The sequence below is a fragment of the Protopterus annectens genome, chromosome 11.part0 (genome assembly GCF_019279795.1).
Source record: "Protopterus annectens isolate FY-2018-M chromosome 11.part0, PAN1.0, whole genome shotgun sequence".
NCBI classification, from domain to species: Eukaryota; Metazoa; Chordata; order Ceratodontiformes; family Protopteridae; genus Protopterus; species Protopterus annectens.
In genome coordinates, this window is record NC_056745.1 from 1,181,418,461 (window position 1) to 1,181,490,549 (window position 72,089).

The window sequence follows — 72,089 nt, forward strand, 5'->3', positions numbered from 1 at the left end:
GTCACTGCTGGACAGAGGCACAACAATCTAATGGGCACATTATTTCTAACGTAAGGGGTGGCGTAAGCCACATAACTTTGGGCTAGGCTTATAAATGCCTTAGGGCAGATAGCCTAGTATAAACCTATGAACCTATGAACCTAAGTAGACCCAGAGGCGAGAGATCCAGGTACACAGACAGTAGCCTGAACTTTGACCCTGTGTCCACAGTGGTGAGGAAGTCCTTTTATGTAGCACAGCGTATAAGTAAAGGCATGGCATCCAGATACAAGGAAGTTATAGTCCCACTGTACCCAGCCCTCACCAGACCAGTAATTAAGTACAATGCACCTTTCAGCATGTACTTGTCTAGGCACTTGCAATAGCTGAAGAGGCCTCAGTGGTTCCTAACAAAAAAAAAAAAAATACAGCGTGTAAATGTCCTATCCAGATAGACTACAATTCCTATTTCTTTACTATGTCTCCTACTGACTATTAAGGGGTGGTCTATGCCTGACCTACAAGGCACTCTCAAATCCACATTTGCAAGACAAACTGCACAAGGACTACCTGATCTAAGTATCAAAACCTGGTCTGTACCATGAAAAAAAGATGCTGATGAGACAGATATATGTCAGAATGATTACACCTTCTCTGGAACAAGTTTCCTATTCACATAAAGCAGAGCCCTTCCATAACTTTCTTCAATGCAGTTTGGATGAGGAATTGTAAACTTACTCCTGGGTTGGCGCCCATGTCCCTTATGGACACGGACAGTCAGTAAAATACTCAAAGGCATAGGCACAAGGCTCTAACCCTTAAGGAATGAAAATTGGGTAAAATCTGGGTAATAATGGCTAGACTTGAGGCTCTTGAGTCATTAGCCTAGTAAACTCTTATGAATCTATGAACCTATGAACACTCTGATGACAATGCATTAGCGGGAGAAGCCACTGCAGCAGCTATAATTACTGCTGTGAAATCAATGCTGTCAATATCATGTGTTTTAGACATTTTTTTTGTTGACATTATTCCTGTCGATCCTGTTCACATTAGATTAATTTAATTTGAGGAGTGATTATATATGTATTCATTTGAATTGTCAGGACCCACATGAGTGAGTCCAAAAATACAGAGACTGAGTGGACAAAAATATAGACTTGTATATACCAAGTCAGAGATGGATAGATGGATATTTCTCAGAATATTCCCTTTTCTCTGAAGCATGGCAGTCATAGAGTTGGAATATACATATATATATATATATATATATATATATATATATATATATATATATATATACACACACACACACACACACACACACACACACATAAGTTTGGGAGGGTAGGAGGCCTTGCCCCCTGCACAAAACAAGTTTAAAGAAGAATGATTTCTGTCTTTTTTCAGTCTGTCGACACTCAGCATTATGAGTTCTGATACTTCAGTCAGTGGACAGACATATATATATCTATATCTAACTATATATATATATATATATATATATATATATATCTATATATATATATGTACGTTATATGTATATATAGGCATGTGTGTATATAAAACAATGAAACACAAGTTTTCAGAGTTTAGTGTTTAGTTTTGGGCTATGGCCAAGTGTTTTTTCAAATGGTAGGGACACTACTGCAAAGCTTGTTTCACTAAAGATAATCATTTTCTCCCCACAGCCTGGTGATATTGAAGTGATGGTAAAAAGTAACACTTTTTCTTCAACTGCATGGTACGTGCCATTCATCATTACCCTTGCTGCACTGCTTCTCCTGGGATTACTGGGATATTTAATTTCCTTAATGGCCAAACATATTCGCTGCCCTAGAAGAAGCAAACCAGATAAAGAACCACTGTAAGTATTAACCAAAAAGGCACTTACACTTAAGTAATCAAAGGTAATCAGAAATCTGTATCTAAAGGGAAAAATATGAAGATACATCCTGACATACTTCTTTACATTTGCCACAGTCAAGTTTTTAACATTCAATATGCATTAATTCTATTCTACTAGTATGAGATTTAAAAAGTTCACTTGTATTAACAATTCATCTTTATCTAATCTCCTCACTGCTTTCAATGCAAATGCACTTGTCAGTAGCAATAAGCACAGGATACGACTATATGGAATCAGTATTTCAGCCTAATGTCCACATAGGAACATGACTTCAGTTTGGTGTATGCCTGAGTGCAAGCACCATTTTGATGTCCCTTTTAATTTTAAATCTAACTATGTGAGGACTGGATTATTTCCATTATCATCATATTATTAATATCAAATAATGTAAACATTGATTAACGTATCTTTGAGTGACTGCAGTGCTATCAGGGTGGAAAAGAGTGAATCCTTAGAAGTGATGATTAGCACCCCATAAACTAAAGAGAGCATTACTGTACTGTTGAAATATAGTGCTAAGCATTTTTATACCTTTAGTATTTAGTGTGGTTCATGGACTACTGCCCTTTCAAAGCAATACAGTATGAGTTCAATGGGTTATGAGGTGCCATAGAATATTCTTTAAAAATGGTACTCACAACCAGGAAAGCCGTGGCTTTATGATTTTCAGAAATTAAATAAAAGGGGTGGCTGAAAAAAAACTAGGGGCATGATTTAGTTATCTGGCTTTGTTTTGGACTGAATCCCAAGCTGGAGAAATGCAGATACATATTTGGGATAATGAGCTCCATGTATCTGGAAAAAATATGAGTATGTGTGATGAGTTTAAATGCTTCCTTAGCAGATATTTAAAGTACCAGATGGGTAGATACTTAGTGAAACTGTTAAACTAAGAGAGATGCAGATGGTGTCAATGGCACAAGAGGTGCCACACTCGTCTTTGGTGCTGGAAGACCAGAAGGCTGTGGGTTATTCCCACTCTAGGTGATTGGCTTACTGACACTGCAGTATAGCATGGGGGGGATGCTGCACTCTGAATGGGTTGAGCTTTGGGTCAGATATTTAACCGAGGTCCCATCTGCTTGAGTTGGTGGTAGCTCAGGTGGTTGTAAAAGATTCTACTGCACCTATTGAAAAGATAAGGGGGAAGTTCCTCAATGCCCTGGCCAAATTCCTCCTCATAGTATAAATATTGAAAAGAGGCCATTATCCTAGTGGGACTAACCCAGTTAATGAAAGAAAAAAAAGACAACTAACTAACTAACTAAATAAATAAATAATAAAATTGGTCAGTAAATGACATAAGCATGAAAGTAAAGAAGTTAATGGGGAAGCATCACTAAATAAATAATCAAAAGGAACAAGATAAATGAATCACTCTAGAAAGGAGGTATGGGTACTGAAAAATACTGGGCGAGGGGTACCTGTGCCTATGGTCTACCTAAAAGGTTCCCTGAACATGTGTGTTTGATGATAAAAATGGTACCTAACTATCATGGAGACAAAAAAACATGGCACACAGAAAACTATGACTGATGTATTAAAATTTAGTAAATACACAGCTTTCTACTAAACAGAGTAAAATTCAATCAGAGGATAAAACAGGTAAGCAAGGAGAAGAAACAGTTTTCCAATCTACAGGCAGAAAAATGCAACACAGACTAGAAGGCAACTACTTACAGACCATTTTATAGCATGAGAAAAAATGTAAAGACATGTTAGATGGAATCCTAAGAAGAAATCAACTCAAAACATCCAGGAACTCGGGAGAAGGATGTTTAATAACTGATACAACAAATAGTTAAGATCTTTTAGTCCCAGTGTTCTGGAACTTCATCAGATTAACTCCCAAAGGGCCAGCTAGAAATGTTTGGTCTGAAAAGCTGATGGCCTGTTCTTGTGTGTGTGTGTGGGGGGGGGGGGGGGACGTTTGTATTGCCTCCTTATACCTGTTGATATCTCAGTGGGTGAACATTAGGGGTAGCTGCTTAAGTGATATTGTATTCAACCATTTAAGGCACTCAAGTCCATGTAAGCCTTGGTGGGCATTAGCGCATTAAAATGTGAGCTGCAGTGCATGCCTGTGACATATTGCATAGCAGCTTCCTTAAATGGATCTTAGTAGGGAATAACATAACTGTAAATGTACATAATGGTCTCTGCCCTTCCATCCCTCAACAAGTCTTCTCTACTGGTTGTATATTGAGTCTTACAGGATAATGACATTATCGTGGTAATAGATAAGAGATGATAGTAGGCATAATAGAATGCTAAAAATATAATGTATACACAAAACCACAAAAATAAGGTAATTTGAGATGGACAATATTCACATATTAACTTTTAGAGTCTATGAACATGATTTGATTTTGAATTTGTTTAGTCATATCATGTTTATGTGTAACCAATACATCAAAAGGTTGATTGAAATAAAAATGAAGTTTCTTACGAAAACAGTTTAATCAGTACTCTGTTTGTGTTTGCTATAAATGTACTAGTCATTAATGAAATGCTGGTCAGTTCAACACTTTATTGCTGCTACTCCTTCAATAGAACAGATATATGTACATTGTGAAATTACACCAACATTGCATTCCCAGGTATCTATGTGCATTGTGAAATTACACCAACAGTGTATTCACAGATTATCTATGTGCATTGTGAATTTACAGTAACAGTCTATTCCCAGGTATCTATGTACATTGTAAAATTACAGTAACAGTGCATTCTCAGGTATCTATGGCCATTGTGAAATTACATTAACAGTGCATTCTCAGGTATCTATGTACATTGTGAAATTACACCAACAATGTATTCACAGATTATCTATGTACATTGTAAAATTACAGTAACAGTGCATTCCCAGATATTTATGTACATTGTGAAATTACAGTAACAGTGCATTCCCAGGTATCTATGTACATTGTGAATTTACCGTAACAGTGCATTCCCAGGTATCTATTTGCGTTGTGAATTTACAGTAACAGTGCATTCCCAGGTATCTATGTACATTGTGAAATTACACCATGAGTGCATTCACAGATTATCTATGTACATTGGGAACTTACAGTAACAGTGTATTCCCAGGTATCTATGTACATTGTGAAATTATAGTAACAGTGCATTCCCAGGTATCTATGTACATTGTGAAATTACACCAATAGTGCATTCACATATCTATGTACTTTGTGAACTTACCGTAACAGTGCATTCCCAGGTATCTATGTACATTGTGAACTTACAGTAACAGCGCATTCCCAGGTATCTATGTACATTGTGAAAATATACCAACAGTGCATTCACAGATTATCAATGTACATTGTGAAATTACAGTAACAGTGCATGCCCAGATATCTATGTACATTGTGAAATTACAGTAACAGTGCATTCCCAGATATCTATGTACATTGTGAAATTACTGTAACAGTGCATTCCCAGGTATCTATGTACTTTGTGAAATTACAGTAACAGTGCATTCCCAGGTATCTATATACATTGTGAAATTACAGTAACAATGCATTCCCAGATACCTATTAACACTGTATAATTACAGTAACAATGCATTCCTAGATATCTATGTACATTATGAAATTACAGTAATAGTGCATTCCCAGATATCCATGTACATTGTGAAATTACAGTTACAGTGCATTCCCAGGTATCTATGTACATTGTGAAGTTACACCAACACTACATTCTCATGTATCTGTTTACATTGTGAAATTATGTTAAGAATAAATTCCCAAATATCTATGTACATTAGGAAATTACAGTAATAGTGCCTAATTATGAGTTGCTAATATCTACACAAGACTGGAAAAGGATTCTTTGTATTTCTGAAGAAGTTGGTGATGAAAACGTGATTTGGAAGCGTTAACAGTGTTTACTTTTGTGGTTCGTGTGGTGCAGTTGTTCCTCTTTTAGAGACTTTCTGGTAATAAACTTGGATTTCCTGTGGACCGTTGGTGTCAGCGTTTTTGGTTAACTTTTTTACAAACGCCAGATGCTTTAGAAGAATATCTTTGCTCTCTGCTTGAATTAGGCAGTCGTCCAGGTACGGATACATTTGAATTCCTTTCTGTCTGCAAAATGCAATTACTGGTGCCAGGCACTTTGTGAAGACCCTGGGTATAGTAGATAAGCCAAAGGGCAGTGCAGAGAATTGGTAGTGCATTGAACCTGCTATGAATCTGAGGTATCTTCTGCAATTTTGTCTGATAGGGACATGCAGTATGTCTCTTTGAAGTCCAAAGTCACGAGCCAAGCTTTCTTGCCCAGCATGGGAAGAAGCTGCTGTAATGTCAACATTTTGAATTTTGGAACATCCAGGTAAGCGTTTAGAGATGAAAGATCCAGAATGGGCCTCCAGGCTTTGTCCTTTCTGGGTACCAGAAAGAGTCTAGAGTAAAATCCTTGTCCTTGCTCCTGTGATGGTACCTTTTGAATAGCTCTCATATCCATGAGTGCTGTAATTTGCTTTTGATCCTCTACCCATTGATTTGGTGGCAGATTTGGCATTCCTTTTAACCTTGGCAGAGTGTGAAAGTGGAACTTGTAATCTTGAAATACAATGTTGAGAACCCATTTGTCTTTGGTGATCATTTGCCAATTGTGGTAGAATAGTGCCAGTTTTCCTCCCAAGGGGGTGCCAAGAGGGATTTGTTTGGCAGCTGTAGTGGGAAGTCATTGGAGCTGCTTTTTACATAGTTGGGGCCTGTCTTCCCCTTCTTTCTGGCCTGATGTAACCCATTGTCAAGGCCTGTAAGGACCTTGTGTGTGACCTCTACCTCTTGGACGTCTGTATCTTGCCCTTTGATGTCTGTCTGTAATTGGAAAGGACCAATTCTTAGTTGGCCAGTTTCTGCTAAATCTAGGAGGCTGAACCTATAAGAAATCCTTCACCATTTCAATAGAGTTTGCCTTATCCTCCATTTTCTTTAATACCTCTTCTGCCTTAACTCCAAATAACACATCCTGCTGCAAAGGTGCATCCAATAATTTTACTTTAACATGATCTGGTAAGATATCTTCTTTTAACCAAGAACGTCTTCTAATGACAGAGACTGTAACTGCTGCTCTGCAGGAGGCCTCTAGAGAATCAAAACCACATTGCAAAGTATGCTTTCCCACTTGTTCAGCTGCATGCAATAAATCCTGCATTTCTTTAAAATCAGGAGGATCTGATTCTGGAAGCATTTTTTGTTTTAACTGAAACAGTAAAAATTGCTGATATTTTAGCATGTGAAACTGGCAATTTAAGGCTCTTATTGCTAAAGTTGCAGACGTATATACTTTCTTTCCCCATCAGTCTAATGCTCTGGAATCTCTATCAGAGGGAACTGGATTTTTGGCTGATGAGGCCTTAACTCCTTTGGGTCCCTGAGAAATAGTTTCAGGGTCAGCTACAGGGCTTTTATACAGAAATTTTTGTGAGTCAGGGACTCTGTAGTATCTGTCAGGTTTAACAGGGGCTGGAGGTAAGGAATCAGGATTTAAGCTGGATTCAGTATACACATCATCCACAATATCTAACACTGGTGGAATCGCAAGGGGTCTGTGTTGAAGTAATAAAAGGAAGTCTCTGAGCCTTTTCTTGGATTCTGAGTAATCCTGGCCTTCCCAGTGGAAATGCTCCCTCATGGTATGTAGGGTTTCCCCAAAGGAGTAGTCCTCAGGTGGTGAAGCTGATGGAATTGATTCCTCAGCATCAGAATCCTCATATGGGGGTAAAGAGTATCCTAGGTCAGAGGATGAATCAGAAGAGATGAACACCTGGTCAGATGAGTCATAATCTGCATCTTGTCTAGGACTTTTATCAGGTGGGGGACGGGACCCCCTGATCAGAGTGATTAGGTCTTCGGCCATTTTGAGCATTTGTTTCTTAGGCATGGAGGCCTGCCCTGGAGAATGCTGTATTTGTTTCTTTGACTTTAAAGGAGGCTTAGACTTAGCTGCAGGTTTAATGCTTAACTGAGTCGGTCTGAAGACACCCTCTGTAGCTGTGGGTTGCTCAGCTACTCCAGATCCCTCTGAAAGGTTAGTCTCGGTAGGCTGAAGAACTTGTGTGTCCGAAGGCCCAGCCGTCTCTACGTGGGAGTCAGAGGCGGCTTGTGGTTCTACAGAAGCGGTCATCAGGGGCTGTGAAGGTGCCTCGCTGAAAACCGGAGAACTGGTGACTGGCCTAGAAGAGGCTTCGTCGTCAGTTTTGGGCCTCGGATGCCTATCCTTGTCTTTGTGCTTTTTGTGTATTCCGGTCGTCGGAAGTTCCAACGGCATGGTATAATTGAATTTTCTACCAGAATAATGTCGGGCAAAATCAAACCGACGTTTAATAGTGCGCTTGTTAAACCTAGCACAAAACTGACAACCAGGAACATCGTGGTCAGGGCCTAGGCATGGGATACCATAGGAATGGAAATCCTTATGAGGTATGTTCTTCCTACAAGAAATACAGTTATTAACTTTTACTGACATCGGTCTGAGCCAAGAAAAAGTTTCCCCAACGGGGTACTTAGCTTTGTAGAAGACTTTGGTTCTGGATTCGGAATGAAAATCTCAGGAGACGGCCGACCAGCACTTGCGAACTGCTTTTGCTTTGGGCACCGCGCGGCAAGAAAGACTGAAGAAAATGGCATCGGCTGCATCTTATATACCCCTGTCGCACTGACATCATGGAGGAGGAGACAGCAACCAATGCCGGACAAAGACTTTGGAACTCAGGCCAACTGGGGAACTGCCTGATGGCAGGATAACCCAAGTGTAATGACTGCAGCAGTGTAACACGATGAACATCAGTGTATTCCCAGGTATCTATGTACATTGTGAAATTACAGTAACAGTGCATTCCCAGGTATCTATGTACATTATGAAATTACACCAGCACTGCATTCCCATGTATCTGTTTACATTGTGAAATTATATTAAGAATGCATTCCCAGATATCTATGTACATTATGAAATTACAGTAACAGTGTATTCCCAGATATCTATGTACATTGTGAAATTACAGTAACAGTGCATTCCCAGGTATCTATGTACATTGTGAAATTACACCAACAATGTATTCACAGATTATCTATGTACATTGTAAAATTACAGTAACAGTGCATTCCTAGATATTTATGCACATTGTGAAATTACAGTAACAGTGCATTCCCAGGTATCTATGTACATTGTGAAATTACACTAACAGTGCATTCACAGATTATCTATGTACATTGTGAACTTACAGTAACAGTGCATTCCCTGGTATCTATGTGCATTGTGAACTTACAGTAACAGTGCATTCCCAGGTATCTATGTACATTGTGAAATTACACCAACAGTGCATTCCCAGGTATCTATGTACATTGTGAAATTACACCAACAGTGCATTCCCAGGTTTCTATGTATATTGTGAAATTACACCAAGAGTGCATTCACAGATTATCTATGTACATTGGGAACTTACAGTAACAGTGCATTCCCAGGTATCTATGTACATTGTAAAATTACAGTAACAGTGAATTCCCAGGTATCTATGTACATTGTGAAATTACACCAACAGTGCATTCACATATCTATGTACATTGTGAACTTACAGTAACAGTGCATTCCCAGGTATCTATGTATATTGTCAACTTACAGTAACAGCACATTCCCAGGTATATATGTACATTGTGAAATTACACCAACAGTGCATTCCCAGGTATCTATGTACATTGTGAACTTACAGTAACAGCACATTCCCAGGTATCTATGTACATTGTGAAATTACACCAACAGTGCATTCACAGATTATCTATGTACATTGTGAAATTACAGTAACAGTGCATTCCCAGGTATCTATGTACATTGTGAAATTACAGTAACAGTGCAATCCCAGGTATCTATGTACATTATGAAATGACACCAACACTGCATTCCCATGTATTTGTTTACATTGTGAAATTATATTAAGAATGCATTCCCAGATATCTATGTACATTATGAAATTACAGTAACAGTGTATTCCCGGATATCTGTGTACATTGTAAAATTACAGTAACAGTGCATTCCCAGGTATCTATGGACATTGTCAAATTACATTAACAGTGCATTCCCAGGTATCTATGTACATTGTGAAATTACGCCAACAATGTATTCACAGATTATCTATGTACATTGTAAAATTACAGTAACAGTGCATTCCCAGATATTTATGTACAATGTGAACTTACAGTAACAGTGCATTCCCAGGTATCTATGTACATTGTGAAATTACAGTAACAGTGCATTCCCAGGTATCTATATACATTGTGAAATTACAGTAAAAATGCATTCCCAGATACCTATTAACACTGTAAAATTACAGTAACAATGCATTCCCAGATATCTATGTACATTATGAAATTACAGTAATAGTGCATTTCCAGATATCCATGTACAATGTGAAATTACAGTAACAGTGCATTCCCAGGTATCTATGTACATTGTGAAATTACACCAACACTGCATTCTCATGTATCTGTTTACATTGTGAAATTATATTAAGAATGCATTCCCAGATATCTATGTACATTATGAAATTACAGTAATAGTGCATTCCCAGATATCTATGCACATTGTGAAATTACACCAGCAGCGCATTCCCAGATATCTATGTACATTGTGAACTTACAGTAACAGTGCATTCCCAGATATCTGTGTACATTGTGAAATTACAGTAACAGTGCAATCCCAGGTATCTATGTACATTATGAAATGACACCAACACTGCATTCCCATGTATTTGTTTACATTGTGAAATTATATTAAGAATACATTCCCAGATATCTATGTACATTATGAAATTACAGTAACAGTGTATTCCCGGATATCTATGTACATTGTAAAATTACAGTAACAGTGCATTCCCAGGTATCTATGGACATTGTCAAATTACATTAACAGTGCATTCCCAGGTATCTATGTACATTGTGAAATTACGCCAACAATGTATTCACAGATTATCTATGTACATTGTAAAATTACAGTAACAGTGCATTCCCAGATATTTATGTACATTGTGAAATTACAGTAACAGTGCATTCCCAGGTATATATGTACATTGTGAAATTACACTAACAGTGCATTCCCAGATATCTATGTACATTGTGAACTTACAGTAACAGTGCATTCCCAGGTATCTGTGCATTGTGAACTTACAGTAACAGTGCATTCCTAGGTATCTATGTACATTGTGAAATTACACCAACAGTGCATTCCCAGGTATCTATGTACATTGTGAAATTACACCAACAGTGCATTCCCAGGTATCTATGTATATTGTGAAATTACACCAAGAGTGCATTCACAGATTATCTATGTACATTAGGAACTTACAGTAACAGTGCATTCCCAGGTATCTATGTACATTGTGAAATTACACCAACAGTGCATTCCCAGGTATCTATGTACATTGTGAAATTACACCAACAGTGCATTCACAGGTATCTATGTACATTGTGAAATTACACCAACAGTGCATTCCCAGGTATCTATGTATATTGTGAAATTACACCAAGAGCGCATTCACAGATTATCTATGTACATTAGGAACTTACAGTAACAGTGCATTCCCAGGTATCTATGTACATGTGAAATTACAGAAACAGTGCATTCCCAGGAATCTATGTACATTCTGAAATTACACCAACAGTGCATTCACATATCTATGTACATTGTGAACTTACAGTAACAGTGCATTCCCAGGTATCTATGTACATTGTGAACTTACAGTAACAGCGTATTCCCAGGTATATATGTACATTGTGAAATTACACTAACAGTGCATTCCCAGATATCTATGTACATTGTGAACTTACAGTAACAGTGCATTCCCAGGTATCTGTGCATTGTGAACTTACAGTAACAGTGCATTCCCAGGTATCTATGTACATTGTGAAATTACACCAACAGTGCATTCCCAGGTATCTATGTACATTGTGAAATTACACCAACAGTGCATTCCCAGGTATCTATGTATATTGTGAAATTACACCAAGAGTGCATTCACAGATTATCTATGTACATTAGGAACTTACAGTAACAGTGCATTCCCAGGTATCTATGTACATTGTGAAATTACACCAATAGTGCATTCCCAGGTATCTATGTACATTGTGAAATTACACCAAGAGTGCATTCACAGATTATCTATGTACATTAGGAACTTACAGTAACAGTGCATTCCCAGGTATCTATGTACATGTGAAATTACAGAAACAGTGCATTCCCAGGAATCTATGTACATTCTGAAATTACACCAACAGTGCATTCACATATCTATGTACGTTGTGAACTTACAGTAACACTGCATTCCCATGTATTTGTTTACATTGTGAAATTATATTAAGAATGCATTCCCAGATATCTATGTACATTATGAAATTACAGTAACAGTGTATTCCCGGATATCTATGTACATTGTAAAATTACAGTAACAGTGCATTCCCAGGTATCTATGGACATTGTCAAATTACATTAACAGTGCATTCCCAGGTATCTATGTACATTGTGAAATTACGCCAACAATGTATTCACAGATTATCTATGTACATTGTAAAATTACAGTAACAGTGCATTCCCAGATATTTATGTACAATGTGAACTTACAGTAACAGTGCATTCCCAGGTATCTATGTACATTGTGAAATTACAGTAACAGTGCATTCCCAGGTATCTATATACATTGTGAAATTACAGTAACAATGCATTCCCAGATACCTATTAACACTGTAAAATTACAGTAACAATGCATTCCCAGATATCTATGTACATTATGAAATTACAGTAATAGTGCATTTCCAGATATCCATGTACATTGTGAAATTACAGTAACAGTGCATTCCCAGGTATCTATGTACATTGTGAAATTACACCAACACTGCATTCTCATGTATCTGTTTACATTGTGAAATTATATTAAGAATGCATTCCCAGATATCTATGTACATTATGAAATTACAGTAATAGTGCATTCCCAGATATCTATGCACATTGTGAAATTACACCAGCAGTGCATTCCCAGATATCTATGTACATTGTGAACTTACAGTAACAGTGCATTCCCAGATATCTGTGTACATTGTGAAATTACAGTAACAGTGCAATTCCAGGTATCTGTGTACATTATGAAATGACACCAACACTGCATTCCCATGTATTTGTTTACATTGTGAAATTATATTAAGAATGCATTCCCAGATATCTATGTACATTATGAAATTACAGTAACAGTGTATTCCTGGATATCTATGTACATTGTAAAATTACAGTAACAGTGCATTCCCAGGTATCTATGGACATTGTCAAATTATATTAACAGTGCATTCCCAGGTATCTATGCACATTGTGAAATTACGCCAACAATGTATTCACAGATTATCTATGTACAGATATTTATGTACATTGTGAAATTACAGTAACAGTGCATTCCCAGGTATTTATGTACATTGTGAAATTACACCAACAGTGCATTCCCAGATATCTATGTACATTGTGAACTTACAGTAACAGTGCATTTCCAGGTATCTGTGCATTGTGAACTTACAGTAACAGTGCATTCCCAGGTATCTATGTACATTGTGAAATTACACCAACAGTGCATTCCCAGGTATCTATGTACATTGTGAAATTACACCAACAGTGCATTCCCAGGTATCTATGTATATTGTGAAATTACACCAAGAGTGCATTCACAGGTTATCTATGGTCATTAGGAACTTACAGTAACAGTGCATTCCCAGGTATCTATGTACATTGTGAAATTACACCAACAGTGCATTCCCAGGTATCTATGTACATTGTGAAATTACACCAACAGTGCATTCCCAGGTATCTATGTACATTGTGAAATTACACCAACAGTGCATTCCCAGGTATCTATGTATATTGTGAAATTACACCAAGAGTGCATTCACAGATTATCTATGTACATTAGGAACTTACAGTAACAGTGCATTCCCAGGTATCTATGTACATGTGAAATTACAGAAACAGTACATTCCCAGGAATCTATGTACATTCTGAAATTACACCAAAAGTGCATTCACATATCTATGTACGTTGTGAACTTACAGTAACAGTGCATTTCCAGGTATCTATGTACATTGTGAACTTACAGTAACAGAGTATTCCCAGGTATCTATGTACATTGTGAAATTACAGTAACAATGCATTCGCAGATACCTATTAACATTGTAAAATTACAGTAACATTGCATTCCCAGATATCTATGTACATTATGAAATTACAGTAATGGTGCATTCCCAGATATCCATATATATTGTGAAATTACAGTAACAGTGCATTCCCAGGTATCTATGTACATTGTGAAATTACACCAACACTGCATTCCCATGTATCTGTTTACATTGTGAAATTATATTAAGAATGCATTCCCAGATATCTATGTACATTATGAAATTACAGTAATAGTGCATTCCCAGATATCTATGCACATTGTGAAATTACACCAACACTGCATTCCCATGTATCTGTTTACATTGTGAAATTATATTAAGAATTCATCCCCAAATATCTATGTACATTGTGAAATTACAGTAACAGTGCATTCCCAGATATCTATGCACATTGTGAACTTACAGTAACAGTGCATTCCCAGGTATCTATGTACATTGTGAAATTACAGTAACCGTGCATTCCCAGGTATCTATGTACATTGTGAAATTACACCAACACTGCATTCCCATGTATCTGTTTACATTGTGAAATTATATTAAGAATGCATTCCCAGATATCTATGTACATTATGAAATTACAGTAATAGTGTATTCCCAGATATCTATATACACTGTGAAATTAGAGTAATAGTGCATCCCCAGAGTTCTAGAATGTGTTTACTAATAAATTAATTTTGGGCAGAATGGAGTGTTTAAAGTGCAGAAGTTGGTCCTGTGGGCAGTAGTCTACTATCATTGTTGTTATTATGCAATGTAAGCAAGTTTAACCTGAACAGCCTAACTGTATATTACCTTAAACTAGCCAAATAATTTCCTGCTCTGTGCTAGAAAATGGCTGAACATCCCCAAAATTAGTAGTCATTATATTCTCAGAAGTGTTTATTGGTCACTGTCCATTCAGTTGACCATTAGATTATAATGCCTAAACCAGTTATTTCTGACCTCTGGCTCCTTGGTCTCTGCAATCAATAACTGAAACAAAACCTATTTTACCTCACACTTCCATGTTAATAGGTTCATAATTTCATAGGTGTCTAGGCTAATGACTACAAGGGCCTTTTTAAGCTTAGCCATGCATCCCAAATCTTTGGCAAGTTCTGGTACCCTTGATAAGTGTAAGCATGGGCCTGGGAGATGAACCATTTACAGGTTACTTGTTTGCATCAGAGACATAGGTGCCAAACCAGGGATGAATTTCCAGTTTCCCATCCAATTGTCCAAGTTGCACTTGAATTGGATTAGGGAGGAACTCTGCTTCACATGGATGGGGACCCTGCTCCATAGATGGGGTAGTGTCTGGGATACATACCTATCTCTCCAGCACATCCTATTTATATCACAGGCAATGTTTACGTATTTAGAAAGGGTAATTCTGGTACTGTTTGTTTTGTGGATATACAGGAGGTCCATCAGAGTGAGGTCTGACAATGCCCTATATGCCAAGCATAGATCTCCCCTCAAAAGCCTGTAGGAGACAGAATACAGGGACAGAGCCTTGAGGCAGTCTGCATAGGACATATTACTTACGCCCTTTTAGTGAGGAACGTCTGTGGACATTCCATTTGTTGGATATGCCTGGTTAGGTACATACCAAAGGGGGCATTGTACTCAATGATAGGTCTGATGAATGCCGAATACAGTGGAACAATGACTTCCTTGGACTTAGATGCCATACATTTTTTTATATGTTGTGCGACATAGAATGATTTCCTCACTACTGTGATGATCAAAGGCAAGATTACTATCTATGTGTGTCCCTACGTCCCTGACTATTGGGTCAACTCTAAGGGGTGTGTTGTCAATATGATAGTTACCAGGAATAGATGACTTCCCAAAGGATACTATTATGCATTTCTTTGCATTTAGTTTTAGTTCATGACTCTGACACCAGTTGTTTGTCTGTGTCAGCCCTTCCTGGAGAACATTTGTATCAGTGTGAGATTCAATGACAGCTCCTAATTTGCAATCATCGGCAAATTTAGTCAGCCAGAGACCACTGACATTGGCCTTGACTTCTGAGAAGTAAATGCCAAAAAGGAGGGGTCCAAGGACTGATCCCTGAGGGACTCCACTTGTGACTAGCCTCTTTGTAGAGGTGGACTCCCCAATTCTAACTTTCTGGGTCCTGTCTGTAAGTCAGTTGGCTATCCACCGGGTGACATAATGGCCAAACAATAGCTATAATCAAATTGCTTTCTGCAGTAAAGGGCCTCTGAATTGCTCATTTTCACTTCACACTCCTACCCTGCCCCCAGTGCCCACTCAAGCATTATATTATCCATGCCCACGTATTACTCATAACATCTAATCCCTATACCTCTCCAATTACTTTACTACTATCATAGACTCAGTTTTCTTAAAGTGCATCTGCTCCCATACTGTATTAATTAGCATAATTACCAACACCCTTTGTCCCTCCTATACTGCTCTGTACCATAGCCACTCCTACTAAGCCCCCTCCCTGACAAAACATCTAAGCATAGCATTAGCAAAACTCCCTCCTCTATTCACTCCATCAATCTCTCCCCATGTAATATAAATAGATTAATATTTATTATCTCTCATTTTTCCTCTTTAATATCCCCTAGTTGTCCCCTCATCTCACCATACTGATTAAACCTAGCTACTCTCAGTCTATATATCTACATCTATACACAATAAATCCCTCTTTAACTTTCTTGTTACTACCCTTCTTACACAATAAATCAATTTTTATTATCCTTCTTTTCTTTAACCTCCTACTCGCGTAATCATTTCCCCAAAATATATATGTATGTATATATATAAATATATATATATATATATATATATATATATATATATATATATATATATATATATATATACATATATATATATATATATATATATATGTATATATATAGCGAGAGGGAGAGATTGATTAAATCCCCCCAGCTACTTATCTATTTCATTTATCTCAGACTCTAGTTTTTTTAAGAAATACTTCCTCCTTTCCTTCATATCACTTTACCTAGATTTGTCCTTTCCCAGTTAATCATATTTCCTGCTCTAGTCCTACTGCTACTAGCACACCTAACTTCCTATCATCTACAACTCCACAAAGACCCTCTACCACAACTAGGCACCCTTTTACAGACTCAAAACACCATCTACTCTAACTTCACCATATCTCCAGACTTTGTCCCCTTAACTTTCATTCCCCTTTTCAAGAACAGCTATCCAACACAAAATCCTATACTGATAAAACTAGAACTTAAGATCAGATAAAATGTAAATACCCTCCATCCTGCACTCAGGCCTAACTATCAAACTATATGAAGATGCCCACCCAGACTCTGGTCTTCCTCGCAACTCACCAACCTCCATGGTTTCTAGCTCACAATCTTCTTGCACTTACCCCATTAAATTATCCAGCCTATATATTTTTAATTTAGATTTAACAAGCATTAAAAATAAACTAAGACTTCCTGTTCTGTATGTGGTCACGTGGGTTTCCTCCAGGTGCTCCAGTTTCCTCCTACATTCCAAAGACATGCTGCAGGTGGATTGGACACTCTAAATTGGCCCCAGGTGTGAGTGTGAGCATGTGTGTGCCTTCTGTGTGAGGTTGGGCACCAGGCTGGCAACTCGAAACTCTAAAACTCCACTGCCAATCGCTGTGTGGACTGTTATTCTGCTGTGGCAGCCCCTAATAGGAAAATCCAAAAGAAGAAGAAGAGAAATAAGCTAAGACTTGCATGCCTGGATAGCACACCACTCATCATTATAGCTAGTGAAACTTGACTAAAGCAAGACATAAAAGACAAGGAAATGCAACTCCCAGTATACAATATTCTAAGGCGAGATAGAACAAGAAAAGGCAGGTGGTTTTGCTATACATCAAAACAATTCCCTTACCTTAATTTTTCATTTTACAAAACCCACAAAAATAAATAATGCTGAAATTCTCATTCCCCTTCCAAAACTAAATAAATACAAATCTCTGTGCATAACAGGAATTTACATTCCTCAGACAAATATAGTACAAGAATTCTTCTCTCGGTCATCCTCAAATATTCCATGTGAAACTATCATGATTGGCAATCTAAATATTGACGGGTAGACTATAAACAATGACATCTCTAATAATGGAATAAACTTATGCAGGTTAACTCAGCTTATTTCATGAGCAACTTGCCATAATAAACATTGTGTCAGGAAATCCACCTTAGATTGTATCCTTACAAACTCACCAAACATAATTATCTCCTCTAGTTTTCTCCCCTGCATTCAAAGTGACCACCTCCCTACCTTTGCTATAAGGGACCAACACAAAGTCCATAAACTGTACCTCTATAACCGTGGTCAAAATCTGTTCTTCTTCTAAACAGATGCCTTCATCTCAAACTTAAAATTAATACATTGGAATCAGCACCCTGGCTTTCTAGACAAACCAGACAACACATGAACCAGAGGGACAAAGCATGGAAAACTTGTAGAAGAAAATAAGATGGAGTTTGCCCTACAAAAATATAAATATTCCATAAATAATACAAAGCAAAGGATTATATTTGACAAGAAATCATATTACAACAATCTCAGTCAAACTTTAAATAAAAAAACCCAAAACGGTTTAGCCTTCAGTCAACCAACCACCAAATCCTGCCCAAGTCATGTAATCTAACCCCTCTGCTGTCTCTCAGTCAAATGATTTCAATACACGCCATCAGGTCTGTAGCTTCTCTCTTATATTTCTCAATCTCCACTATCCCAAAACATTCCTCTAAAACAACACTCCACCATAGATCTTTCTCCCTGGAACCTATCTTGACCTCCACCATAAAAAAAAAATGAAAAACTGAAATCTACCACTGCTGGTGCAGACAACCTACCAGCAGAATACATTAAAATGGCAGCTGATGCTCTGGCCTACCTAGTTTCTACATCAGTTGACCAACCCATGAAAGAAAGCTACATTCCCAACTTATGGAAAAACATTTTTTTTTTTTATCTTTACAGAACAGTGGCACTTCCCCAGATCTTGACAATTATAGACCAGTAAGCATTCTATCTCCACTCCCAAAAGTCCTTGAGAAATGTATTCATGCGCAACTACTCTCTTTCATTCCAGACAATAATCTTCTATTTCCAACACAACTTGGTTTCCATCTTCTATTTCCAACACAACTTGGTTTCCATCTTGACCATAGTAATACTATAGCCCTCTTTAACTTCATAACCACTGTAAATCAAAACAGAAATAAGGGAAACCTGATCTCTGCAGTCTTTATTGACCTGACAAAGACTTTTAAGACTGTTTCATATACAAAATTGCTACAAAAATTGTGCACTTTAAGCCTATGTATATGCCCATAACTTAATTGGTTTAACAGTGACCTGTCCTGTGCAGACAACAGTGTTAAATGACAAAATAACATATTTTCCTTCCTTCTTATAGCAGTGGGAGTTCCCCAGGGCTCTATTCAAGGCCCAGTTTGTCAATGACTTCCACTCAGCAAGCAAAGATCCATTTTGCAGATGACACCACTCTGATCTGTGCTGTTAAAATATGGATACATTGCAACAACTAACTCAGAATTCCCTTAACTCTATTGAAACATGGCTATCTGATTCCCAACTTCTTTTAAACCCCATAAAATCCAAGATTATCCTATTCACCCCGAAAACAACTCTACCAAGAAACTTGCCTTTCCTCTAACCTCCACAAGCAACATAAAATTGAATTAGTAACCCATCCTATGCTGCTAAATGTAATAATCGATGGCTGCTTGAAATTTGAGTACCATGTAAAAGATGTAATTAAGAAAAAGACTCATCAAAAATCGGCACCCTCTACAGGATACAGTAAAACCTTACCTAACAGATAATGCTATAAAATACACTGCTTTGAATTTCCTTATTCCAATTATCCTCCATCCAGCCCACATGCTTACTAATCTTTAGGCACCCCAAACCAATGCTACAACAAAGTAGCCAATTTTGCTGCTAATGTGACATAGAAATCTCATCATTGTGTAGCACTAAAGCAACTGCACGTGCTTGAACAGCCTCTCTCCCTGACTCTGTCTGAACTAAACACACATAACCTAATTCACTAACCTGAAAAATGCCCTAGCCTAATTCACATCCTTCAGTATTACTCACCAAACAGGCATATTTATTCAGTATATAAAAACTACTCCTAATAACTAAATCAAACAACTCTGCATCTCTGAAATCTGTAAGTCCCTCCCCTAGCCCTTAAATAAATACCTCAAACGAAATCTTTCAAGACACAATTAAAACAACACCTAATGAACACACGACTGTGTTCCTGTTCAACTTTTGGCAAGACAAAAATTCCAATCCATCCACATAGTGTATTCTAAACTATGTTGTCCCTCACTTGGGCCTCTGTTGAAAAGGGAAAACTTATGTCCAGACAGACAGATGCTCCTGGTAAACAAATGCAAATAAATGACAATCGAAAAACAGAGAGCTTGGATTGGGAGTGTTTTATTTTTTGATGAAGGGTTTGTCCTGGGTTTGCCTCTTTCAGTGTTTATGTGTTCAGAATTTTTCAGAGAATGGAGAAAAATGTTAATTTACTTGTTGATGCTGTGAAGGTAGGGGATGAGGTTACAGGCTGTGCGAATAGCTGAAGTGAAGGTATGACTTGTACAGGTGAAATAAATGGCCAGACTACTAGCAATTCCACTACAATGAAAAAACTGCAAGATTTTGAAAGTCAGAAAAAACAATCTAAGCTAGTTTATGAAATAAGAACATTAATGTGTAAGAAGGGCCGAGAGAAAGACGAGAGGATAATCATTATATCACCATTTAATCACCAGGATCAGTGCAAGAAGTGGGGAGCTGCAGCAGGAAAATAAGCTGTAATCAGCTGTGAAGGAAGTAGACTATGAAGGAGGCCGAGGACAGACAATAATTCCTCAGGAGAAATCTTGTTTGTGCAGTTGGATGCAATTTTCCCAAACAGACAAAGTAGCCAAAAATTCAACCAAATGTCATTCTGGTTTCAAAGTTATCTTTCTGTGGAAGGGGAGGTTTGGACCTTATATGCCCCATGCATGGGGCTATACCCCTTGCACTCCTCCTGTTTATCTAAATCAGCTCTGTGGTCATCACCCCTCTGAGAAGGGAGAAAAAGACCTTCAATAGTGTTTAATATCTGCTGACAGAAGCTAAACAGATTTTTCTACTGCTATGGCAAAATTAGAATTTAGCCAGACTGCACTCAAACCAAACATTATGTCCCCTTTCTGGTGACTGTATAGTGAAAAAGAAGTAAGATTACTGTAGAGGAGTCAATGAAGTCCAAAAGGAATAGTAAGGCTAATGGAGGAACTAGGCTAGCAGGGCAGGTCAAATAAAGTGATGCTACATATTTTGTAACAGAATGAAAATATGTACATGAATTGATTACCCAAGATTTTGTGAGGTAATTAATAATGTTTTCAAATGGAATGGCAGTGAGGAATAAAGAGTTCTGTTGGAAAATAAAGCATTCACAATACAGAGTTTTCTTCATCTGGAAAGGCCTATGGTAGCCTATCAACAGATTTTCATGGTTGGCGCGTGAAGCACTCATACAAAGCCAACATTACTAGGAAACTTCTTTGTTTTTTCTCGCTGCTGTTTCACTTCCCAAATCTGTACTAAAGTAATTTAATCTGTGTAGTGACAAATGTTCACAGACCATTTATTTGTCTACATAAATATTGATTCAAACTTTAATAAAAGAGTACACTGTGATTGTGATAGGTGATTGTCCCTTTTGAATACCATAATTACCACAATTCTCACTGGCGTTGGTGCTGCCAATAAATAAAAAAATGTTGAAAGACTTCCATCAGACTTCCATCAGACTCCCACCCATTTAAGTTGTCTTGTTAAATACCACTGTCTTTCTAGTTGCCCGCCTCTTATGTTAATCTGACCATATATCTCATTTCTCTCTACTTTCACTGGCTTATGTGAGTAATCATAAAACCATCACTTTTGAAATCCCACCCCTTCAATTATTTAAATTTATTGGCCATCCTACAGTATTTCATAGTACCAAAATACAAAAGTAACCACCCCTTTCAGTCCATCTTGCTGTTTTAAAAATAGTAACTCTCCACTAAACCTTAACTTTTAAACAGGTAAAACTCAAGTTACCTACTTTCATATCTAACTTCTCTAGTGCACACTGCAGAGTGCATTCTTTTCAATCTTACCTTTAAGCATCCCTGTTACTAGCACTTTCTCTAATACCTAAAAGATCATCTCTACTTGACTCCAAGTAGACTTTTCTCTATCTGTTAAACCTAGCACTTGCTCCTACAGTACTTATTACCTTGATACGGCACTCTTATAGATAGCACCCCAAAAGGCAAACCCCATTTCTCGGTCACCACGTCCCCGGAATCTCTTTTAAAGTTTTTGTCTAGTCCTTCTAGCATGTCGAGGGATCAGTTGCTAGTGTCCTCTCCTGCTCAGCTGGTGAACCTGGGAATATTGAGGCAATGTTACAATTGCCTCATGTACACAGACAACCCTCTCCTCCTCCCACAAAACACAAATACATGCGAGAGATGCAACTACCAAACTGGAGGCTGAGCTCTCTCAACATAGGACTGGCAAGACCAGTCAGGAGGAGAAGGTTACCACACACACTATAGACCCAGTCTCACATAGTACCATCACAACCTCAAATCATACACATAAACACACAAAGACATACTCGGCTCTGATCAAAAATCTACCAAAACAGCAGAGGCCACCAAAGCAGACACCCAAACAACCACCACCTCAGAACACAACACCTGCAACACATAGACCTCACAGTCAGAGTGTCAAACAGTCACAGCCCTTAAGGCCAAACACAATGCCAGACACACTAGTCATTGGTGACTCCATAGTCAGACACACTGGCGTCCCGCTCACCAGACTGAGTAAGGAGAAGGTCACAGTAAGCTGCCTGTCGGGCTAGAATCCGCCACATAATGCAAGCACCGAGGTCTCTCAACAGCAGGTACAAATATGACTCAGTCATTGTCCACGCTGGTGTAAACCACCTGAGCTCCTTGGACTACATGAAAAGAGACATTGAGGAGCTCTCTGATTATGTAGCCCAGGCAGGTATGACCCTGACCTTGAGCAGTATCCTACCTTCACCAAGAATGATGCCACAATACAGAGATAAGATGATCAGCTTTAACAATTGGCTTAAACTCTGGTGTCATTCAAAGGGGATCCAATGTCTGTCTGCCTGGGATGACATGCTGGACAAGCCACGCTGCAAGGGATGGCTTGCACCTGTCACCCTGGGATTCGGATATTGGCAAAGGCTCTTGCCACCCCATAGTGCCTTTTAGGCAAGGCTCAAATTCTAAACCTACCACCCTAGAACACAAAAAGGAAAAAACTAAGGGTAATGCTGCTCAATGCCAGAAGTCTAAATCTCAAAATGCCGAGGCCCTTCTCAGTATGGAGAACATCGATGTCTGTGCAGTGACAGAAACCTGGTTCAAGGCTCCTGAGAGCACCCCAGCACTATCAGGTTTTACCTCTTATCATGTGTTCGCCCCAAAATCCGGACAATACCAAGAAAGGAGGGGGTATCCATATTCATCAAAGACACCCACACCTCAAGACTGGTGGCAACGCACGATGCATCGGAGACCATCCAGGTGCAATTAACCATAGGCAAGACTGCTCTGCAAATTGTAGCATGTTACAGGCCACCCTCACAAACTCAGGAACCTCACATGGCCTTCCTGAAAACACTAGAGGGATAAATGTATCACCAAACACCATCATACTAGGTGACTTCAATTACCCTAATATAGACTGGGAACACTACTCAAGCCCAAACACCCTAGCCCAAAAGTTCCTGGAATTCATAAACTCAAATGCCATGGAACAACTAGTCACCATCCCCACAAGAGGAGAAAACATACTTGATCTCATCATCACGAACATGGGAGCACAATGTTCAACACAGAAAGTATACCCCTGACTGGTGAGATCAGATCACAAACTAATCTCGCTGGAGCTCCTCATCCCACCCCACCTGAAATAAAAAGACCACAGTAAAGAACTGCGACTTCACACTTCTAAAGACTAGTGTGGTCTCCTTTAAGGCCCCCGAGCCGACGGAAAACAGTACTCAAGCCGCTGAATCACTTACAAATGCCTTCTACCAGCACCTGCAGGACTGCATGGATAAGGCAATCCCAAGCAAAACAAAGACTCTTTGTACCACTCTGGTGGACCCCAGCCATAAACAAACTCTACAACAAAAGGAGGAAGCTACTACAAGATAGAGCAAAATCCTTAAAAGGTAAGACACCCTTGATCACTATAAGTAAAAACTAAGAGCTCTCATAAAATCATCCAAAGCAAATTTTGAGAGAAAAATAGCTAAAGACTCAAAAGACAATCATAAGGCCTTCTTTAGCTATGTTAGAAACCTGGGAGGAAACTCCCAGATATGCTCAGAACTAGTTCAAAATGATGTGAAGATTACTGATCCTACAGACATTGCCAACATACTGGCTGACAGGTTCAGTGCAAACTTCTCCCCTCCCCAAAAGGAGAGATATCTATGCAGCCCCCAAACATCTCCACCAAGTGAGAACTGCTCTCTCCAAAGCAAAAACACAGCATCCATGGGACCTGATGGTGTCCCGGCTGAAACCCACAGCTAGGACAGCTGTTTAATCATAGTCTTACCTCTGATGGCGCACTGCAACTGTGGTCCCACTTCACAAAGGCGGTGCCTCCACCGACCCTGGAAATTACCGGCCCATTAGCTTGACAAGCCTTATCTGCAAAGCCATGGAGAGGATCATAATGGACCTCATAAATAAAGACATAGGGAATTTGCAGACTTTGGATCCATCCCAGTTTGGCTTTGTCAAAGGCAGATCATGCCTTCTAAACTTGGTTGACTTTTGGGAAACAGTCACCAAAGCCATTGATGAGGAAAGGCAGTCCATACAGCCTACCTCGATCTGGCGAAGGCCTTTGATACAATACCCCACTCGGGTATCATTGAAAAACTCATCAGCTTAAATGTTAACCCATACATCACAAGATGGGTTGCAAACTGGCTGAGTGACAGAACCCACAGGGTCAGAGTTGCTGGCGCCATGTCAGACTCAAAGCCTGTCACAAGTGGTGTACCACAGGGCTCAGTCCTGGGCCCACTCTTGTTTGGCATCTACTGTACAAGCAAACACAGGAGGGTTATGGCTGACAAAGTTTGCAGATGACTGCAAACCATAGTAGAAAACACATCTGACACAGATATCCTTCAGAAGGGTCTCACAGAAACGGATAACTGGTGCCAGAGCCATGGCCTAAAGTTAAATGCCAAAAATAGTCATACGGTTACCCTAGCTACCAAATAGGTGGCAATCCACTGAGTACAGAAGAAGTTATCAGGGACCTGGGGACCCAGGTTGATAGTAGTCTGTCATTCGACACCCATGTAGCTAAAGTAGTTAGGAAGACCTTCTACATTGCCCACCTTATCATGAAGGGATTCTCATCTAGATCAAGGGAGGTCATAGTCTCCCTATACTCATCACTCATCAGACCAATGATTGAGTACAATGCTATCTGACCCGACACTTGCAGCAGCTGGAGAGGCCACAAAAGTTCCTCACCAAAAGGATAAAGGGTCTCAAACATCTGTCCTATGCTGCCCGACTGAAAGAACTCCAGCTCTATTCAGTCGCGGTGACCTTTGCCTAACATACAAGGCCATGTCAAACCCAGATTTGATGAATATGCTTCACCTCAAAAATCTAGATCCGTCAGAGCCACAAGGGCGGGAGACTTAAACCTCAACACGGCTATTAATAGGACGTGCTGGAAGGATAGATTCATCACCCAAAGACTCCTTATGCTGTGGAATAAAATAGACGTATATGTGAGGCAGAGCACCTCGCTGGCCTTGTTCAAGAGAAATCTTGACCAATGGATGGGAGATCGCAGATATACCCCAGGGATTACCTCAGTGTCACTGCTCAACAGAGGCACAGCAAAATAATGGGTATAGTTCCCCATACTAAGTAAATGCCCTCGGGCAGATAGCCTAGTATGAACCTATGAACCTATGAACCTATGAACCTATGAATCCCCATGATCATACTGGATCTTAACAATCCCCATGATCATACTGGATCCAGGAGTCTTAATGATGGACAAACCTAGCATTATAACCAAGCTATGTCATTTAATTGAAACTCAAATGGTTGGGCCCATTTGGCTGAAAATTCATTTGACTGAAAACTTATTTGATAGAAAATGTTCTTCACAACAAATGTACCATAAAAATGTTCTTGGGGGGGGGGGTCAAGCCTCCCTGCATATACCATTTGTATTGCTTTATTTTATTAAAAGCCGTGGTGGTACAGCAGTAGTGTTGTTGCCTCACAGCAAGAGGTTCTCCTGTTCGATTCTCGGCTGGAGTGCCTTCTGTGTGGAGTCTGCATGTCCTCCCCATGGTCGAGTGGCCTCCGAAAGACATGCGTGAATGGGCGTGCCTTCGCTGAATGTTGGGCGTCAGGCTGGCAACTTGGCACCATAAAAAAAACTCTACTGCCAATCATTAGTGGACCGGAATTCCACTGTGGCGATCTCTAACAGGGAAAAGCCAAAAAGACAAACATTGCTTTATTTTATTAACAGTCAGTCTTTTAATTATAAAGCCTGATGCACTTATAAGCTGTTGAATTATTTTATATAACCTTATTCAATGTGGCTATCTCTTGCGTTCCAGAAAGATTATTCTGAAACTTGCCTCCTAGGGGTCTAATGCTTGATTTATCCATCACTGTAACCCCTGGATCCAATATGATCATGGGAATTATTAACAGAAGTCCTGATGAATGTCTCAGAAAAGAAAAACAGCACATACAGTCAATCAGTGCTGGAGTGAAAACACAATTATCTGCAAGTCTGGGGATACAGTGTGATGCTGACCATTGCAGTCCACTCACATACTTATTTATTTTATTTAACATTTGTTGACCGGGAAATTCTGACTAGGTTTCACAGAGCCTGTTTTCAGTGGAGGCCTGGGGAGAAATGCTCCAGATGCATGTCTTTAGAATGTGGGAGGAGACCGGAGTACCCAGAGGAAACTCACTTGAATGCAGGGAGAACATGCAAACTCCGCACAGAAGGCACCCCAGTCGAGAATCGCAACCGAAGAACCTCCTGAATGTAGCTTGTCACTGGCAGTCACAGAAAGTGTGCTGAAACAATGTCAAATCTTCCAGAATTTTAAAATACTGCAGGAAACTGCAGTAAAACTGTAGGACCTGCTTCGGTATCTTCAGCAATATGGCATCATTCTGTTGATAGAACACAGAGATGTGACCTTTTGTAGGTACCTTTAAAGGTTTAAGAGGGTAAAAGAAAAGAAAACTGTGCATTGTCTCATCTAGTGAACATGATGACTTCTGCATGATGTAGATTAAACATCCTTTTTCTTGAAATTATGGCAAACATTTTTGTCTACACAGAGACTTTAAACTTTCTGGAAGAATTTTTCATTTGATTTGTGAAGGACATGTCTTTTCCTCATAATAGATATAGTGGCAATTAGGCACCCAGTTTCAGAATATAAGGGGTTGTCGCCTTCTTGTACTTTTAAGAATGTTTAGAAAGCAAGCATTGAATGCCTAGATCCACAGTTACCATCTCCCAAAAGTATTGATAGTATGTCTAAATCTTCTTTACATACACAGATTTAATAAAGTTCTGCTAGCCACCTTGGGGTGTGAGCATCATCTCTAGATGATTGTCACTGCTGAAGTGACACCCCAACCCAATGTACAAAGAATGGGAAGAAAGGGTCGTGGATAGATATCCGTATATGATGAAGATGCTGCAGATATCACTTTATCAATATCTAACCAGAGTGGTAAAACTGTCTGTTTTCTGTCTTTATCCTTTGATGAAAATGTAGGTTATCCAATAAATATGTTAAAAAAGATAAACATCTAGTAGATTAGATATTATAGCCCTGAATTATGTGGTTCACATGGTTTGGTATCAAGGCTCCATTTCTGAAGTAGATTTAGTAAAATCTGTTTTCCACTTCTGCAGTAATGCTGCAATCAAACTAGAGCAGGCAGATGTTCCTGTGAACAAAATGGTAGTTTGTGCATTGAAATTTGCACCTGATGGTGTAGATCTGTTACTGGGGCTGCCGTGTTAATAGAGTTCAGAAGATTTGTATAGCACAGAACAGAGTCTTACAATGAGGATGACAGATGTAAATTACTTAATGTTCCAGTAGTAAAAGATTCTTTGTTTCATCAAGCTGAAAATTATATTTTTGCTTTAGTAATGGAAGGTAGCACCATGTGTTCATTTAAGGAAATGTTAGTACCTATGATGTCTCACTATTGAATGAGTTTCAGTACAGACAGGAAACATTTTCATAGGAAGAGAAATCCTTTTAATCATTTTTTCAAAGAAAGGCACTGTAAAGAAAATCAGGTCAATTACAATTTAAATTGAACAGAAAATGGCAGATAACAGCCAAAACCTTCAGAATGACTGTTACCTCCCTTTTAATCCTTAGGACGCAAGTTTCATTATAATCTTTCTGGAGCAGAAGAGGTAACCACAGACAAAGGACTTTTATTAGAAATTCAGTATGGTTATGTAAAATAATTAGCTCAGAAACCTCATATTCAGCTTTTTCTACATATACTTCCATGTCAGCTGCAGCAGGCTTTATAGTTAAAAAAAACTGACTGCTAATAAATAAAGCAGTATAAATGGTAACCTTTACTCTAAGAGGAGAAGGTTTTTATTCCATAGTTTTCCTAGTTCCAAAAATTTGTAAGATTTTAACATGTGTTTTAGGCTCGGCAATGACAAACAAGTTTGTAAGTACAAAGTAATTCAGAACGGGGACTCCAAAGAATCTGTTTCTCTTTTTTGTGCAAAACTCCTTGGATATGGACAATGTCCATCCTCACATTCCAAACAGACATTCTCACACAAAGTGCCTCAGATTTCAGGTAGTCTAACATGACCTGTAGATGTTGTCTCTGTCATCTAGACTATTGATAGTCTCGAAGAGTGTTTACCACCTACTCTACTGCCTGTACACCTCAGAAATGAAAACTTATTTTCCCATATCTAGATGATTGCCTAATGGTAACAAGGGCAAGAGAACTGCTGATGTAATACTTTAACAGAAAATTATGCTCTTCCAATATCTGAGAATAACAATGCATTACAAAAGATTTCTGTTACTCCCTCAACATTAATAACTTTGTGAGACAGTCTTAGATTCAGTGCAAATGAAAGCATTTCATAATCAGGACCAAAGAGCAAAGATTGCAACAGTCCTAACAGAGTTTTCATGGTAGCAAGTTATAATAGCAAGGCAGAAGCTCAGATCAATAGGGTACAGTCTTCCTGCATTCTCCTAATACTGTATGAGGACTTGATCCAAGAAAAATTTAAATGTATGGAGTCAGTCCCATATCCGTAAAATTTAAATTCCTTTCATGGAAAGCATTTTCTAGTTGTGTTTTACACCAAGAAGAAGGAGTTCAGAATTGCAAGCTGTCATGTATAAATTGACTTACTCTTTTATTATGTAATACTGAATGTCACTGAAAAAAAGTCCACTTTTCATGAAAAACTTGTATCACCAATAGCTCTCAAACACTTCATACAACTGATAATCTTTTACTGAAATGACTGGAATGAAGTAGAACATGTCTTGCAGTTGATAGGCATGCACAAACAACTCAGATATTATACAAGTAGGCCTAATACATTTGGAAAAAATGTTCACCTATTCAAGAAGGAGAAAGAAAGGTAATAAGCAGACTCTGGGGCCCAACACCAAAAGACTTGCTCTTGGTGTAAGTGATTTATTCTGTTAATAAGCCTGCCCTGATTTCAAAAGTCTTGTTCTCAGTGTAAACAAATTAATGTAACCCTGCTTTATATATAGGCCTTTCCATGGGCTAACTCATTTATACTAAAAGCAAGTCTTTTGAATCTGGCCCTGTGTCTTAATATCTGGCCCATATTATAGTCTTTTGTTATGACAACTCTTAACGACACTCTGCAAAGCACAATAAAAGTACTTTCCACTAGGACAGCAGTTATATCTGTAACATACATGAGGAATGTTTCTGCCTCTGAAGACTGGTAGAAAAGGGTGAAGGCTGCCAGCCTAGTCAACTAGAATTTGATACATAATTTTGGCATTTGTAAATATAAATGTGAAATACAGGCTTGTTTCTTAAATAAAAGAAAAATACTGTACAATGTTGAACTTCAAGATTCTAGTAACATTGCCATCTGCTGTAAGGAAAACTAAGTCAAGCATTTCAAATCATTCTTTTGAAGTTAAAATTATTTCAAATCTGTCCTTTGATCGAGATAGTGTTGCCGAAGAGGCTAGCTGAACACATTCTTTCTATTGTTTTAACTTAAGGAATAGTTACTAGAATTTACATGTGGAATATCCTTTTTTTGCTCTAAGTGTAAAAAAATGTAAATGCAGTTAATGTGTAGTCTGGAAACTCCATGAAGGGTGAAAAAGATGATGTAATGTTTATCAGAACTGGAGTTTCAATTTAAACAGTGAGAACCAGAGACTAAGCATTTATGTTTTGATATCTGACTTATCAGCACTCTGCCTGTGCCTTAAGTAAGTTATCTTAGATGTATGTTTTCTTGTAGCAATAGCTAGGAATTAGAAAAATATTAGACTAAGTGTTTTTCTGTTATGTCAGAACTGTACTACTGAATTATTTTAAGTTTCTGTGTGATCTCTAAACTCTTGAATAGCACTGTGGTGTAGTAGTATTGTCTTGTGTTTTTAGTATTTATTATTAAATATTTGTAAACCCTTTTCATTTGTGGCTGGTTTATGTAGAGATAAATTAAGCTCTAGAGTACATTGCATGCTTATAAGTGGTCCTATAATAAGCCCTTTCAATAAGCCTTGATTGCTTAAGTTACACTACTATTGGATAATAATATTGTGCAGTAATAATTGGACACCCTTTTAAGGGCCTTTGGGTAGCTGATAATTATTAGCTGGTGGTGGCAGTAATTACTACCGTATAGTCTGGGTGAAGAGGCACAGCTGGAGAATCTCTGTCAGCCTTTTCCAGGAGTGTCTGTGAAGTCGTATAAATATTATCTCAAAGTATGTGTGTATGTGTCAGCTACTTGGGCAGGGACACGAAGCACTGGTTGGACAGAGAGGGTACTGGAGGTTAGCTTGTCAGCTAGGCTGAGATCTGGACCCTATAGATGTGCCAGTGGAGAGTCTTATTGGGGATCTGGGGAGCAAGGGAGTGACCAGCCCTGAAATGACTGTGATCTCTGTGTGCTCTTAAGGGAAATTGCACTTTACTGTGTGTATTTGTTATCCTTTCCTCTCATATGAGATGCCCTCTCTGGTGTTAGTGGTGAAGACTGAGACTCCTTGATGCTGGGCCAGGGCACGGGCATCACACTGCACACCACACTTCAGAAGTTGTCACATGGACCACTTGCACATACCTTCACAATGTATTACAGGTTGAATGCGTAATCCAAAGGTAGAAGAAGTTTTTGTATGGATGGATCACAGACATAATTCTCCATCTCACATGGGTATACTTATGCTTTTTGGGAATCGACCCAAACGTTACAATGAACTGTTACAGTAACTCTCCAGGAAGAAAAAAGTACAGGTGTAAATAAGATACATACCATAACAGTAGATCTTCAGAGTCCACTATAACAGTGAATCTATCCTCACCCCCCCCCCCCCAGTATAGTGTATATGGCTTAGTTTTAGCCATTTTATTAAATTAACACACAGATTTGTCTTAACAATAAAATAATAATAACATATCATGCAATTACAATGCTTTATAGCAATGACAATTCTTATGAAGGCCAAAAAGGTCTCAAAGAACAAAGCACATTGTTACTACTGATGGCTACATAGGACCGCCTCACTCACCAGACAAGTTTCCTTGGAATACTAGTATAAAGCCAGCACAGGTATTTCACAGGGACATCAGCACAACTGATAAACATTCTGAACAGGAGCAAAGACACTGTAAGATGGATTAATCCAAATATTATTTATTGTTTACTTCTCAAAGATATACTGGTACAGTAAGCATCTTATACACACCTGTATTTTCTTACTTAATTATTACCTTATTATAAGTTACATAATTTCACTGATTTTGTTGTGAAAAACTGAAACTATATAGCACAAAAATTTGTGTTTATGCCTTTCCATTGCAGTATGCATATAATAGCCTATGTTTGTCTATACCTTGAGGTACTGGATAATGAACAGAAACCTTGAGAATAAATATCACTAAGTTAAAAAAAAATGAGTCTAGCCTTAAATAACTGCATAATTTGATATGGTACCCACCCACAAATGTTTTCCATTATATAAATATTGTTTAATTTAGCAATAACATATGAGTGGGCATGGGTATATTGAAGATTTAGAACAGCAGAAAAAACACCATACTCCTCCAGCAGACCACAGCAGCAAAGAGATTAACACTTACTGTGTTGACCAATAGAATAAAATGAATTAACTCCAAAAACACCAAGTGTAAAAGGAACTCAACATGTTAATAGATCTCAGCACTTGCATCTTCCCATTCAAAGACTTTCTCAGAGAGAAAACAAATGCACAGCACAACTCATTATATAGTAATCAATTAACAGCAAAAATTAATCAAAAACATCCAATAATTAAGTGTTCTTAAATATGTATATAAAGTTATATGCATTTATAATTCACTTTAATAATTTTATAATAATGTATAAAAAATACATATGAAATAATCTGTATAAAATAATATATCATTAACTAAGCATTGCAGCCCTATGTTTAAGAATATGATTTATTTAAAGACAACGGGCCAGATTCACGAAGCCTCAGTGTAAGAGTTATAACTCTTACATGGAGGCTGCAGTTAAACGGTGTGATGTCAGCATGTCATGCATATGCATGAGGTGCATGAGGCATGCTGAATCACACTAGTAACTCTTACACGGTCTGTGTAAGAGAGTAGGGGGCGTGTCTGTAGGCTAAGCCCTGCAAGCGGACACGCCCCCGGAAGACTAGAATGGCTGAAAGTAAACAGCCACGAGAGAGGCCATGGAAATGTGAATAAACACACTACACAACACATGCCCCGACAGACCATCAGTGTATAAAGTGAAGAGATGTTATCAAATTAAATTAAAACCTGTTTTATTTTTTTTAAACCCGTAAATGTTTGCTACTGTGTGCGCAGGTGTGCTACTAAGCGTAATCGCAGTTAGCAGTCAGTGGAAAAGGATATAAGAACTAAATATGCAAAGTAAGCCAAGAAGTAATAGCTTAGCGGTAGAGTTGCTGGCCTAAGAGTAGGCAGGCAGGGTTCGAGCCCCCACAACAACCTTTTTTTTGTAAATAAGCACTAAAAAGCCCCCTGACAGTATTGTACAAATGTAAAAGTATTCCCTTTTGTAAAATGGAATGAAATGGAGCATATATTTTGAAGTAACACAATAATAAAAATAGTCAGAAATGTACTCATAACTAAGCTGCTGTGAGACAGACTGCCCGTAGCTGAGTAGTGTTTAAAAAGCTGCAAACTGCGTGCCCGTTGCTAAGCATCGGTTTAACAGGCTGAAACTGTTTGCAACTAGCTGTGCTTAGCTGAACATGTGTGTCACTAGCCAATTAAGGTTTATCCCAGCGCACACCGTTTGCCCGCCGCTCCCACAAGCTAACTGCCAGTGCGCATGCGTTAGCTCCGCAAACAGCGCAGACCTGCTTTTAAGTGCTTAAAAGTGCTTTTGGCATGTTTGATTGACAGGTCTCAACTCATTTCTGTCAGGAAAATCAAAAATCAGTTGCCAGATTCGAACCCAGGATACCATGCACTATAGTCAAGGTACTAAACCACTAAGCCATGACAGCAATACCTAGAAGTGCAAAAATAGCATATATATGGGATAAAATCCAGAATGGAGCATGATAAAGCATTTTCAGTGAAGTAGATACAATTCCAAAACGGCCAATCAGAGAAATGTGCGGGAAAAGCGGCATATATAAGCCCTATAGGCGGGAATACACAGCAGAAACGATTGTAGAACAGACCTGCAGTCAGAATGAGTGGAGTAGGTGAGGGACGTTGCTTTCGAGCACAGCGTTGGGGCGTTGAGGAGTCCAGATACATGGTCTGGCTCCTTGTCCATCATCACGAGGCCCAACTCATGCAGGGCCAGGTCTCATGGGGAGCGTATAGGGCAGAGGCATGGGACCAGTTGGCTCGTGATCTGACCAGTGCTACTGGCATTCCACACACTGGTGAGCAGGTCCGTCACCACCATGCGGACCTGAAGTGATGCAAGCAAGACCAGTTGACCGAATGTATCCAGGAGGCCTGGGATATGCCCAACGCCCCACTACTGAGTAAGTTACATTTTACTTATGTATGTAAGGATTTCAACTGGCTGATACCATGGAGATGTGTAGTCCAATATGACTTCTTTCGTATTACAGCTGCAGGTGTCCTCTCTGCGAACCGCGAGATGTATGCCCGTAGGCTGGTGCGGCTGCGCCACCATGCAGGTTAGTAAACCCACCCATTACTTGTAAATAAATATTATACTGTAGCATGTATCAGAACACTGCAGTGTATTGATTAAAAGTAATATAATGTGCAAGCAAGAATTGAAAGTCTGCAGGTATGGCTGCAACAAGTTCATCAGTATGCAAGTGTAACTGGAAATATAATTGATAGAATTAAACAGTGCTGTAATACAGATGTCCCACCATTAATTAAATATAGTGTAACCTGCAGTAGTCTCAAGAGTACAGCTTCAGAATCTGAGGTAGTCATATGTGAGATATATCCCTGTTGAAATGCTGAATCATGACAGAAGTGAGGCTGTGGGAAAGTGTTTGAATCACCACCAGTCTAACATGTGAACAAAGCCTAGAAGTACCAACCTGAACTGTGAAGTTGCAGGATGTGTGAGAGTGACAGAAAGGGTCATGTATGAATAAATAAAGTAGTAATAACCCTGAATATATTAGCCCCAGTGTGTTTCTACAGAACTTAATGCATGTGGGAAGTACAACTTAATATCCCAAACTGATTTCAGTGTGTCAGAATCTGGAATGTCTAGGCCAAATTCTGTATATGGTGATCACAGTAAACAATTTGCAGATAGAATGAATGATTATCTGACAGACTAAACAGCCATAGTTGTCCCCTGTCCTGTCATCAAAGTGTAGCAGGATGATGTATCTGATCAGATTCAAAATAAGTAGGATAGTGATGTATTTGTAACAGGTGTAGCATGACAGTCAAATAAAAATTATTTTGAAACATCAGCCTCAACTTAATTGTGTACCTATTACAAATGTAAATCAATGTGTAACATATGAATGTGTCATCACTTTCTATCTCCACCCAACCCTATAATTTCATATAACAACACCCACTAAATAATGGTATGTGAACATTTCATTAATCATGGACATTTGTCCGTTTCAAAAATATATGCATGTCTGTTCGTGCATGTGCCCTGTTCATACCTGCAAATTTCATGGCCTGTTGCCATTAATCAACCCTGCATGTTGTTTGACTGTGTATTTCTGTTCAAATAATGCATGTGATATTGATATGCCCCTTGTTCAATGGTGTTAATATCTGGGTGTTTGTTTGATGGGAATACCAATGCATGCTGTTACAACTAATCTGAATGGAATAAAATGCCACTAACCCAAACTAACATAACTACTCACAAACCTAGAACGCTTGGGAAGGCAGGTCCCAGCGGACCCACCTCTCCCACTTCAGCTGGCGACTGCACCTGGCACTAGTGCCCAGGCCGGACCCCCTCCGGTGGCCCTGTGCCACCTTCGGGTGGAAGCGCTGCAGGGGATGGGGCCTGTCCCCCCTCTGCAAGTGTGGCCGGAGGGGTTCGTCCACTCACCCTCCAAGGTGTCCGGTCTGTGGTGCGAAGGGAGATCCAAGACTCTGTTCTTGGGCCCCTACGCCAGCTCGAGGCTCGTGTGGCACAGCTAACGGCCTCGGCCGTTGCCCAGCCTACACAGCCCCCAGCACAGCCCTGTCCTGGGCTGTGAAGGAACAGTGGCAACTGCCTATGGGTGGGGATATCAGTTCCACTGTTGCCATCTGTGGGCTCATGCATCTCGGATATCCCAACCTCCGTACCCGTCAATTGTGTAACCCCCCCACGTGTGTCATACACTGCCCCTGTATGTGTCTTGTCTGTCTTGTCTGTTAACCTACCCAACCTACCTCCCCAGCTATACCGACTTCCTTCACCTGACATACCACTCTCACCTGAAAAAAGGGCACTCTGTACCCACAAAAAAATTACGCCCCATACATAGCTGTCCATGTCGCACACATGTCTGCTTGACATTGAAACAGTTAATTACAATTGGCTCTACAACAAATATTAATGTTGTCCTGACACCTCTCTCAGGGGTGAAAGGTTTCCAATGTCTCACCAAAATACATGGAAATGCACAGCTGTTGCTGCCAAAGACATGGGCATCTATGGGCCTTACCTACATCCCTCCTGCAAATCCCACGCTTGTTTCCCTACTGTCTTACCCTCTTTGTGACCCCTTTTCACCACTTTCCTGTCACCCCTTTTTCTTTTCTTTCAAAGAAATTAGCGCGGGTGTGCGCTTGTGTTAGCGGAGCTCCCCGCCAGTGCGCATGCGTGAGCTCTGCGCAAACGAGTGCAGACCTGGTTTTAAGTGCTTAAAAGTGCCTTTATGGCACTTTGATTGACAGGTCCTGTACTCAGTTTGAAAGCTTGCAAATAAAAATAAATTCCCACTATCAGTCTCGAACCCAGGACTTTGGTAACATTAGTCTGTATGACCTACCACTAAGCCATGCCTGCCTTACAAAAACACAGTGCTAAAATAAATATAACATGTAATAGTAGGAATCAGTATAAAAGCAATATAGGAGATGTACTATCCGAAGCATGTCAGGCAGAGTTTTAATGGCCAAATTACTGGATTCCCATACTAGTTCAGTGTTAACAGAAACAGCACTGCTACTTGTTAGCTTGTACATAATAAAGTAAGGTAATGTACATATATGAAGGTACGTATATCTACACATACATATATATAAATATATATAAATACATATGAAATATAGTTGTAGGTGTCAGTATCCATACACACTCACTACAGGAAACAGTGAACATAAATGCAGCAACCTGAATCTGCAACACAGCCTGACCCCTGTGTGACCTACTTACCCTTCTAACTGCTTAAAGGTGGCCTCAGCACTTTGATTGACAGGCCCTGTACTCAGTTTGAAAGTTTGCAAAGAAAATAAATTCCCACTGCCAGTCTCTTCATAACATTAGTCTGTATGACCTACCACTAAGCCATGACTACCTTACAAGAACACACTGCTAGAATAAATATAACATGTAATAGTAGGGATCAATATAAAGGCAATATAGGAGGTGTACTATCCAAAGCATGTCAGGTAGAGTTTCAATGGCCAAATTACTGGATTTCCATACTAGTTCAGTGTTAACAGAAACAGCCCTGCTACTTGTTAGCTTGTACATAATAAAGTAAGGTAATGTACATATATGAAGGTATGTATATCTACACATACATATATATAAATATATATTAATACATATGAAATATAGTTGTAGGTGTCAGTATCCATACACACTCACTACAGGAAACAGTGAAGATAAATGCAGCAACCAGAATCTGCAACACAGCCTGGCTCCTTTGAGACCTACTAACCCCTTTAACTGCTTAAAGGTGCCTCCAGCACTTTGATTGATAGGCCCTATACTCAAGTCAAAAGCAGAATATAAGCATACTAGTAGGCCCTACCACAAGACCATTGTAACACTAGTCTGTATGACCTACCACTAAGCCCTGACTCTCATACAGGAATATAGTGCTAAATAAGTGGAACATGTAATAGTAGGAATGAAGATAAAGGCAATATAGTATGTCTACTACCCAAAGCATGTCAGGCAGACTTTTATAGTCCCAATTACTGGATTCCCATACTAGTGTAGTGTTAACAGAAACAGCCCTGCTAATTGTTAGCTTGTACCCAATAATGTCAGCTAATGTACATATATGAAAGTATGTATATGTACACAGATATATATATATATTTATATAGCAATACATATGACATATAGTTGTAGATGTCAGTATGCATACACACTCACTACAGGGAACAGGCAAGAGAAATGCAGCAACCTGAATCTACAACACAGCATGAAGAATGGGAGATGTACTAACCTTCACACTCACAGAACACTGTCAACAGCATACCAGCATGGTCCACGCCCTACAATCTGAAAGGGGAAACGCCTATCTCACATACCCTTTTATAGCAGTGTCCTGAAATCACAGTGAGACATGCAATCAGTACACACCTGGCTGCATGCAATTAGCAAATGCTGCCTTACAATTGGTGCAGAGGCCATCACATGGACCTATGCAGATACCTACAAAAGCATTGAGTACCCACACTACACTCATGCAATACATTCATTGCACAAAACCTACAGAGAAAGAGAGAGAGAGAGAGAGAAATCAAACAAATATAAGGACAGCCAGCAAAAGCAGCAGCAAGCAGCAAGCAGCAAACAGCAAGCAGCAAGCAGCAAGGAGCAAGCAGCAACAAGCACCACTGGCACAGCAACAGCTGCCACAAACACAGGTAATGCAAAGTAGCAGGTTAATCCTGTGTATACTGTGACACCTCCAACTGTATCATAGTTCACTATCTATAGGTATGTCCATGAGATAGATTGTGTGTACATAGTCCTGAAATATAAACATATGTAATATTGCTGTACATGTTGCCCATACTTAACACTTCCATAGCTTAGAACACAAGTCCAGTTGTGCATATGATGCAGTAGTTCCCAGGGTCAGTAGAGGTTCCTCCTCATTGGTGTGGGACCACTGTGTATGTATGGCACTGTTCAGGTACATATCCCGTAGTATGGCCAGGGATTAATATCAGTCTGTCATGTGGTGCTATGTCCTCCAGGGGTGAATGTAGCACACATCCAGGGATACCATTTCGTAACAGTGATGCTATGTGTTCTGCAATGATGAGGGTGGCTCTCACCTGGACATGTGAGAGGATAGGGAGGTGACAGTCATCTGGGATAACTAATACCACATGTGTAGGAGAATGGGGGGGGGATACCTGCACCTAAACTGTCTGCAACAATGTTGCTAATATCTGTGCATCTGGTGAATGTGAAGCATCTTAACACTGCTGACCACAGATGCCTTGCTGTCATGTGAATCTTCCCTGTGCTGCAGTAGCCTCCTACTATTGTTATACAATATGCCTGTATCTGTAGTCCACTGGACAGGATTAATAAGTGGTGTGCAGTTGTTCTGGGTTAGATATGTGTGTGCACAGTACATGCAGTATGTGGGATGTCTGTGGTAAGCATATGCAAAGGTGCTGGCGGTGTGTGTTGTGGCTTCCACTGGCCCAATGGGCTGCATGGATAGCATCACTGTCATAACTAGTGAATAACTGTGTAATTACATGCATACATAGCAAGGTAGTATACTGTGCTTGTGGTGTTGTTCGGATATGTAAATCCAGGCTGAGTAATGTGTGTCCACATCGCAGGGTTGGATGGCAACACACATCCAGTATGTAGGGATGAACACCCAGAATGTGTCAGGCGTGTCGCCTGTGCAGAAGTATCCGGCCATTACCTGTGCATCTCCCACAACACACACACATGCAACATATGGCAGAAGTACTATAGCAGTACACACATGTTCATAGGTTCATACTAGGCTATTTGCCCTAGGGCATTGGTAAGCCTAGTAGAATGTGTTTGTCTTTCGCCACCCAATTACAAGTTATGCTGCTATGCCCTTGTCCGACATTAGTATACTGTGCCTCTGTCTAACAGTGACATAGAAGTGATACCTGGGGTACAACTATGATCTCCATCCACTCATCCAGATTCCTATGGAAGAGAGTCAATGAGGGACTCTGCCTAACCAGTAGTGTGAGCTCATTACAGAGTGAAGGGAGCCTTTCGGTTAGGAATATGCCCCTCCAGCATGTCCATGTATGTCAACCTCATCGGTTGAAAGATGTAATGTGCATCAGGTACTGTAGTACCCTGATTGCCACATCAAACATGTTTCCCATATGGAAATGCGCACACAGACACATCCCACATCCACACACTTGCCACATTCAGGCTTCAGAGCACTATCTAGGTATATTCGGGTACATGTGTGTGTTACAGTAGCATGTAACACTATACTGAGTACTGGCAGTTGTCTGTTGTCATGTTGTCTGTATAGAATAAAAGAATTGTTTGATTATCCTACTCCGTTTTGTGGACATTACTTGAAGAAGTGTTACCTTACATGTGTTATTGGTACCACCACCTTCTCTTTTGTAGTTTTGTTTGTATAGGGTGCTATCAACATCACTGCTTGTTAAGGGTAATGACCACCCTGCAGTGCATAGCCCCATGTGGCAAAAGCCACATCCCACCCCATCATTGTGCACACACACTAACCCCACCAACAGTAAAACACATACTTTCCATTTGCAAGATTCAAACCCATACCTAACTGTGTTATGACAGTAGAAACAGACACATTAGCAGAGTGTGCTATATGCAGTAGTTGGAGAAAGCCTTACTAATGCTGTACTTAGAGGGTGCTGACATCATCTGTGTGTAGGAGGAGGGATGTGCACCCTGTAGTGTGTTCTCCCAGTTGGCAAAAGGCAGTTAACCCTCCCAGCATAGTGCACACACATAAACCCCACTCATACTAACACACATACATTCCCTTAGCAGGATTCACACCCCTACCTAACTACGTTATGACACTGGAGAAAGACGCATTAGCGCGCTATGCGAATTACTGGAGGACTTTACTACAGGTAATATAGTGATACAGTCCTGACATCATCAGTGTTTCAAAAGGGGGATCTGCATCCTGTACTGTACTGTCACAGTTGCTAATAGGGACATTTCCAACACACACATCGATGTGTTTGAGGTTTGCATATGTGGGGGATCCAGTACTCCAGTGTGATTAGTATATGGTTTGATTGCAACAATGAGGGATATACTCCCAGTGGTGAGCAGTTTGTACTCATGGTTGTGATGATCAGGTCTAGTATATCTGCCCCTCTTGTGGGAAGGTTGGTTACCTGTTCCATAGCCAAAGAATGTCTGATCTATGGGAACCCTAGAGCTTGGGTATTGTGGCTTGTGTAATGTTCACAGTCTATGTTTGGGTAGCTGACGTCACCCAGTATGATGGTGTTTGCAGAGTAATCTAAACTGTCCTGTGTCAGCATGAAGGCTGTGTGGGAGTCCTGAGTTTGAGAGGGTGCTGTAAGAGCTCCTCTGTGTCTCTTTCCATGTGGTCCAGGGAGGTACGTCTCAGGTTGTTTGCACCATCATGGACAATGTCTGCCTCATAGCTGTACTTGCTGTGGAGTGACCTGTGTGCCTGTGTTATGTGGCACATGCTATCACCCGACAAGTAGCTAACTGTGACCCTCACCTTCTGGAGGGTGGCACGTCTGTCAACAGCTCATGTCAAGCAAGTTCACACCCCTCATAAATGATGTGGAAACCTTCAAAGGCCCAAGGCCTGTTGAAAATATGGACCAGACTGCAGATACCTGTATAAAGGCATTCTATGGACACATTCAGGAATGCATGGATCATGAAGCCACATATGAAAGCATGACCCATTTCTCCAAAGGTAGATGTCCTGGGTGCCGGACACCAGCCATAAACACACTATACAATAGAAGGATGACGCCACTACATGATACAACAACCTCCCAAAATGTGAAGGCACCACTGATGAGTATTGGAAGACAACTACAGGCACCCAATTGATTGTCTAAGGCCATCTTTGAGAGAGGGTTCCACAAGCCACTGAGGATAATCACAAGGCTGCCTGTAGTTATGTTAGTAACCTGGGTGGTACTACCCAGATATGCTCAGAGGTAATCCAAGATGTCACACAAAATACAAAACACACAGATTGCCATCATCCTAGTGGACAGGTTCAATGCTGCCTTCTCCCCCCACCACACCAAAAGGGCAAATATGTCTCGCTGCACAGTGCTGCCCCCCCTGGCATCACAGATGCTCAGGTAAGAGATGCCCTTCCCAAAGCAATAAACACTGCATCAATGGGACCAGACAGTGTCCCAGGCTGTGTTTTACATGAACCACAAGAAGAGCTACACCCAGACATAACACCACTGTTCAATCCCAGCCTTAATACACGATATGTGGCCAGAGAGTGGCATACAGCAACAGTGGTCCCTCAACATTCAGGTGGTGCCTTCACGGATCTTGGACACTACTCGACCCATATGTCTGACTAGCTTTGTCTGCAAAGCTATGGCAAGGATCATCATGAACCTCACATATCTAGATATTGTGGACCTACAGACATGTCACCATACACAGTTTGGCTTTGTCAATGGCAAATCCTGCCTCTCCAACCTGTTTGATTTCTTTGAAACAGTCACCAAGGCCACTGTCAAGGGGAAGGAGGTCTACACAGCCTACCTGAACCTTGCATAAGCCTTGGATACAATACCCCAGTTGTGCATTCTAGGGAAGCTCACCAGTGTACATATTAACCCCTATGTCACTATGGGTATTGCACAGTGGCTCAAGGGCAGAACACACATGGTAGAATTGCTGGAGCCATGTCAGCCTCCAACCTGGTACAAGTGGTGTCCCACAAGGCACAGCCCTGGGAGCTGTCATGTTCATTATATATTTATCATAGGTACAGGCCAACATGGAAGTACTGCGGCTCAGCAAGTCGCAGGTGACTGCAAACCGGACACCATAATCAACTCACCAGCTAACACACGCATCCTCCAAAAGGGACTCTTGCAAACACACGACTTGTGCCACAGCCATGGCCTCAACGTGAATGACAGAAAGCGTATAGTCATCCCCTTTGTCAAACACAAAGTGACCACAACGTACCACATATGTGTTAATCCATTAAGTGCAGACGAAGGGATTATAGACCTTGGGGTACACAGGTTGATAGCATTCTACCATTTGACAACAACATGGACAAAGTGGTTAGGTAAGCATGTTATATGGGCCACATCATCATGGGATCCACATGTAGATCAGGGGAGGACATTGTGCCCCTTTACTCATCCCTCATCATGCCCATAATTGACTATGATGAACCTGTCGGCATGCACCTTACCAGACACCTGCAGCAACTGGAGATACCACATATGTACCTCGACAAGGGGATCAAAGGGCTCAAACAGATGCCACATACTGACTGGTTAAAGTAACAGCAGCTCTACTCAGTGACATACTGCCTCTTCATAGGCAATCTGTGCCTGACATAGAAGGCCAGGTCATACCCTCACTTAATGGCCATGCTGCATCTCAGAATATCCAGATCCCACCAGGATACACGCTGGAAATACTTGAACCTCAGGAGTGATATACATAGGACATGCTGGAGGGGCACATTCACAACTCAGAGGCTCCCTTCATTCCTGAATATTATCCCAATAGAGGTTAGGCAGACTGACTCAGTGACTATCTTCAAGAGTGATATTAATGACAGGATGTGACATTGTAGGGTTACCCTGGGTATCACTTATGTGTCACTGTGAGACAGAGGCACAGTATACTAACCTTGGAAAAGGGCATAGCAAGACAGATTCACAATGCATGTTGAAAGGCACACACATTCTGGCTAGGTGGATACATGCCCTGGGCAGACATCCCTATACGAACCTATGGACCTATGTATCTTTATCACCATTGGCCCTATGTGCTGTTAATCACCAATGTAATCTCAATACTATGGTAGCATGTGCAAAGGTCAGTTGTCAGTCACCTCTATGGTACAGTTGTGGAATATGTGTGTCATGTAGTAATGTCACAGCTGCCACATGTACACAGTCAACCCTATCCCCTACCCATGGATGTACATCACATGTATGAGATGGAAACACATGGCCAAACTGTGGACTAAGCACTCTGAACCCAGTACTGGCATAACCTGTCTGGTGGCATGAAATACTACAGTGACAGCAATACCAATCTGATGTGGACCTACACGGACAGCAATACAAGCATGGAAACACAACAGGTCAGTTGTGAAGCCTAAGGATAGCATCCTGCATGACTGGCAGACATCTCTGCAGCTGGCACACAGGCATACATTAGGCCTGCACACAGCGCATAACACATAGCACACAAATCCTGTGTGTCAAACAAGCACAGTCTGTACAGCTATACAACACTACTGCCGCAGTTGTGTTAGGTACCTTTATTGTCCAGTACAGTGAGACAATGCTTACCAGGCTGGAAAAGGTGTAGGTCACAGTGATATGCTCATGGGGCACTATGGTTCACCACATAACACAAACATACAAGTCAGTCAGATGCATGGACACATATGACTCAGTCATTGTCCATGCCACCACAGCTGATGTGGGATGTCCCTCACTGGGATACATGATAGGGAACATGGAAGGGATCACTGAGCAAGTGACACAGGCTGGTAGACCCCTGACCTTGGTTGGCATCAGACCCTCACCAGGGATTCTGACAAATTACTGAATGCTAATGAATTAGTGTAGCTACAACACCCTAGCTGAATGGTTCTTAGCATGCAGTCACTGCATTGCTATGGAATACTGTCTTACCACTCCCACAACAGGTGTAAACATGCAGCTCCTGTACATCAACAACATGTAGACTATATGCCCCAGACCAGGTGTGCATCCCTCACTACTAGGCTGATAGCATCTAAATCTCACACTGTATATACACATCCCACATGTTGCACCTGCACAGAAGACCACAGTCATAATGTTACCCTGTGCAAATACCATGTATTCACATGTGGCAGGCATCACACATGGTAACTATTGAAGGTCACAGGTACATATGTGTATTTGGTACACACATACATCATGTGTGCATTGCCATAACTGGTTTAATCAATGTCATGCATTATTGTGAGTGACAACCCACACACATGGGCATTCTGTGTGTGCAAAACACACGTGGCATGTCTGTAATCAAAAGCCATACATAATTGTGATATCGTTTAGAAAGGGGTATGTGCATCCTGTAGTGTGTTTTCCCAGTTGCCAAAACGGATATATCAATCATACACACTTACCCCCCCCTTCGCACACACTTGCCAGATTCAAACCCCTACCTAACTATGTTATGACACTAGAGACGGATGCATTAGTACAGCGCGCTATTCGCATTACTGGGAGATTTCCTTTCCCCTGATATACTTATAGGGTGCTGACATCATCAGAGTTTAGAAAGTGGAATGATCATCCTGTGGTGTGTTTTCCCAGTTGACAAAAGGGATGTTTCTTTCATACACACTTACACACACACTTACCCCCCTTCACACACACTTGCCACCTGCTGGATTCAAACCCCTACCTAACTATGTTATGATACTAGAGACGAATGCATTAGTACAGCGCGCTATTCGCATTACTGGGAGATTTCCTTTCCCCTGATATATTTATAGGGTGCTGACATCATCAAGAGTTTAGAAAGTGGAATGATCATCCTGTGGTGTGTTTTCCCAGTTGACAAAAGGGATGTTTCTTTTATACACACTTACCCCCCTTCACACACATTTGCTACCTGCTGGATTCAAACCCCTACCTAACTATGTTATGATACTAGAGACGGACGCATTAGCACAGCACGCTATTCGCATTACTGGGAGATTTCCTTTCCCCTGATATACTTATAGGGTGCTGACATCATCAGAGTTTAGAAAGTGGAATGATCATCCTGTGGTGTGTTTTCCCAGTTGACAAAAGGGATGTTTCGTTCATACACACTTACACACACACTTACCCCCCTTCACACACACTTGCCACCTGCTGGATTCAAACCCCTACCTAACTATGTTATGACACTAGAGACAGACGCATCATCACAGCACGCTATTCACATTACTGGGAGATTTTTTTTCCCCTGATATACTTATAGGGTGCTGACATCATCAGAGTTTAGAAAGTGGAATGATCATCCTGTGGTGTGTTTTCCCAGTTGACAAAAGGGATGTTTCTTTCATACACACTTACCCCCCTTCACACACACTTGCCACCTGCTGGATTCAAACCCCTACCTAACTATGTTATGACACTTGAGACGGACACATTAGCAGAGCGCGCTATTCAGATTACTGAGAGATTCCTTTTCTCCGATATACTTATAGGGTGCTTACATGATCAGTGTCTAGAAAGAGGAATGAGCATCCTCTGGTGTGTTTTCACAGTTGCTAGGAGTAACATTTGGACCAAGTGTGTGAGCATGCCCAGTTCAGCCTTCCCATGGCATGTTGTGTGAAAGATGTCTCATTTATCAAAGTGTGTGAGCATGCCCAGTGTGGGCTTTACATATGTTGAACTCTGCAGCCCATCACATTTGTGGATGAGTGTGACCTTCAACAAATACCTCCAGTTTATGGTTGTGTGTTCTGTGCCATGTTGTGTAGTTACTGTCCAAATGCTTTTTGTGTGAACAAAACAGGGAGTATACTGTGCCTGCAGGTTTTGCATGGGATACTTTGCACACAATTGTCAACATCCGTTCATACTGACCTAACACTATAGCACTGTATAGTGTAGTGTTTCAGTACTTTCACTGTGGTGGTCAGTATCCTGGGCTTTAGTCCTATCACCACTTTACATTTCCATAGTGTGCACAACAGCCTGGTTAGGGTCCAGTTGTGCACATCTGCACAAAGGTGGTGCCTCTACAGACCCTGGTAATTACTGCCCCATAAGCTTAACAAGTCTAGTCTGCAAAGCTATGGAGAGGATCATAATTGAGCTCATAAACAAAGATATGGGGGACATGCAGACATTGTACCCATCCCATTTTGGCTTGGTCAAGGGCAGATCATGCCTTTTGTACTGGGTTGACATCTTCAAAACGGTCACTTAGGCCATTGTTGGGGAAAGGCAGTCCATACAGCCTACCTTGGCCTTGCAAACACTTTCAACACAATACCCCACTCAGGTATTGTGGAAAACCCTAACAACTGAAATGTAAACCCATATGTCACAAGATGGGTTGCAAACTGGCTTAAGGACGGGACCGACAGGGTTAGAGTTGCTGGCACTATGTTAGACTCCAGGCTGGTCACAGGTGGTGTCACACAGGGCTCAGTCCTTGGACCCCATTGTTTGTCATGTACTTCCCAGAAGTACAGGCCAACATGGGAGGACTTTGGATGACAATGTTTGCAGATGACTGCACACTGGGCGCCATAGTGGACAGTGCATCAGACACGGATATCCTTCAGAAGGGACTCACAGTAACTGATAGCTGGTGCCAGGGCCATGGCCTGAAGTCAAAGTGCACAACATGTGTAGACATACCCTTTAGGAAAAGCAAGGTAACCCCAAGCTACCATATAGGTGGCAATCCTCTAAGCACAGAGGAGGTTATCATGGACCTGGGGACCCAGGTTGACAGTCGCCGTTCTTCTGAGACTCACGTTGCTAAGGTGGCTAGAAAGACCTTCTACATTGCCCACCTGATCAGGATGGGATTCACATCCAGATCTAGTGGGTCATTGTTCCCCTGTACTCTTCACTTATCAGACCGGTGATTGAGTAGAATGCCCTATTCTGGCTGTATGTCACCCAACATCTGCAGCAATTGGAGACACCCTGAATGTCCCCCACCTAAAGGATCAAAGAACCCCAACAGCTGTCATATGCTGCCAGATTGAAGACACTCCCACTCTATTCACTCACATACCGTCTGCTTAGAGGTGACATGTGCCTGACATGCGAGGCCATGTCCAAACAGGGATTAATGGACATGCTCCACCTCAGAATCGGCAGATCCACCTGAACCACTAGTGCAGGTGACTTACACCTTAGCAGGGATGTATGTTGGACATGTTGGAGGGATGGAGTTATCACCCAGAGACTCCCTATGCTGTGGAATACAATCCCGGTCCATGTGAGGCAGAGCACCTTGCTGGCTGTGTTCAAGCGGTATCTTGACCTGTGGATGGAAGGTCATACATTTAACCTGGGGATCGTCACTGTGTCACTGCTGGAGAGAGGCATGACATAATAATGGGCACAGTACTGTTTCCATATAAGGGGTGGTGTATGCCAAAGAACTCTGTGCTAGGCTTATACCTGCCTTCGGGAAGATAGCCTAGTATAAACCTATGTACCTATGAACCATGTTGCATTATGTTCAGATGTGAACTACTTACAACAGCCTCATCCAACATCAGTTGTGTATTCCACAACATGGGTGTACATTGGCAAACACTACCGATGTGCCCTAGGCCATTTCTAATGCTAGTCGGAGAGTGTGTTTGTCCATCAGCACATTGTAAGTGTAGTTTGTCATGACATATGTCTTGTTTAGTATACTGTGCCTCTGTCTACCTGTGACATAACATTGATACCCAGGGTAAACCTCCCATCTCCCATCCACTCATTAGGATTCCTGTTGAGGGGGCTCAACAAGTGTCTCTACGGACAACCTGTACTGGTAGTTTACTCATGCGTGGGGGTGGCTTCTGTGTTTTGGATAATGCAGTACAGCCTGTCCTAAATATGTCAGTGCTGGGGTTCAGGTCCCTCATGTGCATAGCTCCCTGCCATTCAGATTGTACAAGGTGCAGCATGTGCATTGATTCCAGCTTGGACATGGCTTTCTACATCAGGCACAGCTTGCATCTGGGTGGACAGCAAGGCAGTGTGTGGAGCTGCACTCTGTTTAATCAGGCTACACATTACATGTGTTCCAGCTCTGTCATACTCCTGGTGAGGTACTGTTGTGGACTTTACAGGTGCTGGATGTGTCTGCATGAGGTACACCCCCACAGGGGCTGTTGTGGTCATTTCTAATGCTGATGAAAGATAACTGCAGAACCACAATGACCTCCCCTTAGCTAGATGTCAGACAGCATGGACCATGCAATCACAAATAAAACAGGACCCTCTCCACAAAGGGAAAGTGTCCTGTCTGGTGGACCCCAGCCATAAACAAACTGTATGACAGATGAGGGTTACTAATGCAAGACAGAGCTACATCTCCAAAAGGGAAGACAGCTGTGATCAGCACTAGTAGAAAGCTACATTATCTCATAAAGACATGCAAGGTCAACCTGGGGACATAAATCACCAAAGACAATGAAGGTAACCACACTGCTTTCTTCAGTTATGTCAGACACCTGGTTGTGAACCCTCAGATATGCTCAGAGTTGGTACACAACAACATATATTTCAGTGACCTGACAGATATTGGCAACATTCCGGCGGACAGCTTCAGTGCAATTTACCCCCTCCCTCACCCCCAAAAGAAGATAGTTATCACTGCTGTATGTAACCTCACTGTCATCTTGGATGTCCATGTGAGAGCCACACTCAGCAAAGACAAGTACACTGCATCCATGGGACCTGCTGGTATCTCCGGTTGCATGCTATGTGAACTCCAGAAGGGGCTGGACCCATATATACAACTGCTATTTAACCTTAGTCTTGCTACAGGATATGTACCTGAACACTGGCATACGGCAACAGTGGTTCCACTCCACAAAGGGATGCCTCCACAGACCATGGCAACTACCACCACACAAGCTTAACCAGCCTTGTCTGCTAAGATATGGGAAGAGTCATTATGGAGCTCTTACACAGACACATTACTGACCTAAGGACCCTTGTTCCCACCTAGTTCAGCTTTGTACAGGGCAGATCCTGCCTTTTGCACCTAGCTGACTACTATGAAACTGTCAGTAGGGCCATCGATGAGGGCTACGCAGTCCACACAGCCTACCTGCACTTGGCTAAGGCCTGTGACACAATACCACACTCAGGCATCATAGCCAAGCTCAACAGCTGACATATAACAGCATATGTCGCAGGATAGGTTGCAAAATGGCTAAGAAACAGAACCCATAAAGTCAACATTGCAGGTGCCTTGTCAGATTCGAAGCCAGTCACAGGTGGTGTCCCACAAGGATGTGTCCTGGGACCCCTCTTAATTGGTATTTTCTTTTCAGATGTGAAAGCAAACATAGGGGGGTTGTGGCTGACACAGTTTTCAGATGACTGCAACCTAGGCACCATAGTGAATACATCAGCCAGCACACACATACTACAGAATGCCGTCACAAAGGCGGATAGCTGGTGCCAGACGCATGGCCTGAAACTGAATGCAACTGATGTGTATTCATCCCCTTTGGGGGGAACAAAGTACCCACAGATCAATACATAGACAGCAACCCACTGAGCACAGACAACAAATCAGACACCTGGGGACACATGTAGATAGTGAACAAGAAAAACGAAGCACAACGACCGTAAAAAGGGTCCGATCCAGTACTGGAAACTCGGGCAGAATGGAGAAAGGCGTACTAGTTAAATGAATTCTCCACCAAGTTGTTGCCAACGATTTTATTACACAATCTTTGAAACTTTGAAAGTTGTACTAATTCATTACCACTTCTTTCCTGCTTGATGGTCTTGGAGGCAACTATTTAAGTGTTTTGTGTAATAAAATCGTTGGCAACAACTTGGTGGAGAATTCATTTAACTAGTACGCCTTTCTCCATTCTGCCCGAGTTTCCGGTACTGGATCGGACCCTTTTTACACATGTAGATAGTGACATCTCTTTTGACACCCCTGTTGCCAAGGTGGTTAGGAAGACTTTCTATCTTGCCCACCTTATCATGGAGGGTTTTCCATCAAGATCATAGGAGGTCATTGTTCCACTATCCTTCTCCCTTATCAGTCCCATGATTGAATACAAAGCCCCATATGGTATGTACCTCGCCCAGCAATTGCAACAGCTGGAGACACCCCAAAAGTACCTACCATGAAGATCAGGGTTCTTCAACACATGTCATATGCTTCCAGAATAGAGGAAATCCAGCTTTGTTCAGTGTCATACCGCATACTTACAGGTGACCTATGCCTGACATACAAGACCATGTCCAATCAGGATTTGGTGGACATGCTCCACTGTAAGCAATCCAAATCCACCAGAGCCATGAGAGCTGAGGATTTGAACCTCAGCACATACATGTATAGGAGATGCTGGAGGGACAGAGTCATAACTCAGAGGCATCTCACACTCTAGCAGAGTATCCCAGTTCATGTTTGACAGAGTCCCTCACTGACTCTCTTCAGGAGACATCTGGACAACTGCATATGAGACGGAAGCACAGACTAGACAGAGGCACAGTTATGTTATTCAATTACGTAAGGGGGTCATAATGTGTCACTACTAAGTCACAGGCACAATATTCAGAATCTATTCTGTACACTTATTACCACTATAAGGGGTGGCAATATCCACATCACTATGGCTAGGCTTATACATGCACTAGGGCAGATAGCCTAGTAGTAGACTATGAGACTATGAAACACCGGTGTATGTGTAGGTATTGTCAATCAAACACTATGATGTGGTTTGGGGGGCTTGATATCTCCTGTATTCCAACATTGTTTTGTCTATTCCTTCTAGCATGTCTAGGGATCAGTTGCTAGTGTCCTCTCCTGCCCAGCTGGTGAACCTGGGAATATTGAGGCAATGTTACACTTGCCTCATGTACACTGACAACCCTCTCCTTCTCCCATAAAACACACATACATGTGAGAGATGCAACTATATAGCCAAAGTGGAGGCTGAGCTCTCTCAACATAGGACTAGCAAGACCAGAGAGAGGGTGAAGGTAACCACACACATCACAAATCCAGTCTCACATGGCACTATCACAACTTAAGATCATACACATAGACACACAGAGACATACTGGAGGCTCTGATCAGAATTCTACCAAAACGGCAGTGGCCACCACAGCAGACACTCACACAACTGCCTCCACAGGGCACAGCACATGCAACACATTGACCACAGAGTCGGTGTGCCAAACAGTCACAGCCCTTAAGGCCAAACACAATGCCAGATACACTTGTCATAGGTGACTCCATAGTCAGACACACTGACGTCCCGCTCACCAGATCGGGTACGGAGGAGGTCACAGTAAGCTGCCTATCGGGCACTGGAATCCACCACATAATGCAAGCACTCAGGTCACTCAACTGCAAATACAAGTCTGACCCAGTCATTATCCATGCTGGTGTGAACGACCTGAGATGTACCTCCCTGGACTACATGGAAAGAGACATAGAGGATCCCTCTGATTATGTAGGCCAGGCAGGTGGTGACCCTGACCTTCAGCAGTATCCTACCTTCACCAAGTATGATGCCACATAAACAGAGACAAGATGATCAGCTGTAATATTTTGCTTAAACTATGGTGTCATTCAAAGGGGGTCCAATGTCTGTCTGCCTGGGATGACATGCTGGACAGGCCACGGTGATTTACAAGGGATGGCTTGCACCTGTCACCCCTGGGCTTCCGGATTTCGGATGATGCTCTTGCCACCCCATTGTGCCTTTTTATGCAAGATTCAGATTCTACACCTACCACCCTAGAACACAGTAAAGGAAAGACACTAAGGGTAATGCTGCTCAATGCCAGAGGTCTCAACCTCAAGCTGCACACACTGTATGCCCTTCTCAGTCTGTAGCACACTGATGTCTGTGCTGTGCCTGAAACCTGGTTCACAGCTTCTAACAGCACCCCGGCACTATCGGGTGTTACCTCATATCATCGTTCCGTCACCAGAATCGGACAGCACCAAGAAGGATGGTGGGTGTCCATATTCATCAAGGACACCCTCACCTCATGGTTGGTGGCAACACACGATGCATTGGAGACCATCCAGGTGCCAGTGACCGTAGGCAAGACTGCTCTGCAGTTTGTAGCATGTTACATGCCACCCTCTCAAACTCAGGTACCTCACACAGCTATCCTGCAAACACTGAAGGGGATAGATGTATCTCCAAACACCATCCTACTGGGTGATTCCAACTATCCACATATAGACTGGGATCACTAATCAAGCCACAACACTGTAACACAAAGGTTCCAAGAGTTCATACACTCAAATGCCATGGAACAACTGGTCACCATCCCCACAAGTGGAGACAACATACTAGAACTCATCATCACGAACATGGGGTCACACTGTTCAACACCAGAAGTATACCCATCATTGGTGAGATCAGATCATGGACTACTCTCAGTGGGAGTCCACATCCCACACACACCCCAGATAGAAAAACAAACAGTGAAGACCTTCTCAAATGCCGACTTCACATTTCTAAGGACTGGTGTGGTCTCTTTCAAGGCCCCCAAGCCAGCGGACACCATTACCCAAGCCGCTGTATCACTTACAAATGCCTTCTACCAGCACCTCCAGGACTGCATGGATCAGGCAATCCCAGACAAAACAAAGACTCTTTGTACCACAGGCAAGCATCCAGTCTGGTGGACCCTAGCCATAAACAAGCTCTACAACACAAGGAAGGAGCTACTACGAGATAGAGCGTAATCCGTAGGAGGGAAGACACCCCTGCTCATTGTGAGTAAGACACTGGGTTCCCCCATACAATCATCCGAGGCAAGTTTTGCGAGTAAACCCACTCAGGACTCAAGGGACAATCATGAGGCCTTTTACCTATGTTTGAAACCTGGGAGGAACTCCCAGATATGCTCAGAATTAGTTGAATGAAGTAGATCTGACTACACCTACAGACATTGCCAACATACTGGCTGACAGGTTCAGTGCAGATTTCTCCCCCTCCCCCCAACTGGAGGAGTATCTACACCAGAGGTTTGTAGCCCCCCAAACATCTCCAATGCTGGGGTGGGAACTGCTCTATCCAAGGCGGAAAACGCTTTATCCATGGGACCAGATGGTGTCCCCAGTTGTGTGCTCCATGAACTCAATGAGTAATTACACCCGCAGTTAGGGCAGCTGTTTAATCTTAGCCTCACCTCAGGATATGTGCCCAAGGAGTGGCATACGGCAATGGTGGACCCACTTCACAAAGGAGGTGCCTCAACCAACCCCGGAAACTACCATCCCATCAGCTTGACAAGCCTGTTCTGCTAAGCTATGGAGAGGATCATAATGGGAATTATAAATGAAGACATAGGGGACCTGCAGGCATTGGATCCAATCCACTTTGGCTTTGTCAAGGGCAGATCATGCCTTATAAACTTGGTTGACTTTTTCAAGACAGTCACCCAGGCCATTGACGTGGGCAAGGCAGTCCACACAGCCTACCTTGACCTGGCAAAGGCTTTCGACACAATACCCCACTCAGGTATCATTGAAAACATCACCAGCTTAATTGTGAACCCATACATCACAGCATGGATTGCAAACTGGCTAAGTGACAGCACACACAGGGTCAAAGTTGCTGGTGCCATGTCACACTCCAGAGCTGTCACAAGTGGTGTCCCACAGGGCTCAGTCCTGGGCCCACATTTGTTCAGCATCTACTTTTTAGAAGTACGAGCAAACACAGGAGGATTATGGCTGACAAAGTTTGAAGATGACTGCAAACTGGGAAGCATAGTTGGAAACCCATCTGACACAGACATCCTTCAGAAGGGTCTCATAGACATGGATAACTGGTGCCAGAGCCATGGCCTTACATTAAACACTAAACAATGCATAGCCATACCCTTCAGGAAGAACAAGGTTACCACTAGTTCCCATCTAGGTGGCAATCCTCTAAGCACAGAGGAGTTTATCAGGGACCTGGGCACCCAGGTTGACAGTAACCTTTTGTTTGACACTCACATTGCCAGGGTAGTTTGGAAGACCTTCTACATTGGCCACCTCATCATGCAGGGATTCACATCTAGATCAGGGAGGTCATTGTTCCCCTGTACTCATCACTCATCAGACCAATGATTGCATACAATGCCCCATTCAGAATGTATCTGACCCAACACCTGCGGCAATTGGATGGGCCCACAAATTCCACAACAGGAGGTGAAAGGGTCTCAAACATATTTCTTATGCTGCCCGACTGAAGGAATTCCTGCTGTATTCAGTCGCCACCGTCTGCTCAGAGGTGACCTGTGCCTGACATACAAGGCTATGTCCATCCCAGAATTAATGAACATGCTTCACCTCAAGACCTCTACATCCATCAGGACTACAAGGGCAGGAGACTTAAACCTCAACACAGATATTAATAGGATGTGCTGGAGGGACAGATTCATCACCCAGAGAGTCCCTATGCTGTGGAACAACATCCTGGTACATGTGAGGCTGAGCACCTCACTGGCTTTGTTCAAGTGAGATCTTGACCAATGGATTGGAGATTGCAGGTATACCCCAGGGATAACCTCAGTATCACTGCTTGACAGAGGCACAGCAAAATAATGGGCATATTATCCATCAAATTGAAGGGGTGGCAGAAGCCACAAAACTCTGGGCTAGGCTTATAAATGCCCTAGGGCAGATAGCCTAGTATGAACCTATGAACCTATGAACATAGGCCTGGGGCAGTTCCTGCTATTAGGACAGTGGTCTGCAGCAAGCTATATAGTAGTAGTCAGTTTTAGCCATTGGTTTTGACCATGGCTATTCCATGTTGCTTCTTGTTGTGGTACAAACATGGGTGTGTGGTTATCCATGCCATTTATTGCTAGTCACCCTCATTTTTATCTGGTTCCATGTTTTTGCACATGTACATCACTGTATGAGGTGTGACCTGGTAGTGTCAGGGTGCTGATGTGGGCTTTGACCCTGTTTTCCATTACAGCACTGATATCTACATTCTCTATACTGTGTGTGTTTACACTGCACGCATCTTGATGTTTATACTTCTGGCATTGGGTAGCATTACATCTAGGTTCCTATCCCTTGTGGTACCCATGAGGTGGGTTTGTGTTTTTGTGGTTTATGATTGTTGAGGGTGGATGTTAGTTGGGGTCCTCAGGTGTGCATATGGTACATGATATTACATTACTTAACACATGGCATTCATGCCTCAGGTGGTGCTGCAGGGCCGCCTCTGTCAGATGCACATACTACACTCCCTGTACATGTTTGGAAGCAGGTTGTGTCATGTTAGGCATCCCTGTTACTGTATGAGTGAGTCAGAGCGAGTATCAGTCCCAGTGTTCCTACTGACCAAGTGTATGTGCTATGCGTTGCCTCTTTGCCAAGGCCAGGGCATACTGGGCACGCCTCCTTCTGCCTACTGGGACAAGGTCAGGTTGTTCCTCCTCCGAGTCACCTCCTGCCTGTGGTGGCCTTGGCAATGGTGGGGGGATGTTTGGCCCAGCCCTGTGCTGGTCCTGCTGCAGCTGTTTCCGCAGGATCATATTATGTAGCATAGCACATATCATGATCATTTGGGTACATGTAGTTGGTGTGTACTGCAAGGCTCCACCAGATGTGTCCAGACACCGGAACCATGACTTGAGCAGCCCAAACACACGCTCTATGACCTTACGTGTTTGTGCGTGTGCCTCATTATGGCGTTCCTGTTCAGGTGTGTGTGCATTTCTGATGGGTGTCATCAGCCACGGCTCAAGTGCATAACCTGCATACCCCACTAGGTGTCCGTGTGGGAAGTCCCCATTGGCAAATGATTGGTACAGCTGCGTCAGATGCCAGATATGGGAATCGTGGTAGCTCCCAGAGCAGCCAGCACACACATTCATTATTATGCCCTGGGCATCACACACGACCTGGCAGTTGATGGAGGGGTATCCCTTGCGGTTAATGTAGGCTCTACCCCGCTCACCGGCTGCTGCTTTGATGCATATGTGCGTGCAGTCTATTGCACCCAGCACCTCAGGGTAACCCACTATTTACTGGAAGAGACGCATATTGCTGGCCACAACCTCACGGTCATTAGGGACATATATATGATCACTGACATGTGGTGACACGGCATCCAGGAACTGGTGCAGTACTCTGGAGGCTGATGCTTGTGATATCCCCATCATATCACCAGTTGGTCTCTGGAAGGTACATGTTGCTAGTATTCTTAGGCCAACACATACCTTGGTTTCCACTGGGATGGGTTCCCCTCTGTTGGTTCTGTGTGTGAGGTGTGGCCTGCACAGCTCAACAATCTGCTGCAGGAGCTCTCTGTCCACTCTATAGCGCTCTACTATCTCCAGCTCATGTAACCCATGGTAGGTGACCCTGGGCCTGTATACTCTTCTCCTTCTCCTCACTCTGGGTTGTCTGTCAGCATCTGCATTGTCACCACCCTCAGCAATTCGCCTATGCCTGATTATAATAGCTATGGCAGCCCCTAGCATTTCTGCTCTGAGTTCAGTTTTTTTCAGTTTTCAATTCTGATAGCTTAGTTTCTGGCAGTATCTCTTGTGAGAAACAGCCTGCACTGCTCTTTGCAGTGTTTTAAGTGCTGGGTTGGGCTTCTAGTCTGCTTGTGTAATTGCCTGCTTCTAATTGTTTCCACCAATTAACTCCAGCAGTATCTTCTGGCAGTTTCCCTGTATTTTAGTTGTTTCCTGTTTCCTCTCTGTTTCCTGAGGAGGAGTAATGTGCACACCAGCTTAAACACGCTCACAGTCACTTAAACGCCAAGACACATCCTTACGGTGTTACACGCGCACATCCTTACACGGTGTGAGCTTGGCTGATTCATGCTAAAACGCGCGCACACTGCCTTACACACGTGCACGCCCATGCAAACCGTTGTAAACGGTTTGCAACACGCTCCCACATGTTGAACCTGCCTTACACGCGTGCACACGCGCGCATGCACGTATTTCAAGAAACTTTGAGTGTAGGGATAGCGTATACCCTCAATTTCTTGACTTTCCTAGTGTTCTGTTGGGACACACCTCCCTCCCTGATGTCTGTCTGTCATCTCTTACCTTACATTGCCCTCCAATCTGGTACATTCATTGCTATCCTTCCCCCCGTGATGTCACCTACCTCTTACTCTGTTCCTCCCCCATCTCTAACTCTTACACTACTCAGAAAGTGCTCATTACCTATGTGGCAGTGTGATTCAGTATTGTAACCCTCATTTACACAGGATTGCCTAGTAATGACTAGTTACATGTCTTACACGGAGCTTCCCCCTTGACAACCACTAAACGGAGGCCATATTGTTTTTGGTCTGCAAGTCCCTCCATTGACATTCCATGTAATACATAAATCCCACAATTGTGGGCTTATAAACCGGTTTTCAGTTTTAGGTAGCGCACCCGTTTGCGAATTGTGCGCTGCAGTTAAACCCAGAAATCCCGTGAAAAAAAAAAAGTTATACAACTTATTTTTGCAACACTTTTTCATGCTAATGGCCACATATTTGGCCATTGGCATGCTTCATGAAACATATGCACCCTTTATTTGGAGCTGACATAGCTCCATTTTTAATTTTGCAGAAATGTATTCAGTTGTCAGCTGAGTACATTTCTGCAGCTAACACGTCCGTTACACGGACTGGTTTTGACCGTGGATCGCTCAAATACCTCATTTGCATATCTTTAAGCTGCAAATGAGGTATTGAGCATTTCCACGCCCAGTCCATGTACGTGACGTGTTAGCTGTCTCTTACACGGAGATTTGGGCTGTTCCTGAATCGGGAGGCTTACACGGAGGCTTACACTACTCTTGAACTCCGTGTAAGCCTTCCTGAATCTGGCCCAACATGTCATTTAGCCTTGGCTTTATTGTAGCATTAAGACATATTTGCCACTTTAACCCATTTTGTTCAAGCAATAACTTACTATTACCTCCATGTTCTGAACTATACATTCTATCAATAATATTTAGGAACACTTAATTATTGGACTTTTTTGATTGGTGTTTGCTGTTAATTGATTACTATATAATGAGTTGTGTTTTGCATTTGTTTTATCTCTGAGGAAGTCTTTGAATGGAAGACGAAAGCACTTAGATCTATTAAAGTGTTGAGCTCCTTTTACACTTGATGTTTTTGGAGTTAATTCATTTTATTGTATTGGTCGATACTGTAAGTGTTCATTTCTTTGCCCCTGTGATTTGTTGGAGGAGTACTGTGTTTTTTCTGCTGTTCTGGCCCTTTAATGGATTTAGCAACTGTTACAAGGTTACAAGTATATTGAAGATTTACCAATGGTTGTCACGGTTTGATCATGAGGGTGAAGCCTAAGTGATTAAACAAAGACAACTATGGAAACATTTTCAATATACCCACACCCACAAGTCAGTTATTGCTATTATACAATGACATTATTTATGAAAGAAATTACTTTTCTTAAATAAAGTCTTTGTATAATGGCACTGTCATGTTCCACCACAGTGTTTCCACATTCTTTCACATTTGTTGATGTACTGTGCATGGGTATGGGACTTACGTTCCCACACTTGCACAGTATGTCAGTGCTATGAAAAGCAAGCAATAGTGAAAGGAAGATCTCCATTTTTTTTATTCCCCTTTAAAAAAAACAATAAAACCCAGAAAGTTTAGAAGTACAAGAGTGACAGGGCAAAAATACAAAGAAAATCAGGTATGTTTCATTAGTTTTGCAGAATGTACCTGATCTCCTTGTATTTGCTCTGCCCTCTATACATACCTCTTGACATCTTAGCTCAAGAAATCTCACAGAGCCTTAAATAAGAGGGACAAACAACCCTATTGTAAATGTTGCTCTTGTAAAATTAGAAAGCTGCTAGAATAACAGCATTTATGCTATTGTACATTGCCTGAAGACTAAATGTGCATTATTTAGTGACTTCACACTAAGTGATTTGCCAGAAAACTACAAATTTTATGAGGGACAGACCTAAAATATGAGCCAAAATTTTGGACATTGTGAAAATCTGGACACTTGAAACATATACTTCCACAGCTTATACTAATAAAAGAAAGTCCAGTTGCACTTTAGCAACTGGGCTTTTTTTCTACTGATATTTGCTTGATTTACAACGGGCATGCTGGCTGGGCTTACCAATCAGCGTGCACATTTTTAAATACTAATGAGCCATCACTGTATAATTTACAGTAAATTAACCCACTACACCAATGAGCACCAGTCATAGGAACATAAACGTTACTTATGAGCAATTATAACTACCCAGCTCTAATGCAAAAGTACTGTACTGCTAATGGAATGTCTTATTACAAATCAGTATCTGTGTTTTATTATGCTTCCCATTAATAACTGTATAGTATATGTTATGGCCATTGTTCAATTCATCTTATTATGAGGCAGATGCATTGTAGATTTTCCCTTGCAGTCAACTAATAAATTAATAAAAACTGAAAAATAATCCTTGATTTCTGTTTTGGTTGTTTTTACATGCAAAAGATCTTAACGTTTTGTCTTTTTTTTTCAGAATAAAAGTACCAGGTAAGAATGTGCTTTTTTGTTGATTTCTGTGTGTGTGTGTGTGTGTGTGTGTGTGTGTGTGTGTGTGTGTGTGTGTGTGTGTGTGTGTGTGTGTGTGTGTGTGTGTGTGTGTCTAAGTACACCCACGTATCTGAGTGATGGTGGTTTTAAAACAGATAGATAAATAGACAGATAAATAGATATCTTAACTAACTTTTTTAAATGACTGATATTAAACAGAGCACCTGACGTTAATTAACTTTTTCTTTTTCTTTTTTTTTTTTTTTTTAAGAAAAGAAAATTAAGAAAGACATAATTGTGGTAAGTGTAAAACAGCAACTAAAATCAATAAAAACTTACAAAAATAACAGATAAAAATATTAAGGTTTTGCAAAGCAATGGTCCACTGTTCCTTTAAAATTAAAGCTTCAAAAGACACAAAAAAAGATCAGATGTGCATTCTGTTGCTACACTATTTTCTTTATTAGTAATCTTTGGAGGTGTTTACCCACTGTAGCTACAAATATGACATCTGCTCTAGAGAAAACTGTTGTTTACTGTACTATGTATAAGTTGTCTTGAAACTTGTGTTACTTGTACTCAGCGTATTTATTTAATGCTACTAAATGCTTACTAATGTGGCTAAATGCCATACATTTTGAATCATATTATTTTGTTTAGGGTATCTAGAGGCAATGATCCAAATATTGGTGATCAGCTGTTCATTATGTGCAAACTGTGCAGTCTTTAGGTAATGGTTAAATGTGCAACAGCATGAAGGTATTATTCATCACAGTTGGCTGGTTTATTACTTCTAGATAGGAATACAGACCATTACTATTAAGTACTTTCTTCATATGACTGAATAAACAGGTAACTGGTTAGACCTTTTCAGAGAAATATGAACTTTTTGAAAATTTCAAATGGAAGTAATAATAAAAATTGGAGCTAAATAACTAGCTGCGGAAATGTTAGAAGGGTGTGGCTCTGAAAGATACTGGGAAGATGTATCAAATGGAAGTGTAAGAGTGCACATCAGCAGGGATGTTAGGAATCATGAGCTGAACATTTTGTTTAGGTTAAGCAAGTGAATTCTTCTGAGTTATAATGAATGAATCAAGCAATTAATTACCCAGTATGTATATTAGAAAGTTGGCCAGATATTGGGAATTATAACAGTGCTCTAGATCATAACCAGTTTATGTGTTTAATATGTGGATTTTAAGAACTTTACCTGAAGAACAAAGCTTGAAAGCTGCACTTTAAGTTCATTTCGATACTTGCATAACAACTTGATATTATGATTGCTGAATTATAATCTCTTGTAGTATGAGGAACTGTTCAAAGGATATTGTCACCAGTCTGATGGGATTTTTTTATGTTGTTTTTAATTTTATCAGCCATTTCAGTGAGCTTGTGATTGCTGTTTGTGCTTGTTATTATGAAATTATGTGAACAAGTGCCAGCTCATTATATTACTACATATGAACCACAGACTAACAACATGAATAGGTACTGCATTTCACAGCATAATAACACCATGCCTTGTGAAAGAATTTTTTAACAAATTGTATAAAAAAGCATTTTTGAAATAAGATAAACAGTGATGAAAAAGCGATACAGATAATCAAAATTACTTAGGAGCAAATGGGATTTTATTAGTATAGAGAAAGGACATGCTAGAGTATTTACAGCTGGTAGGAAACTGGTTTACTATTAAAATAGTGAAGCACACCTTACCGTTTGTCAGAAGGTTGAAGATAAAGGTGCAGAAAGGCAAAACTGCGAATGCAAATCCTGTTGACACCGAAAAGTTGACACGTGGTCTGTGGTCGCAGTTTTGAGTGTCTGTGTTTTTAACTGGATTGCACTACAGTGTGGATTGGGAAAATTACCCTTTTCCTTACTGTAGTGTAATCTTGGAGTTAGAATATATAATTAGCAGGGGGTAGGGGTGGGGGTGCAGCCCCCCACATGGAGGGTGCAAGGCGGCTTGCCCCACTGCAAAACAGTAGATGTGTGTATGCATTTTTCCGTTTTTTTTTTTTGCATGGTGAGTGGTGCATTATGTGTCAAATGTTGATTTTTTTCTTCTGAAAAAAATCAACATTCTGAGCTGTCAGCATGACGGTATTCACAGTTCCAGTTCAGGGATTTGAATATTTTTGCTATGAGGTTTTATATAAACACACACACACACATATATATGTGTGTGTGTGTGTGTGTGTGTGTGTGTGTGTGTGTGTGTGTGTGTGTATATATATATATATATATATATATATATATATATATATATGGGTCGATCGAAAACTCACTTTAACGAAATGCAGATAAACAAGTCCAGTTCAGCGAAAGTACATTTACATGAAAATGCACTTTCATGAAAAAGAAATCACCTAACAAAAAAGCAAAACCAGAAAAAAAGAAAAACAAATACAGCAAATACTATAATATGGGGGGCAAGCCCCCTGCACCCCCCACACCCCTGCTACTTATATATACTAACTCCGAAATCTCACTACAGTGAAGGAAAGGGAATATTTCCTTATCCTCACTGTACCGCTATCTATAACAACAAATTATATTAACATTAAAGGTTCCCCTCCCATACACCATGTAACACTCAATGCACCTGCACCACCACAGAATATTGGAATTGAAGAATGCACTTTGGTGATATGTTTTTAGAGAAAGTGCCAATGCATTTTCGCTGAACTGGGCTCATTTATCTGCATTTCGTTAAAGTGAGTTTTCGATGGGTCAAAGTATATATATATATATATATATATATATATATATATATATATATATATATATATATATATATAGGTGTGTGTGTGTGTGTGTGTGTGTGTGTGTGTGTGTGTGTGTGTGTGTGTGTGTGTGTGTGTGTGTGTGTGTGTGTGTGTGCGCGTGTGTGCATGTGTGCGTGTGTATATATATGCAAGTGGATGTAACTCTGTTAAACAGTTTGTCAACAGAATGAAGTGCTTGGGGAGGACGATTGAGTGCTTCGGGTTATGTTAAGTGTGGGACTAGGTTTTATCCAAATCTTTTGCATATACCAAAACGTTCTCCATTGGGAAGAAGGTGTGTCTATGTGTGTGTGTGTGTGTGTGTGCACATGTGTCAGTGTTTGTGTATTAGGCTTAGAGTAGGGGCTAGGGAAGGGGAAAGAGTGTGGTACATGCGTGCTGGAGTATATAATGTGTGTCAAAGTATCTTGTGTAGTGGTGTAGAGGTGTAGGCTTGTGGTTACTGGACAGGGGCAGAGCTAGGGTTAGCACGCATTAGTAAGGTAGTACAGGCGGATTACGCCCATAACCCTAGTACACAGAAAGCAGAGGCGCCAGGAAAAGCAATATGTGTGTGTGTGTGTGTGTGTGTGTGTGTGTGTGTGTGTGTGTGTGTGTGTGTGTGTGTGTGTGTGTGTGTGTGTGTGTACACATGCATCTATGTAATAATAAAATATTCTGCAAGTATCTTTTCTGATCTTTTGCTGTTGTCCTCTTGTTGAGAGGAAGCTACTGCAAAAGTATGGACAAGAATATGTCAAGTGAAGGAGTGGAGGTTGGCATGTTGGATGGACCATCTCTGGAGACAGCATGTTTACTAAGCTACTTGGAGTTCTGTCAGGTAGCACTTGTCATTAGGTACAGCTAATCCTCAGTACCCTATCTACTAGGTAAAAGAACACTAAATAGTCAAAACACCAACATCATAAATAACAACCCTATCAGGTACTGATGTAACAAATAGGTAAAAACTATATTTCTTTATGGTACTGGGCTCCATGTGTTTCCCAACAGGGACACTCAACTCATATTGTCCAAATATAATCACTTCCAAGACATGCCATCACAAACTGGTAACAGCCTTATTATAAGAAACTGTCCAAGCCCTGACATTAAATGTCAACACAGTGCCTTAGCCAACTGATCTTTTCTGAAACCTACAAAAGCTAGTTAGTAGCAAGTAGCAGCCTCTTCTTATATACTCTGTCATCTATCAGACAGGCACAAGCACTTGCACATGTTGATATGACCAGCCAAATGATTTTCTAACAAACTTGTCTATGTGTGCCCTCTGCTTTCTACACTGCACAGCACTCACAGTCCACAACTCACCATTTCATTTTGCCGTTTGTGCCCATCTTCTGTACCACAGATTTTAGTTTCAAGCAGAAGCACTAACAAAGTAATAAGGTTATATTTTTAAATTAATTGCATCTAATACTGGAGCTCCAATAAAGGGATGTCACTGTTAACAAAACCAGTGTTCTGTGAGATCCAAAACAGACGGCTGAGTATTTGTGAGTTCCAGGATGGGGGAGGGGATTTTACCTAAGGCTGCATTGTCATGTCTACTAGGAAAGTTTCCTAGTATAGAAACTTCTAATCTTATGTGTAACAAGTCCACCGTTTGTATTAACAAGTGTTCTATTAACACATTTTTTTTCCTTGTAGGAAATGACTAAGCTTCACACTGTTTTTGATGGAGAATCTGTGGATCCAGGTAAATGTCGGCTTATGTTCAGTCTTAAAGCAGCATACAGACTTGCATCTGCAAATTTAGTACATGTGTTTGCATATTTCTATCTATCTACAGTATAGTGATGTATCTGTATTTGCGTATGTATATACAACAAGAATTTTTCTGACGGGTAATATTCATTACTGTATATTACATATACGCTTCCAGAATCTACTTGAAAAAGTGAATTGTTCACTGAAGCCACAGCTACCCAAGTATTCTGGTAGGTCTACATGCCTAAATAAATTAATTACAATGCTATGGCATGAGGTTGCAGTACAGTGGGGATTAGAAAGTTTTATCCCACGGTTGAACAATCTCAGAATTAGTATGTAAAGAAGAGCAGAGGTGTTGGGGTCACAACCCTGATGTAGATAGAGGGAGACACACAGAGAACTTGCCCCTTGCAAGAACACTGTGTTAATAGTATTTTTTTCTTCAAAACACTGAATCTGTACAATATTTCTGCAATTAAGTAAGCCGTAGTGGTGCAGCGGTAGTGTTGCTGCCTCACAGCAAGAGGTTTTCCCGTTGGATTCTCGGCTGGAGCGCCTTCTGTGTGGAGTTTGCATGTCCTCCCCGTGGTCGAGTGGCACTCAAAAGACATGTGTAGAATGGGTGTGCCTTTGTTGAAGGTTGGGCATCGAGCTGGCACCTCGGCACCATAAAAATCTATTGCCAATCATTAGTGGACTGGAGTTCCGCTGTGGCGACCCCTAACTGGGAAAAGCCGAAAGAAGAACAAGAAGAACAGTCATGCTGCTGTTTTTGATTGTCTTTCTTTCAGAAAAGCCATAAAACTCAACCACTACCATGGTAATAATTACCATGTTGCCTTATATGGCAGCATTATGCCCTGAAGAACTAGTTAGGAAAGCTAGGAAGGAGTTGTGAAGTGGTAAGCTCCTTCAGTTTGTACAACGAAGAGTAGCAAAGAGCAACTCACAGCTGATCAGTCAGGATGCAAAACATATGCAGTATGGGCCAGCCTATCTAACTAGATTGGGGTGCTGAGAGGAGGGAATTACTGGAAGGATGTCACAAGTAAAGAGGGGGGTTAATAGTTAGATTATGTACACTAAGTACTATTTAGCTATGTAAATCAACAGAGTGTGACAGCCAGATGTGCTCTGCAGATCCTGGTTATGCTGGAGCAAGACGGTTATTCTTTGATTTCTATTTGATCAGAGAAGTAGCACTAGCTTTTGCTTTCTATATGTTCCTGTATGGCCTGGCAGGTTAATTAAGGGCAGGATACTTCATACGTGGTACTGTAACTGGCTTAAAATGACATCTTTCCAGAGAAGTGCTAAAAACTGTCAATGGGACATGTATATATAATCTATAATGTATAATATTTAATATAAAATATATAATATATAAAGATAGAGACAGACAATATCTATCTATCTATATAAATATATATCTTTAGAGAGAGAGAAAAGAAAATAATGCTACTGAGATGACAGTTTTATTAACAAAAGGCAACATAAATATAGGTTATTCTGGGAAAATTAACTTACATGGTCTTTATCAAAATGAAAACAACAGCACCTTTAACAAAGTTAGATGCTGAGTTTAAAGCTTATAATATTGGAAACTCTTCATGTGTACTTAGGTAAGCAGGTTCCAGACTTCTCTGGTAATCTAACTTGTAGAAAAATGTCTCCCCTCCAGAGACACTTCTCTGGTCTTCATGTTATCTTCTCCTAGGCTGGTTACTTTCTGTTTCATGGCCTGCCTTAGCCCCTCTTTTATATGTCCTTATTCCCCATTATATTACTTATACCTGGTAAATACTTCTGTCAGCCACAGGTGGTTATTTATATATATATATATATATATATATATATATATATATATATATATATATATGTATTCATACATTCAGTACAAGTAATTTATAAGCCATATATTTACAACTATTACATCAGGTTTAGCTTTCTTTTGGGCTCTTCTTACCTTTAATTGGGGAGGACTACTGCACCATGTTACATTTGACTGTCTCCTGCTAGAAAGTATCAGTTTTATGTCACTGGGATCTGTATGCCATTAACAAACCATTCACATTGTGGGGTTTGACCCTGGTCTCCACTGTATTTAAAATGTATAAGGTTGCAGTGATAATGCCCATTGCCCACCTGCATCATTTTATATTTCCTTTTTCTGTTGATGGAGCTGTTGTGGGAGGCATGGTCAGTTGTTAATATAAATTCTGCACTTAACAAGTAATGCCTACATGACCCCAAGGTCCACTTAATGGTCAGATACTCCCATCGAGTACTTAGTTTCTGTTCTTGTCAGTTTCATGTTAAGAAGGCAAATAGGGTGCGTCCTCCATCAAATATTTGATCAGAGCTGCATCCAGGCCCACATGAGAAGCTTCCATATACACTATAAATTATTTGTGAAGTCAAGCCACACACTTGATCTGAACAAAGCATTTGTTCAGAACATATGATCTATTTTAACTCATTGCAGCCTAGTGATGCCTCCTGGTATTTCTGTAGTTACATACTGCTAACATCTATAAGCATCTAATATAGCCTGTTCATATTTGCATTAATAATTCCAAAAACATGCTATATACAAACTACTGAAAGTTTCATCTTAAAGCTTATAGGATCAGCAACCTGTGCAATATGCACTGATATTTGACCTTTGTCTAATGTTGCTTAAGTGGTATTAAATGTTCACATACTATTTGTTTATATTGTTATAATTTTCATATTTTTCTAAATATATCAACAACTAAGTAACAGACAGAACTGCATGGTCTCAAATAAAACCTCACAGATGGACAAACAAAATGCTGCTGATAATATGTGTGCAGCTTGAATTGTTACTGAGAGTTTGTAAGTTGTTTAACAATATTAAAACGTATTTACTGTTCTTTTTATGATCTGTAAAAGTAAGATATGAAATCTAATGAAACCTACCACTGTAAATATTTATTTCTGCTGAACAGCTTGTCATTTACATATATTTGGCTCCAGAGATAGGAACATCTGTTTGAAATGTGAGGACATTACTTGAATTTCTTAAATTGCTCATAGTACAATCAATGGAACTTAAGAATACTAACCTCCAAAGCTCCACTGAAATGGGTAAGTTAATTGTTTCTAAGATCTTTTTTTTTTTGTGGGCATCTTTCCTTTAGATGGTAGGCAAAAGTGACAAAATATGGCACACATTTTCTATAATATCATATGAACAATAGAAAAGGTCTGATTTGTTTTTTAGTCTCTAGGACTAGCTAGTTCTTAATTGCCCCCACGTTTTCATTCTGAGGATTAACAAATCCCCTTTCATTTCCATACTACAGATATTTAACCTCCATCATTTCTACTTTACTTTTAGAGGTTCTTATAGTTAGCCCCACTTTCCTTAGGGAATTCAGTTTAGCCTACACTTTACATAAGCAGAATTCCCAGTCTTTGGAGCTGCTTTTTGTCATTTAGGGCACCTGGCACAGACATTTTCTGTTTATCTCATTACTCCTGGCAAATGAAATGTCAGCAAAGCCTTTGGCTTAGTTTTGTCCACACATAGATGTCATCTGTGCATATCACATGCTGGTTTCATTAGTGGGTTTCTGAAAGGCTTGGGTGCCAACGGTTGGCATATACTGCTTTAGCTCCTGCTTTACTTGCCCAATATAACAAAACTTGCTGCATTTCAAAGTAGGGATAAGAAATAGGAATACTTTCTTTACTCTTCGACCCTACACTTCTACCTTTGTTTCCTCTTATTCAAAGTTTCATTCTTCCACTGGGCTTACCCCAGCTGGAGGTCCATCAAGTTGTAGGACTCCTCAGTATGAGCCTGTCATGAAATAGAGGACCTTGCCTCTTATCCTGTTGGCATCAGTTCTGGCACATCTGTGTCCTACTCATTACCTAGAAAGGACAGTTACACCAATATTCCTGATGATGACTGGGTGGTTCTACTTCAATGCCTTTTCCAAGCTCTTTCGTGACATGAGATTGGTGCACTGTACCCCTTGCTTTTCTTTAGAGTTATTGTCTCTGATTTAGTGGACAGTTGATTAAGCTTCTGTTCAGGGTCAACTTGTTTCTTAGTATTTATTGGTCCAGCTCTCCTTTTTTCTCTCCTGGAGATCTCTCAGGGTTAGGGTGCATGTTTATGACTCTTTTTCTCCTTTTCTCCTATACTTAGAAATGGGTACCCCAGGATAGAGGTCATTTTCAGTAATAATTCCTTTGTTAATACCCCCACCTTTTATTTGTTTGTGTATTTGCACCGCATTCAGTCTGTAGCCACACCTTTATTCTCACTTCAGAGTCATGGTCTGCATGAACTGGTGGGTCTGATCTGAGTGTATACAGACAAACCCCTAGAAGGGGCAGTGGGTTTTCCTCCACTTGTATCCTTATCTATACCTGTGTCTCTCTAGGGTTTTGCCTGTGACTGCTGTTAGTTCTCCCTCCCCTTCTCCTGAAGGAGTCAGAAGTAGAGCTGTGGGCTGGCTGCCTAGCATGTTTTCTCCCCTTGTGCTTTTGGTATGACCTGTCAAAAGAGTTGGCTCCTTCTCATTAATCTCCATCAGTTCATAAGTATGTAGAAGTCTAAAGACCACCAGGGCCTTTATAAGCCTAGCAGTGCAATCCAACCCAACTGTGTCGCTATGAATCATGGGCATTTATTAGGAGAAGGTATGTTAGAAAGTTTCTAGAGGCTATGTTGGGTGGTATGTTAGTTTGGGCATTGCTGTCTGTCTTTGTCTATCAGAGACATAAGGGCAAGAACCAGGGTCAATTTCCGATTTCCAAGCCATTGGTCAAGGTTACACTTAAATAGGGTTAGGAATGGACTCTGCTTCACATGGATGGGGCACCTACTCCAGAGCATAGGGATCCTATGAGACACATTTTTGTCTTTCCAACATGTGTTATTTATGCCACAAGCAAAATTGAAATCCTTGGATCTAGTAGTTGGATGCTTTGTATGCCAGGCATGGATCACCTATCAGTAACTTATAGGAGACAGAGTACAAAGATAGGGCTTTACAGTGATCCATATAGGACAATGTATTTATACCCTGGATTCTCCTGGTAAGGAACCTTTGTGGGCATTCCAGTTGACGCATATGTCTGGTCAGGTACATGCCAAAGGGGGCATTATACTCAATGCTGGGTCTGATAAGGGCTGAATAAAGTGACAGTATGACTTCCTTGGGCATGGATATCATGTCATCACTTATTAGATGGGTAACATAGAATGATTTTATTATTATCTTGGCAACATGTTGGTCAAAGGCCAGATTACTGTCTACACATGTTCCCAGATCCCTGATTACTGGGTCAACTCTTAGGGGAGTCTTATCAATGGAGAAATTAGCTTGGGTGGCAGTTTTCCCAAAAGGCATTATAATGCAGTTCTTGGCATTGAATTTTAGTCTGTGACTTTAGCACCAGTCATTTGTCTGTATGAAACCCTCTTGTAAGATGTTTGTGTCATGGAGGAAATCTATGATAGCTCCCAATTTACAGTCATTGGCAAACTTTGTCAGCCAAGGGCCCTTGGCATTAGCCTTTACCTCTGAGAAGTAGATGCCAAATAGCAGCAGTCCCAGCACACAGTCCTGAGGTATCCCAGTGGTGACTGGTCTCTTGGTGGAGGTGACATTATCAATCCTGATTTCCTGGGTCCTGTCTTTAAGCCAGCTGGTAATCCAGCAAGTTATGTAAGTGTTTATGTCCAGTTTGGTGAGTTTGTCAATTATACCAAAGTGGGGTATTGTATTGAATACCTTAGCCAGGTCCAGGTAGGTGGTATGCATCATTTTCCCTCTTCCATTGCCTTAGTGAAATTCTCAAAGAAGTCTACTGGGTTTAGTAGGCATGACTTTCCCTGGACAAAGCCATACTGGGTTAGGTCCAGTCTCTGAAGGTTGCCTGCATATTTGTTGATCATTTTCATGATGCTCAAGTTTGCTAATGCCAGTGGGCTGGCTCCCTAGCAGGTTTTCTCCCCTTATGCTGTTGATATGACATGTTCTTAAAGTGAGGGTAGTCCTTCCCAATTATCATTTCATTAGTTAGGCTAGGTGCAGCTGCAATAGGGTACAGAACCTTTCCAAAATATGTTTGTATCTTGATCTGAGAAACGAGATACCATTTCTTGTCTCCATAAATACAAACTATCTCTACAGCTTTGTCAGTCATAGTTTTCTTTAACAGATATATTATATTTTATGAAGGTGAACATGCTACCTGAAATTAACAGGCATTGTAGCACTTTTCTATCAACTACTGTAGTACACTTAATTATTTTAGTAGCTGCAAAGTTATAAAATGCAGTTACAACCATTGTGACAGAGATTTTATTATACTCTATATGTTCTACGCCATTAACAGACTCTTCAGGGTTTGTAATTTTTACAGGTGCAACAGAACCTAGCAATATGCCCCCTTTTTCACATTTAAAACAAAGTTCTTGACATACTTAACTGTTTAACTTGCTAATAATAGGTTTCCCATTTTCCTTGCTGCTCTGTGTAACAGTTTCATACAAGCTTTCATGACACAAGATTCTTTGTACTAGAAGAATACATTTCTCAAGAGATTTTTGGTCAGACTAACACTTCCACTTTTTAATAGCAGTCAGTGATGACTGAATTTATCAGTAATTTATATTTCTGTGTTCTGTTCTTTACTGCTATAACCTCTGGATCTAACCACAAAGTTACTATATGTTTTAATTCATATATTTGAGATCTTACCGGCTGGTCCTTAGAAAATGTCCAGCCATGGAAATTATGAGCTTCAGTTTCGTTGTAATTCTGCCTAGATCAAATAAACATTTCTTAAGTTTTTCATAGTCTTTGTAATCAGTCCTGTCATGTCCATGAAAGCTCAGAGGGACTCATCGCACCAGTTGTGTTGAAAAAATGCAGTCGCAATTGGCTTGTTCTCATCATTTTGTCAGGCATACGACATATGACCCCTCATCCCTGTTTATTGACCTCAATGGTGGTGTTGTTATTGTGGTCACAATGGATTGTGTGACTCTTACCATCCTTTCAGCTGCTGTTGTAATTGCCTGATGGAGCTGGTCCACTGTTGCTTTTTTGAATACATGGACTCATCATCAACCACATTTTCT